The sequence below is a fragment of the Acromyrmex echinatior genome, chromosome 6, assembly GCF_024713525.1.
Source record: "Acromyrmex echinatior isolate Ae372 chromosome 6, ASM2471352v2, whole genome shotgun sequence".
NCBI classification, from domain to species: Eukaryota; Metazoa; Arthropoda; class Insecta; order Hymenoptera; family Formicidae; genus Acromyrmex; species Acromyrmex echinatior.
In genome coordinates this window covers 12,412,256-12,484,344 of record NC_141857.1, presented here as the reverse complement: position 1 = coordinate 12,484,344, position 72,089 = coordinate 12,412,256, and the positions used below count along the sequence as shown (strand labels likewise).

General features: G+C 32.9%; 2 long non-coding RNA genes and 2 pseudogenes across 3 annotated transcripts; 2 read left to right on the top strand and 2 right to left on the bottom strand.

The window, feature by feature from the left end:
* Positions 1-26,735: 26,735 nt before the first annotated feature.
* LOC147909473 (uncharacterized) lies at positions 26,736-36,680 on the bottom strand. The gene is made up of 2 exons (XR_015545341.1): positions 28,250-36,680; positions 26,736-27,042 (listed from the first exon to the last, which is right to left on the bottom strand). It is a non-coding gene; the product is annotated as an uncharacterized LOC147909473 (long non-coding RNA).
* Positions 36,681-37,992: 1,312 nt separating this feature from the next.
* LOC105154669 (uncharacterized) lies at positions 37,993-47,350 on the top strand. 2 transcript variants are annotated; one of them, XR_847228.2, is made up of 6 exons: positions 37,993-40,119; positions 40,204-40,271; positions 42,770-43,068; positions 43,146-43,231; positions 43,440-43,625; positions 45,484-47,346. It is a non-coding gene; the product is annotated as an uncharacterized LOC105154669 (long non-coding RNA). The 2 variants fall into 2 exon arrangements; XR_015545340.1 differs by having other exon boundaries at positions 43,440-47,350.
* A 128-nt stretch (positions 47,351-47,478) lies between these two features.
* Positions 47,479-53,479, top strand: LOC147909472 (uncharacterized; annotated as a pseudogene).
* Positions 53,480-54,152: 673 nt separating this feature from the next.
* LOC147909471 (uncharacterized) lies at positions 54,153-66,163 on the bottom strand (annotated as a pseudogene).
* Between the last annotated feature and the right edge of the window lie 5,926 nt (positions 66,164-72,089).

Sequence of the window (72,089 nt, the reverse complement as noted above, 5' to 3'; positions counted from 1 at the left end):
TACATAGTCAGTAATGAGTAACCTTCAATAGGTTTTAGCTATCGCTCATTATTCGTTAAAAAAATTATTAAGAAAAGAGAGTTTAAAAAAATAACATCTTCTCTTAAAGCAGAGAGTTATTGTTTTAAATAGTAATACATGGAACAAAAATTCTCTGCTTTAAAATAGTAATTCTTTGCTTTTAAAATTTCCTGCTTTAAAAACAAAAATTTTCATTGAAAACGTTATCTTCCTTATAATTTTTTTTTCATAATAACGCACAGAGACGCACAACTTTCCACGCGAAGTGATTTGTATGATTTTCACGCAAAATAAACTTGATTATTTTGAATTCTTTAGTCAGATGTGACGTTCTCTCGGAGTTACATTTGCTGCTGAAGGTACACAGCTGCTGAAGAATTTCTTTCAACACGCATTTACACGAGTTTCTATGACATATAATGTTGATCGTTTATGGTATTATTTATACAAGAAAAGAGTAATTCACAATGAGATTAAGTGTCCAAATTGTAAAAATTTATTAATATCTAACAGTGCTGTGAAAAATAAAATATTACATTCAACTACAAAATATTATGAAAGCTTTAAAAATCAAAAATGACAAAAGTTAACGTAACTTCAAAATAAATATATTTTATAGAACATAGTTTGAAACGAGCACGCATGGACATTTCAAAGTATGTCGATTTATCGCTTACTTGGTCATGATTCGAATACCTCGTCAGCAATTTATTAAAAGTGAATTACAAATGAATAATAATATTGTTGATAAAACAAATTTTTACTGAGAAGTATATAATATTTTGTTTATATATTTCTATTAATTTAGAGTATATTAATATATGTCTAGTATATATATATTTATGTATATTAATGTATATTAATATATTTAGTTAATGTATATTAAATTAATTGTAGTTACTTCAACAATGGATTTTGAAAAGACCAAAGCCAATTAGCGGAAATGATAGAATTGTAAAAATTGATGAGACCAAAATTGGGAAAATAAAATAAAATATTGGTCGTATAATTAAAGAACAAGATTATTGGTGGTATCGAGCGATTTACTAACAATATTTTTATCATGCCTGTACAAGATCGGCGTAGTGAAATTTTTCTACCAATCATTCGAGAACATGTTGCAATGTTTAAATATTTATACGAATAAGTGGCGTGCATATAATGATTTAGATAATGATTATACTAATTATAAACATTATACGATTAATCAATCAATTATAATAATTTTCAGGATCCAGAAATTTTGTTCATACTCAGAACATAGAAAGAATATAGAGAGATGTGCAAGCAAATATTTCTCTCTATAGAATACGCGATTATCATTTCATACATTGTCGGATATATATTTAAAAGAATATATGATTATGATAAAAAAATTCAGCTTTTTTCGAAATTATGAATCAAATGTACTCTGGATAATGTAAATGTCAATTAAAAGTATTGTTTTGTATATATTTTGACTTGTTGTTCTAATTAAATATTACCGACATTACTAAACACACAAAGCGACTTTCGAAGTGACTCTGAGTGATCTCCAACACGTCCGTGAAAATCGTACACCTCTAAGCAGGGGAAGAGATGAGGTCAGAGTCGTTTCGCGTGGCAGTCGTGGGTTCCTAAGCAGAGAAGAAGGTGGGGTGAGAATCGCTTCGCGTGGCAGGAGTGCGCCCTTCAGCAGGATGGGAGGTGGAAGGCGTTTTCGCGTAGAAGTCGTGCGCTCCTAAGCAAGGGGAAAAGTGGAATGGGAGTCGCTTTGCGTAAAAATCGTGCGCCTTTTAGCAGGGGGGAGGTAAGGTGGAAGTCACTTCCGCGTGGAAGTCATGCAGTCCTAAACAGGGAGGGGAGATGGAGTGAAAGACGCTTCTCGTAGAAAGTTGTAAGATATACTTCAAAGCAGAAAATGTCTGTTTTCTAAAGTAGAAAAAAGACATTTTTCGAACTTCTTTTGTTAATAACTTTTTAATGAAGGGCGAGCGATTGCTAAAACCTATTAAAAATCAGAATCATGACCTTAACAATGTATGTCAAGATCAAGGTTCCTTATTCGGTATAATTATTCATCAAATTATTAAATTGCTAGTCAATTTAACTCGTGATATTACTGCGATAGTAGAGGTACCGTTTCAAAACTGAAAGATCATTTCAGCGCGCGTTTTGAAGAACTATATACGCAATATACAAATTCACACAGAATCATACAAGCATTTAAGAGATCTAGCTAGACTGTGTAAGGCATTAATTTTTATAGTATATGTTATCACATATACAATCCTATTATGTATTACATTGTTTATTTACGTTCACCTAAATAGACGTTCTTCATATGCGATTAATTATTGCGAAAAATATTACATAGGACCCTCACCTGGAAAGCAGAAGATCTGAATTCGACTCCGGAGGTAATATTTTTCACAATAAGAATTAATTATTTACAGATTTTTATATGTCACTTATCATTATTAAGATCGTTTGAAGATGCGAAAAAACATCAAATTGTTAAATTGTTAGTCAACTTAATTCATGATGTTACTGCGATAGTTTAGTAAAGTTAGCGTTTTAAAACCGAAAAATTATTTCGGCGCGCATTTCAAAGGACTGCATATGTAGTATATAAATTCAAACAGAATCATACAAAAATTTTAAATCTAATTAGATTATTTAAAGCATTGATTTCTATAGTTTTGTGTTATCTTATTTAATTTTAAACTGTTTGCGAGAACGAAAGTTGATTAACAATTAAGAATAATATAAATTATGGCTCAATATGAATAAAATTCAATTAATATATAAGAAGGGCTTTTAGAGCCTAGCAAGGTATACAATAAATATATAATGCTTTATTAAAATCTATATAAATAATACTCAAATGTTTCAATCTTTTTCCAACAGTCCTCTTCAGTGAATGTACACAACGTCATCAAAATCCGGACAAATCGAACAATTTCTTTAAATAAAATGTTTTTAATGAAAAATTAAATATTACAAAAAATCCTTTTACATGCATTTTGCATTTGGGGGATCCTGTAGAGCACAATTATTCGATATATCCTCCATTAACTTGAATGATCTCTATTCTCGGTCTGAAGCGTTCGCACACACGCTGTAATGTAGCGCTGTCCATGCCGACGAATGCTGCCTCAATAATGGTCTTTAATGACATCACATTGGGATGCCGAGACTTATTTGTGACCTTTTCAACTACGCTCCATACGTAGTAGGGATTTAAATCTGGGCTGTTAGGAGGTCAGAATGGGAGCCGAGGAGAGCAACTCTGCGGCAACCTGGCAGCCTCAGAGAGTATCTGTTATATCTTTAATGTATACGATTTGTATCGAAAGTCCTCCTCGGCAATTCGACGCATTGTTGGCTTGCTTATACCAACAATCGATGCTAATTTTCGCAACGATTGCCCTGGGTCATCCGAAATCAGCGTTTGAGCCCTTTCAACTGCTCTTTTGACTGCGGCTTTCCTCGCGGTGCGTTCTTTCGAATGACTCTTCCTCGTTGACATATTAGAACCTTCGTTGGACTGTTCTAAAGCCGTATATTTTGTCACAAACGATTGATCTTGGGTATCCAAAGAATCGAATTATTTCCGTTGCTGAGCGCCCAGCGGCCTTCGATTATACTCCGTATTTAGTTTCAACATCGCGGCCATTTTGAGAATATGATATGCTGTTTACTAAAAGCATCAGGCTTTCTCGAACGCCAATAATAATTTCTGGTAGAGGAACAATAGCGAAAATAAATTTTAATTGAAATTTATCCGGATTTTCGTGACGCACCCTGTACAAAACTTACATATGTTTACGTATACAATTGATTACATAATTGCATAAACCTATTGTGACATATTATTGTATAAACAATTATACAATATATTGTGGTCCAGACGTTCATTGTCCCAAATTAAATTGTTCTAATAGGATAAGGTCGTCTATTATGGGATAGATTCCCAATATGAAATAGCAGGATTTCTGCTAAACTAATAAGCGCATGTGATTGATTTCATTATGAACTTATTACTCATAGAATGAAACATATTTAGTAGAAAACTTATTATTAGATCATGCGCGTAGTAGGGGGTTAATTGAATATAGGGGTAAATAGACTAATCGAGACTACATTAAAAACAAAACAAGCGAGACATGCGTAAACGTGTCTGAATACGCAGCAGCGATTGTCGCTAAGTCTGCTGTAATATTTTGTTGCGAACACATCTATGATAGAAGTTATGCCACAATTTTAAATAATCGTACATCTAAGTAAATATTTTTATTCTTAAAGTTTTTATTTTACTATCCTATATGATTGTTTAAGATTTCTACTTAGATAGTAAGTGTAGTTCTTACTTAATAAAGTCCAACAGATTTTTTTTGTTTATGTGTCTCTGTTATCGTATATTATTAATGTTTTTAAAAAATGAACGGATGAGGATAGTAGACTAATCACAGCATGGAACTGTATCACTCATTTAGTGGCGATTCTTATAATACTTACTCAAAATTTTATTCCTTTAAAGAGATCAATGGTAAATGTTACAAGTTTAATTTCCTCATCCAATCTCGAAAACTTATTCGACGTGTTTTTGCACGAATTGAACAAATTTTGCAAAAAGAAATATTGTTTGTCCTGTGAAGCGAATGTTTGTGTTTAAAATATATTTTTATAAAAGTTTTATTAATATGTAGCCAAAGTTTTATTGATATGTAGCTTAAAATACATTAATCTTTATTTTAATAATCTTAGTCATATTACTCCGATCCCGGAGTTAGTTGAATCAGATAGAATGCATTAGAAAAATGCATTTTTTTCATATTAGTTATCAGTTTCCCCTTATTATTAAAATATTATTAGGTAGTCAAATGTATATATTGTAGTAACTGGTGTGGAATTCATTTTTTCGATAAGTCTAATTTTGTCTGTAAAAATTCGAAACTGAAAAATGAGTCTATTAGCGCCGGTCTCCCCTAGTTGTGTTTTTGAAATTAGATGTTGCCGAATTTTATTGAGGTTAGTCTTCAAATCTTGTTTTATTATATAATAAATAAATATTTGGTAATAAAGTCTGTATACAGTGATAAAATAAAGTCGGTTAATAGGAAAACATGTGATATAATGATTTGTTTAACTGTAAAGATTAGATTTGGTGATCATGAAACCGCAAGGCATGGAAGTTTTAATATGAAATACAAGGTATTCCTAGCTATATGAGAGCATCTAAACGATTTAATATCTCAAAGCATATTATTGAACGAAATGTTAAAAATGACGATTCTATTATTAAGATTACTCACACATACATACATACACACAAAAAATTATATAATACAAAAATTATGTAATACAATCAAAATATTATATAATTATTATGTATAACATTCAAATTCTTTGTTCTTACTTGTATGTAATATAATAAAAGCATGTATAAAAAACTTATCTTTATTTTTTCCTTAGTTTTCTATTATGAGATATCACCTACAAGAAAATCCTTGCATCTCATATTAAGAACTCATTTTTTGAATGAGCAAAATCAGCATTTTTCGATAAAAAATTTCGCATACAACAAAGTATAGCTATTATCGATCGCTAACTTTAGATAATAAATTTTGAATATATTTCTCATAAAATTGACACGAAAATAAGAGTTAAGGTTGCAAATTAAATAAATTACAAGTCTTTAAAAAAAGATATCTCATATTAGGCGATTTTATCCTACTAGTGCTTAATAGAATTTTTCATTACTTGCGGCAGAATCGACACTCAAGAATTATGGTTTGACCATGTACTTCATGATTATCAATATGGTGTGACATTATTGTACTGTAAAATTATGGTGTATAATATAAGCTGGATGTAATGTGTTAATTTAATTAAATTAATTAAAATATTGTTACCTAAATTCCTCAGTTTAGCGATTCTCCGATCGACAATTATCGTGTGATATTTCGCAAACGTGCACTTAACACTAACAACTATATTATATTGTACTTTCTAACATGTACATTATGATGGAGGTAATCTGTTTAAGTGAACAATAATTCTAAAACGGGAAGATAGTCATCTGGTAATAATTCTATGCCACTTCGTCTATTCAAGCCTGCTGTCTGTTGTTTTATATGTATAATCTCAGATCTACCGTCCCTTTTACATATGAAGATTCATTATCTAATATATAGACATTATCTCAAAATCGAATTCATGTTTTTTTTTAATCTATGTTTTGATAAATTTGACGAGAAACCACTTTTTTTTATTTATATCGTTTATATGTTCCTTGTTCTTTATTTCCTTTTTGTCTGTTCGACAATACGTAGATTTACAGTCAAGGCAATCATATCTAGACAATATGTTACAATATATCTTCCTGTTTTTATAAAGTTATAAAGTTTATAAAGTTATTCAATTTTAGAGGAATAATAGATAATGTGCGAAAGTTCATTCTATCTGCAATAGTGGCAAATTTATTTCATATTTTTTCGTATATCAAAAAATTTTTGGAATGTTAAAATTTTACCCTGTATAGAGCGTACGCATTTATACATGGCAGCATGTATATAGATATTTTCCTTTATGTAAATATAATTATACCTATAGTAACTATATTCTTAATCTATTAGGTTGATGCAAAAATAATGTCGATTTTTAGTCTTCAGCTTTAAATAATATTTCAGCTCGTAACATACTTTATTAACCGAAATAAAAATCGTTATTCACATAAATAAGTAGAGCGGAATCTGTGCTTTAAAATGATATTTATTAATATGGACACAAATATAATTTAAGTTACTATACATTTATAACAAAATAAAGCATCGAAGTTTAAAATAGAAAAAACTGACATTATTTTTGTATCAATCTATATTATGTATTATGATATATATTATGATATATATTGCATCTGTATCATAAAATTTATTTTCTACTTTGCATTGCTTTTATTCTATCGCCGGCCCATCGCACGCACTCTTGCATGTACCTTTCCACTTCAGCATTTGTAGTCTTTTTTATTTTGATAACCGATTCTAGAAAAGGATGATTCTAGAAAATAATGAAATGAATATGAACAAACGGAATGAATATAGATATAACATAGAATAATACTTTATCCAAGTATTCGTTTTTTCTTTCTCTTCTTTTCTTCTGAAGAGAAAAAAGGCCTAGTATGTATACAAAATATCATTTTTTGCGACTTACTTTAACGAATTAGCTAGCTCTTGAAACCTCGAATTCTTTGCAAGAAAAAGATTATATTGCACTTGATTGCTCTGATTGAAATTTCGGTATCTCGAGCGGCTCAAATCTTCGGAGTCGGAAACCTCGGTATACGCACACACGCACTCACGCATGCACGCACCCACATTCACACTCACACCCACACCCACACCCACACCTACACCCACACCCACACCCACATATCGCACCTGCTAACCGTATATGCCAGCCTACCTATGAACTATATTTCCTTTAAAGGTGTCAATACATGGGAGAGTCAAACATCAAACATCGAGCGTCATGAACTTATTATTCGCTAAAAATAGCTGGTAAATCGCGTGATCAAAATTGATGAATAGCAAGCTTATGATGCTCGACATTTAATGCTTGATACTGCCATATAAAAACATGGGTGCATTCAGGAAGAACGTTGTCAACAGTCATTCTATCCTTGCTTGATTGACACGGTAGCGTTAACCAGCACTGACAGAGCGATCTCCGAACGCATCCCATTGCAATCACAATAACAAGGAGCATTTAACGAGTTCTTAATGCTCTTGTTCGCCTTAATTTAATTAGCAGTTAGATGTACAGTTCTCTCTGGTTCTCTCTGGCTGATCTATGACTCGTATATATGAATTATATATGTGTGTGAATTATATATATATATATATATATATATATATATATATATATATATATATATATATATATATAGATAGGATGTTTGGAAAATAATGATAAATCTTTCGCAAGGGGGCAGAATGAACTAAATTGAGAGAAAAAGTCCTCTACCATTTTGCAATTTTCGTAATAGTTAACAAGATATTAATTGTTAAAAATTGCTGAAAATTGGCCTTCAATAATTTTTACTTAAATACTATCAACTTTACAAAAAAACTGCAAGAGATAAAAATTGTTTATTTTCTTCTCATAGAACTCTACAAATTTTTTTAGAATTTTTTAATACCATTTTCTTATGTTGATAAAAATGAGGTAATACAGTACTAAAAGGTTGATAAAAAATTCTGAAAAAATTCTTAAAGCTCTATGAAAAGATAATAAACAATTCTTGTCTCTTGCAATTTTTCTGTAAAGTTGATAGTATTTGAATAAAACATTATTGAAGATCAATTTTCAACAATTTTTAGTAATTAATATCTTCTATTGCGAAAATTGTAAAATGGTACAGAACTTTTCTTCTTAATTTAGTTCATTCTGCCCCTGTGTAAAAGATTTATTATTACTTTCCAAAGACTCTGTATATATCATATATATAATAATAATATTAAAAATTATACTTTCCTCTTTTTTCGCACATAATTTTATGTATATATATATATATATGTATATATATATATACATAAAATTATGCACGAAAAAAGAGGAAAGTATAATTTTATATATTTTATATATATTATATATTATATATATTTTTTATATATATTATATATATTTTATATATATTTTATATATATATATATATATAAAACACATTTTTTTATCATATTGTAATGAACAAAGTGTAATTAATGAATCTTTTTTTTATTATTATTTCGTAAACGATCATATATATGTACTCGTATAGCTCAAAATTATAAAAAATCTGTGAAGTTCGAAACGCGTACAATATAATATTATTTAACATTAAAATATAAACCATAATAGTAATAAGACTCAATAAATTTAAAAAACAGAAAGACAAAGGGCTACAAGCCTAAAACAATTATTATAAAATAAAAAATTTTTTAAACCGTTAATAAATAAAACATGTCATCTTGTTAAAATATAAACTTTAATTTGCCGTTTTGTAATAAACAAAACAAAATAAACGTTTCGATCCTTGTGGATCATTATCAATGTGAACAAAAGTAACAGTGGAAATGTTACATAGATAAGATATATAAAAATTAAAATTCGCTCTCAAACGTAGTATTAACTATCAATCTCGCTCCAATATAAAAATTATAAGAAGTTGTAATCGATAACAATGTATTCTTCTGGATTGTGTATGTAGATTATAGACATACTTGTTTTTGTTAAAAAGTACAAACATAACGTAAAATTGTCACAGGAATGAGTAATCAAATCTAATAAGAGAAATAACAAACTAAATAATAAAAATAAGTAATAAAAATAAAAATAAAAAAGTAATCTAATATTATGAAAAATGTACATTAGAGTCATTAATACGGATTGAAACTGTGTGATGTATCGTCATAAATTATTAGGTGTTGGAATTAATTCGTAGCGTTTTTTAATGAAAGAATGTTATTTATTTCACATGAGCATTAAAAAATACATTAATGAAAGTACTTCCCATCACTTGTAAAACGCTACGAATTAATTCCAACACCTAATATATAAATTAAATTTAGTAACAGCTAAATCAAATGAGAAAAAATATCTTCTATTGTGTGTTAATGTAATATAAAAATCATCTATTCTTAGGCAATGCGTTGAGAAATGTAATAATTTCTCTGAGATGCTCAGAGACAATGTTAAATACACATATCAAGATCAGAAGGTTGAAGTGGTAAACCAGAAAGGAAGAGGAAACATGAGAGGGAGAAAATAAGAGGGAAAGTAAAAAGAAAAAGAATGCAGTTAAGAAGAAGAAAGAGATTGAATAATCTGTGAGTAAGTTTCAGGTAACGATTCAGTATCATTCTTTTTATTAAGACTTTATTTCTGTCTTCTGATGTAAATCATTTCAGACACTAATCTCTTGTTGTACAAAGATTCGTAATCTAAAATTTTTCGTTCCATCTAAAATTGTGATCAAAATTGATACGATTATCAGTTATAACAATAGAACAAGTATTCTTCTTAATATCAGAAATATGTTCGTGTAATCTCGTACTTTAATTTTCTTTTTGTCTGATCAATATAGCTCGTCTCACAATCGTCAGGAAATCTTATAAATTACGTTCTGATTGGATAGAAAATCTAACTTATCTTTTCTTCTTTTTATAAGACTTTTTAATGTGTTAGGGATAGAAAAGGCTAGTTTACAATGGAACATACTGGAAATAGGAAGGAAACTTTCGGAAATAGATTTGACGTAAGGAATCATGAAATATTTGTCTTTAACATGTAAATTATGTGTAATATGTTTATTATGTATATATGGAACTTTAATTTTTTGTTCAATTGTAGAGAAGATAAATAAGAGAGGATAACAGTTATTTAAGAAAATATGAATCGCATCTATCAGATTTTTTTGTTGGAACCGTGGATGTAACAACAGGATAATTTTGTCTATGAAGCTGATAATAGTACCTTTTTTGTTGCAAAGAAGATGATTTAAATGGAAATTAAGAACCCTTCCCGAAAACGTCTTTTTATGATAAATATCAAATATAATTCTCTGATTATTTATAACAAGCATTATATCAAGAAAACTCAATCTGCCACCTATACCAACTTCTAAAGTAAACTGCAATCTCATATGTAAAGAATTAAAAATATTTAAAGCTGATAGTATCATTGATAGTATCAGATGGAAGTGCAAGAATGACATCATCAACATATCTAAAATAAAACAATGGTCGTATTGACAATTTTTTGATTGCTATGTAGATCTTGCATTACAATGTCGGCGATTATCGGTGATAACGGTGAACCCATTAGAGTATTTGTTTATAAGTTTTGTTATTAAAAGCAAAAAAAGTTGAATCTAAAATAAATCTAACTGCAATAGTGAATTCGTTTTTGGAAATGTTTGTCTTCGTTGAAATGTAAATCTCCTATCGATGCTATTTAATGCTAGCTCAACAGGAATATTAGTAAAAAGGGATACTACATCTAACGAAGCTAAAACATATTACCATACAATATTGCAATGTAATATTTCAGTGAAATCATTCTGCAATGTTTCTGCAATCTTTCTGGGCTGTATAGGCTGTGTCATGTATAATAGTTGGTTCCTTATTTTTTCTCCATTCCTTAGTTCAAATTTCTTTCAACATGTTTAATAAATTCTATTATCATCCTCTCTTTATCATTTATAAATAGGTAAACTTAATCTGATTGAGAGAGAGAAAAGAATTTGTACTTCAGATGGAAATTCAGATGGAGATTCGTCTATTCCATTAAGATTGACCATTTTTCATTTAAATCATTATCTAATTTTGTTTCAACGTTAAATTCATTATGTAGAATGGAAATTTTATATTATTATTAATATCACTGACTATACTATTTATCTGATCTATTTTATAACTATTATTGAATTTTCGATATTGTTTATTGTATATTTTATTGGAAGTAAATCACAGTTTTAATTTAGAACTAACGTATCTAATTATTTTTATTTTATCCATTGTCAATGTTATTATATCATTGCGTCTCAGATGATACGGTACCATTCTACTAATTTTCTACTTTATTAGTGTTGCCAACTCGAAATTTTTAAATCCGTCATATGCCTCTCGGAAATACCTCAGAAATAAGCTAAAAGCAGTAAATGTATAAAAAAAAGTACATGCGTAAAAAAAGGGAGAGAATGAAATAAATACATAATTTTTATTTCGTTTTATTTTATTTGAAATGATCAAATATATATATCATTTAAATAAATATGTAATATAACATATAAATAAAATATATCGCAAAAATAAAAGAAAATATATCGCATATTTTTTACTACTGACTGTTTTACTGTTAATACTGAAAGTTTTACTACTAATTTTTTAATGAAAACTAGTTATAATTTTTCATAAAATAAAATCATAGTTTTCATGATTTTGTGAATAAGAATCATTACTATCAATAATACTTAATGTTTTTTTCGTCCACATTGTAATTATGGCAACATTTATCATATATTCTCAAGCCGTAACGTATGATTAGCATTTATCATGTTAAGACTTATTTTATTACGTACTTTATTCTTCACAAGATTTAATTGACTAAAAATTTTTTCCACTTCAGCGTTGGAAAAGGATCAGACTAAAAGTGTTAAAGTCAAGTCATAGCATGATATCTCGTGTCAAAACTTTATTGTGTCGTCTGTATTTTGTCATTTGGTAAAATGTATTTTTTCATACTAAATTTCAATATTAGCAATTTCTGTTGTATTTTTAATAAATTCTTGACAAAGAGATGTTATTGAAGATTTTTGATGTTTTAATATACTATGTATTGAAAAAAAGGAGATCTTTTTTAAAATTTTTATGTCGTCAGGTACCCTTTGTTTTCTACATATAGTTTGTACATATAGTTTAACTCTACATATAGTTTGTACAGAAACTTTGTACAACGCTCTCTAAAAATCTTCTCACCATTTGATGACATAATATTATCTAACTTTAATTGATTCATTTTATTTTCACACTTATAGCCTAAATATGAATTCCTATCTATATAATTTGATAACTTACGGGGTCAAGCTTGCACGATGGTAACATAATATGTTTAGCAATTGAAGATATTAAAAGATTAAGATTATTTAATACTTTTAAGAGATCAGTATTTTTACTTTCAAAAGTCTTGTTTACTTGTTGTATTTCAAGAAGCACTGGATGTAAGAACAAGAGATATGCTAAATTATAATCATTTTTATATAAATTATATAATAATTCAGCAATATAACAGTTTTCAGTAACCTTCACGGTCTCAAAATGAGTTTTAAGTTCTAAATACTGCTCAATACTTCTAAATACTGTTCTTATTCTAGACACGGATTTCTTTCAATTGACAACTATCGTGTTTTACAGCTTTGCACAATCTTTTTTGGTTCACAGCCATTGTTAATTGCTTTATATTTCTAAAACTGTCTTGTCTCATAGATGATTTCGAAAATGTATATGTTTCTGAAATCATGAATTCGATATTTCTTGATGAATGTTTCTGAAGCTTGTGACATAGTCAATTGGAAAAAATGACATACGCATTTAATCAGTACTAAATGTGTAATATCAAGTTTTAATTTTTTATATAAACTATCAGTGATATCAGTAAATGTGTTAATAGTCCATTAATAAAAAGAGAGAAAAAAGGTAGGTAGATGATAGTCCATTTCGTGATACTATATATTAGTCTTTTTATTATATAAATTATTTTAAGCAAATTTGCAAAGTAACGAACATCTAACTTTCACATGTCAGATAACGAAAGAAAAAGAGAAAAGAAAAACATTTATCGAGAACGGAAAACGGCAAAACAGGGGGGAAAAGCAAAGAAGATATTAGGAAGGAGAAAGAGAATGTATAATGTTAGAATATAATTCAGGCACTCTATGTCATTTTGTCTGTTTATTCCATGTTTCTAGTTTTTAATATGGACTATTTCAGATATCAACCTTTTATTGTATGAAGGCTCTAATATATCCATTTTATCCCATTTAAAGTTCTATTTAATACGGTGGAAATCACTGATGGAGATTTTGAACTTAATATTTGAAACATGTTCATGCAATCTGGTCTTTAATTGTCTTTTTGTCTGGCCAACGTAACTAATATCACAATTCTTACAAGATATTCTGTAAACTACATTTTTGATTATGAAAGTTTTCCAACTCATCCTTTCCTCTCTTTATAAAATTTTTTAATGTGTTAGGAATGGTAAAAGCCAATTTACAATTAAACATATTAATAATAAGTGTAAATCTTTCAGATATTGTATTGACATATGGAATAGTAAAAAATCTTTCTGTCATCCTTATTATTATTCAAACTATTAATATTGTTAATATGATATTTAATTATTCATATGATATTTAAATATTGTGAATAATCGAGCAAATAAAACATAAAGGATATCCATTTTACAAAAAAATATTAATGGCGTCAATCAAATTATTTTGTTGGAACTTTTCGAATGACACAAGCAAAAAATCTTATCCACAACTCCATAAATTATACCTCTTTTATGACAAAGTGGTGTAAATAGAAATTAAGGAATCTATCGGAAAAAGTTGCTTTACGGTGTACATCGAAAAGAACATTCCGTTCTTCAATAATCAACATGGTATCCAAAAAATTTATTTTTCCATCAATGCCAACCTCCATAGTGAACTGCAATCTAGTGTGCAACGAATTAAAAATATCCAAAATATCATCAATACTCTCAGATGGAGCAGCCAAAATAATATCGTCAACGTATCGATAATAAAATAGCAACTGAAAGGACAGCATTCCGATAGCCATTTTTTCAAAGTCCTGCATAACCATATTTGGCAACGACAGGTAACAAGAGGTGATCCCATAGGGGTCCCAAATATTTGTTTATATATTTTTTTATTAGAAACAAAAACCATAGAATTCAAAACCATCCGAAAGGCAATCAAAAATTCATCTAAAGGAAGTTTTTTTGAATATGGAATCCCACCTTCCAACAACACTGTCAGATGCCAAATCTATAGGTATATTAGTAAATAGGGATACCACATCTAAGGAAACCAACATAGAATCTGGTTATAGTTTAACATCTTTAAGTTTATTAATTAAGTTAAAACTATTTTTTATAAAACTAGAAGTTTCTGGTATAGAATCATTAATGATGTTATGCAGAAACAATGATAGATTATATAGTGGGCTATTTATAGATGAAACAATAATTCTAAGAGAATAGTTTTGTTTATGAATCTTCATTAAACCATATGCTCTAGGAATGATCCCGTCAGTATACAACGTCCGATATGTCAAGTCATCTATTAATCCTTTTCCTCTCCACCTACTAACCATGTTACGCAAATCGCTCGTAAGTTTTTTATTATCGATACGTTGATATTATTTTGGCTACTCCGCCTGAGAATATTGGTGATTTTGAATATTTTTAATTCGTTGCACACTAGACTATAGTTCACTATGGAGGTTGGCATTGATGGAAAAATAAATTTTTTGGATACCATGTTGATTATTGAAGAACGGAATGTTCTTTTCGATGTATACCGTAAAGCAACCTTTTCCGATAGATTCCTTAATTTCTATTTACACCACTTTGTCATAAAAGAGGTGTAATTTATGGAGTTGTGGATAAGATTTTTTGCTTGTGTCATTCGAAAAGTTCCAACAAAATAATTTGATTGACGCCATTAATATTTTTTTGTAAAATGGATATCCTTTATGTTTTATTTGCTCGATTATTCACAATATTTAAATATCATATGAATAATTAAATATCATATTAACAATATTAATAGTTTGAATAATAATAAGGATGACAGAAAGATTTTTTACTATTCCATATGTCAATACAATATCTGAAAGATTTACACTTATTGTTAATATGTTTAATTGTAAATTGGTTTTTACCATTCCTAACACATTAAAAAATTTCATAAAGAGAAGAAAGGATGAATTGGAACACTTTCATAATCAAAAATATTTACAGAATATCTTGTAAGAATTGTGATATTAGTTACGTTGGCCAGACAAAAAGACAATTAAAAACCAGATTGCATGAACATGTTTCAAATATTAAGTCCAAAATCTCCATCAGTGATTTCCATCGTATTGAATAGAACTTTAAATGGGATAAAATGGATATATTAGAGCCTTCATACAATAAAAAATTGATATTTGAAATGGTCCATATTAAAAACCATGGAATAAACAAACAAAATGATATAGAGTACCTGAATTGTATTCTAACGTTATACATTCTCTTTCTCTTTCCTAATATCTTCTTTCCTTTTCCCCCTTTTGTTTTGCCGTTTTCTCGATAAATGTTTTTCTTTTTGACATTTCATTATCTGACATGTGAAAGTTAGATGTTCGTTACTTTGCAAATTTGCTTAAAATAATTTATATAATAAAAAAACTAATATATAATATCACGAAATGGACTATCGTCTACCTACCTTTTTTTCTCTCTTTTTATTAATGGACTCTTAACACATTTATCTGATATCACTGACAAGGTACATTATTATATTACTAATTTGTATATATTAATATTAATTCTTTTTGTTCACGGTTTTGCAGAATTTTCTTATGACTACTTTGATTCTTGATAAAAATGACTCACAACGTAGTACACGGAATGAAAAATACGATATTAAAAATTATAATAGTTTTGTAATACCGTGTATATATTTTTGATTTAGAACGATGTTGATATATTAAGACTACAAATTGAAAATGACTTGATTGGAGTCAAACGTTTGTTGTTAATTGTAATTGTTTATATGAATTTTTAATACTAATTTAAATTAAAGTTCTTTTATACATTACTGGCTCTTTGCCCTTCTTTTGTACTACATTATTTTATACGTACAGAGCCTTACTACTATTTATTAACTTCTGTTTATATTGTGGCATCTGCATACATTATGTAAATATAACAAAATTAATAATTTAATAAGATAAGATATACAAAATAATAATATATAACACAGACGTATCAAGATAAATAAGAATAATCATATGAAAATCAATACTCACGAGTGATTTTAAGAAGAATGAAATACGTAGAAAAGTATCATGTGTGTAAATCGAAATTAATTTGTTCTTGCCCTTGACTTTTATTATTATTTCGCATATCGCTAGGCTAAAAAAGAATAACGACGAGAAAGAATAGTTTCTAACCTGCCGTAGCATATACTTTTCATTCAATACAAATAAAAAAAGGATTATGAGTCAATATTGGCTCGTAGCCTTTCTTTTTTATTTATATTGATTTATTTTATTTGTATTGATTTATTTGTATTGATTTATTTGTATTGATTTTATTGAATCATATTATTATTTATATTTATAATAAAAATTGTGATCTTTACATTTGAGAAAACTGTGTGTTTTTTTATTACCTTTATTAACAGGTTATGGGCTTTGGTATTGTAAGTTATTGAAAAGATTTGAAATGGCTTCTAATTATCTTGCCAGTGTTCCAAAGCTCAGAGAACAGAAAATATACTATAATGATTGGGGATTTACCGTTGAAAACATGTTAGTACTAGACAATTTATCTGGTTTCGTTGAGGAAACTGAAACTGTCGATAAGAACAAGCAGGCAAAGGTAAAATTAGTACTAAACCGAAATCAACAAATTTCGGTTCCAGGCGGATTAACTTATTGTGCGCATTAATATCCATGCTAGAAGAATGTAACTCGATGAACTCGTATATTAATTAAGTCGTGGAGACAATCGAAAAATTTATAGACACAGGATTCAATGTCGATGAAGAATGGATTGGCTCGTTATTTTTGGCAGGTTTGCCGGAAAAGTTTTTACCAATGATGGCCATCAAACATTCTGGAATTGCCATTACGGCGGACTATATTAAGACGAAGCTTATGAATGTGGAAAATCAAGTTAGTAAAGCAGACAGCGCTTTTATAGGTAAAAATCACAAGTCATAAAAACATATACTTATAGGCAGTACCTAAAAAGTAGTAGATTGAAACATAAAAGATGATAGAAAGGAGCCAAGGTGTTTCAAATGAACAGACTAATCACTTTATAAATAAATGTCCTAAGAAGAACAATAAATGATTCAAGATAATCCAACTTAAAGAATTCTAAATATATAACAATATTCAGTTCAGTTTTTGTAAGTGGACTGTTTAAAAAGGACGAATACATAGGGAGCGAGTTTAACAACAAGGAAGAACTGGCTAGAAGAAGCATGTGAAGATATGGATCTGCAAGAAATTATGATGGCTAATAAAGTAAAGGTGTCGGTATCCAAGTCAAAGCGACGCGAATATCACTACGATTATTGGAAGCAGCAAACAGATTTGACGATAAAGGATATGCTGTACGTATCAGAATCAATTACAAATTTGTTAAGCTGAGATAAAGAATGATAATAAAGTTAAGTTTGAGTATAATGGCTGTAAGATATTTAATAAATAATATGAGCTAGTAGCTACAGCTAGATGATCTAGATAGATAGATCTAGTCGACAATGTTTATCGATTGAATGTTAGCAGATCGGAAAAATGTTTCCTTGCTAATAGTGGTATAACAATGGAAGTCTGGCATTGCAGATTACGACATATGAACTACAATATGACTTAATTAAAATGGTATAGTCGAAGGTCTAATATGTAGAATAATAGTCAGAATAATATTAGCTGGATTGAACAAAACTGTCCAGTGCTGTGAAGGTAAGCAATCAAGATATTCATTTAATCAGAAAGAAAATAGAGCCACTAAATTACTGGAAATTGTGCACACCGATATGTGGACTCATAGAAGTCTATTGGCAGTTCGAGATATTTCCTGATTTTCAAGGACGATTTTAACAGAATGACCTTTGTATATTTCCTCAAGACAAAAGACTCAGTATTGAAATGCTTTAAAGACTTCAAGTTCATGATTGAAAATCAACTGAATTCAAGAATACAAATACTGAGATCAGACAACAGGGAAGAATTCTGCAGTGAAGAGTTCGACAAATTTTTAAAGAAAGTTGGTATAGATCATCAGAAAACAAATCCATATACGCCAGAGCAAAGTAGTCGGAGCAGATGAACAGAACTGTTGTAGAGAAAGCCAGATGTTTATTATTCGGTGCAGGATTAGATACAAAATTCTTCGGAAACAATAAATATTGCAGTGTATCTACGAAACAAATCTATGACACTTGGATTGCATAATAAAACGCCGTTCGAGATTTGGACTGGTAGAAAACCAGACATCAGTGACCTAAGAATTTTTGGAAGCATAGCTATAGTGCACGTCTCTAAAAGTAGAAAACTCAAGTGAGATAAAAAATCCACAAAGATAATTCTAGTTAGACATAATACCATAATATGAATGTCGAGTCTACAATTCAAAAAGTGACTCTGTTATAACTAGTCGAGATGTAGTAATAATGAAAAATACAGAGTTTACAGTGAAGATTATGCTCAACTCCAATACAAGTACATCAAAGGATACAGAAGAACAGAAGATTTAATAGGGGAAGCGAGCAATATAATGTTAAAACAAAGCAATATGATATTTAAATAAAGAAAAGGGTTTGCACAAACTCAGATGAACATCAGAAAGATGCATACATCCAGGAAGATGCTGAAACACCTGAAGTAAGGCAATCAAAAAGAAAGTCAAAACCTAAGAAGTATGAAGATTTTGTAACTTATATATGTGTAGAAAAAAATCACTGAAACAAACTTAGACAGTGATTCACTAACGATAATGGAAGCATTATCAGAATAGATAAAGATTGATGGAAGCAGGCGATCATGAAAGAAGAAATAGATTCCTTTGAGGAAAACGATACTCGGGAACTAATTGATGTACCGGTTAGTGGGACCATCGTTGATTGCAAATGAGTGTTCAAACGTAAAATAAATAGTGAGAATAAACTACGTTATTGCGCCCGATTAGTGGCGAGAGATTTCACCCAGACTCAGAGCATAGATTATGATGAAACATTTTCTCCCATGGTAAAGATATTCTACTTTAAGACTGCTCGATTGCTTTGTCAGTAAAGTTAAATCTTGAAATTAAACATCTACATAGATGTAATTACAGCTTTCCTTTTTCTTTTGAAGAAATTGTATACGTAAAACTACTTAAGCTTTTAAAAGAAGATAGTGATGAAACTGAGATATTAAAATTAAAACGTACAATCTATAAATAGTTTAAAATAGTCACGTGTTTGGTATATAAGAATTGGAAAAAGTATTGTTAAAGATAAGCTATAGACAATCGAATACAGAGAACCTTGTTTATATATTAAGAATAAAAGTAAACTATGATTACAGTATATGTAGATGATTTCTTTATCTTTTCAAATGATAGTTGTGAAACGAAAAGAAAATTAAATTCAAAATAAAAGATTTAGGAAAAGAAAGAATTGTTTAGGGATATGTGTATTAAATGCGAGATTAATAAAGGATATATAACACTAGATCGAGAACAGTACATTAATCAGTTGTTAAAACGATTTAATATGACTGAAAATAAAAGTGCTAATATTCTTGGAGTCCAAAAATATGTTTTTCAATAGCAAAAATGATTATTATTTGTAATAAGAATGTACCTCGACAGCTTATGGAGTTTAATGTATTTAGCTATTCTAATTTGTCTAGATATAGGTTTTTACGTTTTTAGTTTCTTAAGTCATTTCAATGACTTATACAAATGTTCATTGGCAGTATATTAAAAGAGTTTTGAGGTATTTGGTTTTTTCAAAGTATCAAAGATTATTGCTTAAAATTTGTTAAGAAAGATAAAGAATTGAGAAACTTTGTAGATACCAATTGGGCAAGCAACGTTAAAGATAGAAAGTCTTATACTGGATTTGTGTTTATGCTATCAGGTTCAGCAATCTCATAGGAATCAAATAAACAGGAAGCTGTAGCATTGTCTATTTGCGAAGCTGAATACATAGCGTTAGCTGAAGCTTCAAAGAAAGCTATTTTAGATTATATTAGATTTTTAGATTAATCTATTTCAGAAATTTATTATTTGAATTGACTGGAAATTTACACTGTCCCAGTCAGAAATGATAATGGAATCGAATCTTTGTCTTTCTAACTAGGATTACTCTATATAACAATAATCAAACTGCTCAAAAATTATCTGTAAATCCCGTACATCATAAGAATACATAATGTAATACATGATGTAATGTCGAAACATATATAAGATACCACTTTGTAAGAGATGCCATTTCTAGTAATTATTTAAAAATTGAATATCTTACATAAACAGACATGACTACAGATATTTTAATTAAGAGCCTTTGCATTGTAAAAACATAATTTCCATTGCAAAAAATAACAAATATCTCAAAGATTTAGTGCAATAAGTTCTTTGATTTGGGGATGTTGGAAGTAACCAAAGTTTTAATTTAGAACTGATGTATCTAGTTATTTTTATTTTATAAATTGTCAGTGTTACCATTGCGTCTCACAAATACAGTGTACCACTCTATTAATTTTTTATTCTATGTCCTTCTTATTTCTTATAATAAAAATGGTGACCTTTGTATTAGGTTGGTGCGTATGAAATGTCGGATTTTTAAGTGAATATATAAAACTGCATTTCTTTTTTCAAAAGCTGTTTATTTAATCAAAATATGCTCCATTTGTTTCAATACACTTTTTCCAACGAGATTTTAATGCATAGATGCCTATCTTAAAGAAATTCTGATCTTTAGAATCAATAAATTCTGATATGGAATTTTTCAGACTGTCTTCATTTTCATACTGTTTAGCCCGTAAAAATTGTTCTAAATGTTTAAAAAAATGAAAGTCGGTTGGCGAAAGATCCGGTGAATAAATTGGGTACTGCAAAATTTCATATTTTAATTCATTTAATTTCGCAATTATTTTGTACGACCGAATGTTGTCGTGGAGAAGTATTGGGCCATGCCGATTAACAAGTGATGGGCGTATAATTTTCAATTTTTCATGCATTTCATCAATGTACTGGCAGTACTTTTCGGCTGTAATTGTCTCCCCAGTTCGAAGGAATGAGTAATGAATTACTCCAGTCACATTCCACCAAACTATTATTAAAATTTTCCGTGGATGAAGTGATGGCCTTGGAGTATGAGCACAAGCCTCATTCCTATCAAGCCACCGAGCACACCTTTTCCTATTGTCGTAAAGAACCCATTTTTCATCACAAGTAATAATCCGATCGAAAAATTGCTCTCGATGAAATCGGATTAGTAATGATGAGCATTCAATCGATCCAGCTTATTTCGCTCGGTTAGTTCGTACGCCATTTACCCATTTATTCATTTTTTTTACCTTGCCAATTTCAGAAAGGTGTCACAACATCGTTGTATGGTCAACTTTCATTCTGGTAGCAAGTTCCCTTGTATAATAGATATGTACAGTTGTAGAATGTACAGTTGGATTCGTTTCCACCAATGCTTTCAGAGCATCATTTTTCACAGACGTTTTGGGTCTTCCACGCGGTTCATTTTGTAGGGAAAAATCACCAGACCGAAATTTTTCAAACCAACGCTGCACTTTTCGATCGTTAACAGTATTCTCCCCAAATGCCTGGTTTATATTGCATGCAGCTTTTGTAGCATTATTACCAAGTTTATACTCATATAAAAAAATTACATGAATATCGGTTAAATTCATAGCCTTACGAAATTCAAAACAAATAACAAAATGGAACACTTTTGAGAAAATCTTCTTTATTGAAATGTGACTCTGGCAATGGACAATACGACTATAAACGAGGTTATGCCAAAAACAAAAGCATAACGAAAACAGGGAGACAAACGTTCATATGTAAAGAAAATCCGACATTTCATCTGCATTAACCTAATATCTAAGCCATGAGGACTGTGTGCCTTTTTATTATCTCTATTAACATATTCAATCATCTTATTGTTGTTAATTATATTCTTTAATTTATTATGTTTTAAATTTAGTAATTCTTTTTCATATTTTTACATTGAATGTACCACAGATCATTATTTTTTTTTCTTGATAATTAAAAAACGTGCATGTTATATGTTAGAAAGATTCCTCGATGTCTTGTCTGTAATTATAAATAATCATAAAGATTATGCGTTTCGCGGGTTTCCTCCGTGTCTAGATCCATTCTTGGAATGCCAACGTTTCGTGAACTTTGCAGTTCGCTTCATCAGGGCGAGGAGCAACCTGATACTAAGCTGTTCCTTCGGATCATTCCTTTTTTATATTACGCTACTTGTTGGAGTGGTAAGGAGGAAAAAAGAGAATTGTAGGGGAAGGTGGGGGAATCAGTCAATAACCGGGAGAATGGTTTTCCATATATTTATTTATGTTGTAGTCATTATGTTATGTTACCTCTATTTAGATTGTTAGAGTGTTTTTATATCTCTATGGCTTCTCTATACTTTCTTGGAAAGTATGATGTTATGTTGGCTATTGTGGTCGTTTTGTCAAACAGTATTTGATGTCCTGTTTCGATGTTGTTCTGATAATGCTAATTGCGTGACGTCACGTTGATGTTCTTTTATCTGTATAGAGATGAAAGCTCTATGTACAAGTGAATTGATTGTAGACTGTTTTTGTGCTGGTGATGACTCGGCATGTAGGTATCTATCTGTGTGTGTTGGTTTTCTATATACTTGATAGCCTAAGGTTTCTTAGAGATAAGAACATCTAGGAAGGGGAGTTTTTCGTTTTCCTCTATATCTATAGTGAAGTGGATATTTGGATGTTGATTGTTGAGGAAAATAAGGAATATATCTTGAAAACTAACGTAGTTATAATTTTAAAACATATAAAAAGAAGAGCATAAAAAACCACAGCACAAGTTATAGTTTGTGATATTTAATTATTATTACATTAATTAAAACATTAAACGTTTCGGCCACAATCTGGCCATCTTCAGTAATTCAATAATATTCTTAAAACAGAGTTACATGTAGTTGATATTAAATTCAACAGTCGGGTGTTGTAGTTAAATAAACATGTTCTTTTCTATTGTGGCCGAAACGTTTAATGTTTTAATTAATGTAATAATAATTAAATATCACAAACTATAACTTGTGCTGTGATTTTTTATGCTCTTCTTTTTATATGTTTGAAAATAAGGAATTTACGGAGTTGGGCTCTGCCGTGTCATATATATATATATATATATATATATATATATATATATATATATATAATGTATAACTATTATTATTATTATTATTATTATTATTAACTTTATTGAGTGCACTATTAACAAAATACATTAGATAGAATATAGTATTAGGCAGAGTATCAGGCAGAGCACCTGAATGAGAGTCAACGTTAAAATGGATTAGCTTACAAAGATATCTAAGGAGTATTGGCGAAGAACGAATGTGTCGTCTACATAACGGAACAAAACTTCTGGTTTTTAGAGTGTTTTCCTGAGAGCCAGCACAAAAACAGTCTGCAATCAATTCACTTGTACATAAAGTTTTCATCATTTCTGACAAAGAACATTTACAGACAGAACTCAATCACTTAAAATTAGCCTTACAGAAAAACGAACACGACAAAAAAGACATAATTAAAACAATCAATAAATATGCAAATAAGACAACGGTTTCTGACACACAATCAGACGAAAAGATCCTATCCATTCTCCCAAAGGAACAGATCGGATTGGCAGGATATTAAACAAACACAATATCCGAACTATCTTCAAACCACTCAAAAAGGTAGGACAAATCCTAAGAAATCCTAAAGACCTCCACTCTGCAGGAGTATACAAAATACCTTGTTCCTGCGGGCAAGTATACATTAGAGAAACTGGGAGAATGGTCAACCTATAATAAGGATAAAGGAGAAAAGATAAAGGGACACCAACGTGATATCAGGCTAAAACACGTCACGCAATCAGCATTATCAAAACACAACATCGAAATAGGACATCAAATACTGTTTGACAAAACGATCATAATAGTCAACATAACATCATACTTTCCAAGAAAGTATAAAGAAACCATAGAGATACAAAAACACCCTAATAATCTAAATAGAGATAATGGCTATAACATAAATAAAATATGAAAACCATTCTCCTGGTTATTGAAGACTGACCGATTTCCCCACCTTCTCCCCCCCCCCCACAATTCTCTTCTTCCCCCTTACCAACAAGTAGCGTAATATAAAAAAGGAACGAAGGAACAGCTCAGTATCAGACTGCTCCTCGCCCTGATGAAGTGGACTACAAGGTTTACGAAACGTTGGCATTCCAAGAATGGATCTGGACACGGAGAAAACTCGCGAAACGCATAATCTTTATATAGAAAGCACCCGTGGAAATCTCAAGAATATTATAAATAATCATTTTCTTAACCAATACTTATATCTATAGCATCTTTTAATTCAATCTTTTGTACATATATTCTCTACACACTCTTTTTTTGAACTTGTTATTTTTATCATTATAATAAAAGACAATGTGTTTCATATGATAATACATGTTTAAATGCGGTAGTATTAACTTACCTTTTTTACAAGCATTTAGGAACTTTATACAATTATTAATTTGTTTTTTTGGTTAATTTAATAAAATCATTGCATAACCAAATTACTTCTATAACTAAATAGGCTTTTTATAAATTTAATCAATCCTATCCTGATGATAATTATAATATTGATATTTATAAGATAATTATAACACATCTTAACGCTCATGTAAATTTAACAATCAAAAATAATATAATTTGCGGCTCAATATGAATAAATTCAAGAAGGATTATTAGAGCCCAACAAGATAAACTATTAACACTAGCACGTGAGGCAGATAAAAAAGAAATTAGGGACAAGTGTAAAGAAATATATAAATAATTAAGAACTATATAATAATTAAGTGGTTCCCCGTCAGTTCTGTATCAGAACATAGATTAAAAGAAAAACACGAATTCGACTGGAATAATGTTCATATATTAGATAATAAATCTTCATATGTAAAAAGGACTTCATAAATAGTCTGAGATGATACATACAAAACAACAGTAGGCTTGAATAAACAAAGTGATATAGAACTATTACTAGATAACTATCTTCCCGTTTTAGAATTATTGTCCCCCATTTAGACAAATTACCCCCACCACAATGTACATGTTAAAAAGTACAGTATAGTTGTCAGTGTTAGATGCACATTTGCGAAATATCACACAATAACTATCGATCGGAGAATCAATAAACTGAGGAATTTAGGTAACAATATTTTAATTAATTTAATTAAATTAACATATTACATCCAATTTATATTATACACCATAATTTTACAGTACAATAATGTTAACATCATATTGATAATCATAGTACATAGTTTTCAAACCATAATTCTTGAATGTCGATTCTGCCGCAAGTAATGAAAAATTCTGTTAAGCATGAATGGTATTAGAACAATTTAATTTGAGACAATGAGCGTCAGAATATATACGTATAATTATGTTCACAATAGGATCATGCAATTATATAATAAATTGTACAAGTAAGTATATATATGTTTTATATACATTCACTAAAGAGAACCATTGGAAAAAGATCGAAACGTTTAAATATTGTTTATATTCAAACATTTATTTTATTATATAGATTTTAAAAGCATTGTAATTATGGCATACATTATATCTTGCTTTGATAGCCCTTCTCATATAGTAATTAAAGTTGATTATTTATTAATTGAAAAGAACCATTTTTAATAATTATTCATTATATAGATTGATTCTTATAGTGAATAATGTATACATTCTTCAAAATAAGTTTTATGAGCATAATAAAATAATATTAAATGCTTTGGAAAGTCTTTTATATTACATATGTTTCATAATTCATATCTGAATACAACAAAATTTTCGAAATACGTCTTTCAATATATTCTACGTTATGTTCCCAGAGAACATAATATAAAATCAACAGAAAGTCAAGACGACATTATTTTGATTTAAAATGGTTACACAATTTTTGTATGACAAAAATCGATATCGACATTACAACTCAATAAAAGGACTTTGAGATGGTCTCAAAATTCAGTAGTCTGAAAGTTTTTTCAAATCTTGTAACTAAAAATTATTACATCAACTTTTATCTATTATGTCAAAATTATATCATTTTGACTGAAATTTGTTCCTCTAATTGAATATAAATAACTTTTTCTTTTTGTATGGAGAAAGTGTGTTACATTTGTCTAAATCGTTTTTGTAATCTGTGACTGTAATTAATATAAATCAAGAAAAATATGAGAAATAAAACTACAATAAAAAATGAAAATTATGTCCTACTTACCGGCCGCGCATCCAACGAAGCAAAAGATTAACATGACCTTACAAATCTGCACGAGGATTATCAAAGTGCCAGGATTTCTTGAAATCGACGCCATGTGATTCTTTCAGCTGATCCTTTTCTTTGTAAACGGTCAACTGGATATTATGTTTAGGAAATGTGGCCTATTTGCTGCCTGTAAGTCGGTTTTAGTTTATTTTTCTTTTAAAAAAATGTTATTTTCTGAATAAATTAAAATAAAATTGTAAGAGTGAGTTATAAGGAAGATTTTAAGACGGACAGTTTTGTTTTATTTATACAAAGAAAAATTATTTCAATTCATGGTGTTGACTTAACGTTTAGAAAACTAAACATCTCATTTTTTAAATAAAATTAATCAAATCTTTTCGTTACTTAATTTCTATTGTATCCGCTATTATTGTATGACAACTTTCAATAATTCTTTACTTTATCAATCGATATGTACAATATAATATTATTATCAATTTTATTTTTAAACTAAATCGCAGTCAACAAATAAAATAAAACGTATACAGCCATATGCAAAAAATTTGGAAAAAATTTGTACGATACAATGTATAAACTTGCTTTTTTAAAAATATTTTTAATTTCGAAACTAAAAAGTATATAACAAAGAGACAAAAAAGAAAAAAATGTTTGTTATAATGTACTTTATACGTATAAATTTTTCATTTGTCAATTTCATTTGTCATTAATTTTAAAAAAGTTATTACACAATAAAACATCATATAACAAAAAATATGATTACTTTGCAAAAAAAATACCGTACAAATTTTTTTCAAAAAATTTTGAAGCTTAGAAAGCCTACTTTCAGATAATTTTATATTAAATTTTGTTTGCTGATGTTTCATTGAACTATAGCGCTTTAAAATAAGACAAAAATATATAAAGATATAATTACAAAGATATAATTTTTTAATTTTATATAATTTAGAAACAAAATATCGTAGATAAAAGATTCAAACGCAAATTTAAAACTTTATCTTTATGCTTTAAAGTGCGTGATCAAAAATCTCTCTGAGATTTTTTTCGCTGAGATATTTAATGTTTCATGAAATGCGCGAAAATTGTAAGTGCCTAATACTTTTACACATAGCTGTATGTGTGTTTTTATAAAAATTTAAAATGCCTTATTGCAAACATTTAAATAAAAAATTCTTTTTTGAAAAATTTTAAGATAAAATATTTTTAACCTAAAATTTTTTTGTTCTTGTTTGTTATATTTTTAATTCTTTATATATAAATAAAGTTAAAGATAATAATACTACAAAACAAATCATATATACTTATATATATATATATATATATATATATATATATATAAGTTAGAATTCTATTAATGTTTCGTCAACGACTTTCACCTCTCTGTCTTCTCTTTTTCTATACACTTAAAAATTTGATGTATATATATCACTTTTATTCACTTCTGCAAATGTGAAACGTCGCTTTAAATTACGAATGCGCGCATCCGCGAAATTTGGAAATTTTCATTTACGAAAAAAGGGTCAATTTCGAAGAGAGGTCAGCGACTGAACTCAAAGCTGGCGTATCGCGACTACGGCTTTTATATACGATGGCAAGTCTACGGTGGTGTATGGTGGGGTGGATGAACAACCCTCCGGATGCGCACCTGCGTCGATGACGACGAACTTCGTGCCAGCGAACGAAAACAATTGTCGTAGGTGGAATTTAATTGGAAATTTACAACACGACGGGATTTTTATAGAATCCCCAGATAGATACCGAAATCGTATTTAATCTGAATTAATCAGGTATTATTTAAAAATTAATTACTTACAATAGAGCTATTTCAATAATACCCAGTCGAAAAAATTACAATTATAAAAAAGATTCTTATAATTACTTCAATTGAAATTTAAATTTATTTCTCATGTACTATCATGAACCTCAAAATTATTTACTTCATATACCTTTAACATATTTTATTTAGTCCATATAGTCTAGTACATTTGAAATTCTTTAGGTATTTATTTTATTCATGCATGTACAAATGAAAGCAACACATGCAAAATTTAAATCAATATAAGCGCAGATCTACGATGTCATCTCTATAACGATGTAACTTATTCACAAAATTGGGAAGTAACACATTACTTGTAACGCCGTTACTTTTTTTCTGGTAAACATCATTACTGTTTCCTGTTTGTAATGATAATGGTAGTGTCGTTACATTTTACAGTAACGAATCAACCGTTATTTTATCGTTACTTTAGTTTCTATTGGATTGCATATTTCGGTACTGTTGGCGCTGAAAGATGTTTTGCATTAATGTCTCTAGAAATGTACTTTAAATTATTCAAGTTATGTTGTTATATTATGATAAACGAACGAATACATAAATTTTTTTTAAATGCTTGTGCAAGTATGCAAATATGTTTACAATTTAACATTGTATTATGTATAATAAAAGATTATCATATGCAATAAGTGTAATCATAATATGTCTAGTTTCTCATTTCTATTACTAAGATATTTTATATTTTATATTTTAGACTACGTTCCAATAGTCATTATCAGTATTGAAAATATGTAATTTATATTACATGTATATAATGGATTTTCAATACTTGAAAAGCAATTTCAATACTTGAAGTGAATCTTGAAAACAAATTCATCTTAATTAAAAACAAATATTTTCTTATGTAATTTAAATTATATCAAAAAATTTGACAGCATATGTATAGCAGCTTTTCATCAATATAACAGATTTCCAAACCTGAATAGATGATAAAAAATGATTAATATCTCGGTTCTCAGAGCAGGCTATTATTTTTAATGATGCCAGACTCGATTGTTTTGTGAAAAATACATCTAATTTTATCAATATTGGACGTAAGTGGGCTAAACTCAATAATTTTCTGAAAAGTAACGAAAAAGTAACGACAACGCGTAACTTTTTAAAAAGAAACTATATATTTTTTTAAGATAATATTCTCAACTCTGCTTATTCTCATTCGTTGACCAAATATTAAGAGTGAATGTAATATAAATAGCATGGATTCAGAAATTAGATAAAAAAATATTAAAATTAGAGAGAAAAATTTTGGATCGGGGAAAAAATTTCTTTGTATATTTAAAAATTTTTTTGCAAAAGTTTTTCATTTATTGCAAAATTTTTGTTACAATTATATCATTCACTAGAGCAAAGTTCAGCTTTAAGAATCTGTTTTTTTAAATTGCGGTATGATTTTTATCAGAGTTATGAGCAATTAAAGTTAGAATGCCTCTTTACTCGCGAATAACTCAGGAAGAAAATATCATAGGAACATTTTTAAAAAATGATTTTGTAGGGAAAGCTTCAAGCTTTCACGATAAGTAGTCGAAAATTTTTGTAAATTTTTTTTTGGATACGTGAGACCTCCAAAGTGAAAAGAAAATTTTTCATCTTTTTCAGCTTGTAATTTTTGAAATATAAAAATTACCAAACTCATAGAAATTCAAAAAATATAATAACTTTTCGAAAGTAGATTTCAAGCTTTAAAACTCTTTTTTTAAATTTAAATTTTGTTCTTCAAAGATATTGTATATACAATATCTATATGTTGTTCAAAAATATTGTATTTACAATTTTGAATTAAAAAATATGAAGAAACTTTTCCCCCAACCTAATATTTAAAGAAAATTACTTATGCTCGTAATTTTTTTAGATCGTTTCTCATAAATAATCAAAAAATCAGATAAATACAAATAAAATTAAGTAGTTCATGGCGTTTCTTTAAACATTTCGAGTAAAAAAGTTTTATAATTAGTTGAAATATATTTTAGAGGGGATGAATGGTCACTGATGATCTAAATAAAAATTATACTTAAAAGATGAGACATCCAATTCTTTCCAACATAATTACAAATTTTAATCAATAAGTATTTAAAGACCCTTAATTTAATTTAACATTTCGTCAACATGTCTGATAGTTCTTATTATTAAAATTTATATTGTTACAAGTCAAGTATCAACTATTGGCGAAATTAATAATACTGTACGACATATACATACTTTTAGAGAATTGCAGTCTTTTTTTATCTAGCGTTTTTGCTAGTTTAACTTGTTGAGATACCATTCTGACGTCATGTGGATGCAGAACTCGTTATATATAATTATATATCTGGAGAAAAACTACAATTACATATTATGAAATATTTCTTCCAATAAATAAAATATGCATATAAATAAAATCTTTCGCTGAAATGTCGCGCACACTACATTTTTCATCAAAATGATAGTGCCTATTTTTTTGTGATCATACTTTTTAAATTATTTAAATGGACCAAAGAATTTTTTGCATGACACGCGAGAAGAGCGCAACAAGTTTCTAGATAACTGTGGATCAACTGAACTTCCGCAAGTAGTAATATAGGTAGATATCGAACAATGCATTGCATCAGTGTCGCGGAAGTATTAGTTACTTATGTCGTTGCGCTTGACTTAGCGCCGAAACACTACTGTATCTTCTGATATAGAAATACGAACATTCCTAATTGCAAAAATGCACAACGTATATGACATTTATATATCGGATTAATAAAGGCGGAATGCTACAATCAATATTTCCACTAATATCCCGTTTAATTATATCTGCAATTTACACCTATAAATAAAGATTTGTAATTGTGATCAGTCCGAAGAATAAGAAAAACTTTTAACATCAACAAGTTCTTTGTATGATGATGATGACTGCTTTCAGCAGAGAAAGCTAGAAACAGTGACGAGTCCTTAATATGATTGGTTCTTGACTTTAATTCTTCATGGATTTAAGTGTAGGAACCAGTCATATTAAAGAATCACTGAATGTTAATTTATGAGTATTCTCTGCTGAACGCAGTCAATTCCAAATGTTTCGATCGCGTATAAAGAGGCATCTACAATGAGATTTTAAAAGCATAACATAAAGATAACCGTAACTGTGTGAGTTGTGAAATGTGAGTCGTAATCATAGGTCAATGCATTTTGGCATAACCATATGTATGTTAGTATGACATACGTAATTACGATATGATATTTTTTGCTTAAATGCATCTGGGATTTACAGTTTAATGTATTGATTTATTTCTTATATGTATATGTTTATGGGGAAACAATAAATTAATCCAAACTGATCCAACTTTTGACGTATCGAAGTGTTCATTTTAAATGTATTGAGAAGTTCAATATCGCCGCGCAAAAATACAACAGTGTTGTATCACCCACACTGTTTCATCATGGAAGAGAGTGGTCTAGCGTGCGAGTCATAAAACCCAAGTCATCAGAAAGAAGAAGAGCACAAGTTGCTCTCGCTGTCAATTACTTTCGCGGCTCTTCACATAGAAAGCAATATAAACGAACGATCCTCTGATGATTTAATCTAACGCACATGGAGAATAATTACTGAATTACGCATTTGAATGTTGGGCAGCTTACGTCACTTCACAATTCACGTTTAATATAATTTTACGACGCCAGTTTTAATGGTGCGAAATTCATGGGATCTATATAACTCTCTCTTTCCTTTGCAAGCGACACATAAATTATTCCTACCGAATTAATAATTTTCTCTTGGTGCGGCTTCTATTAAATAATGTGATATTTAATAAAATTAAGAGTATATGCGTATATTATTACGAAAAATTAGAAAATAGAGTGAAATAATGTATTTACTTCTTAGATAACAATACACGTTCATAAAATATATCATTTTTGATACAATCTTCCAGTTTTGCAACACATTTTATGTAAGAGTTCACAATCTTTTGATTCTGTGTACGAAAATTTTTGGCTGCCCTCAAAGCTATAGATGGATTGATTTCTGAATGCTATGGTCGGTATGCAAGGCCAGTTTTTATATTTAAGGCTGATTTAAATACAGTTTTAAAATATTATAATCAATTACAGAATACAGTATTAGTATCTTAACACATTATTTAAAACGATCTTGGAATAAGAACGGACTATGAATACCAGCTCAAAGCATCTAAAATTTGAATTTCTTTCATATCTTATCTATAATCCTGACCTTGCTACCATCTTAAGATTTCTTCTTGCATATCTTGACTAAAGCGTTTCAGTTTTCTTTAAATTTCGGAAATATTTAAAAGGAAGATAAAGAAAAGAGTAAAAATTAATTTTAAAATATTTGTATGTTATTAATTAAATTCTTGAGGAAAAAATAAAAAATACGTACAATAACAAGCATAACTCTTTCATAATTTATCAAGCTTCTTATAACTGACCTGAATCTATGAAAGAAATTCCTACTCGCATATTAAAGCTCGATAAATCTCGACAAGAATTTCTTAGAAGTCAAGAAGCAATACGCCAACTCATTAGATCTGCAGGCAATTTTTCATTTACTAGAAACACATCAGAATACTCGATGCAACATTTCATGATAACGAGTCCGATTTCTTTTACTAATACGACTAATATTTGAAACGTAAAAAATTCAGCATATAATAAGATTACTGTAGGAACACCAATAAAAGTATATTTTAAGTAAACGTTTATACGTTTATTAAACATTACGCAGTTCCTTATTCAGTTGATGAGAACAGTGATTTCAATTTAGAAAAGTACGTGGTAACAATTTCGGTAGTAATTATTATTATTCTCTCGTTCGATCGGTCGGAATATTCATGAGATAATTAAATTTTATTATAAAGAATTGGAATTTGTTGTCGACTCATAACTGGTTATTATTTCCATATAGTTCACAAAAGTCATAATTATGAAATATTTGTGCAGAAAGATATGTTTTTAAAATTAATTTTCATATATTCCCTATACATGTTTAAGAAATAAATTCAGATATTTCTTAGATAATGATTATTAATTATCTTTTTCAACAATAAATTTTATTATATCCACCTATCATTAATAGATACATATGTATATTGAATAGTAAATGTTTTCCGTGTCGATGTAGAAGCGTCAATGCTACGTACAGTAAATATGACGTATATTGTTGGCTTAGACAAGCTGTATTCTCGACAAATATTCGCATTTATAATTTGCGAACGTTAACGGAACAGGATTTCGAAAATATTATAACGGTACACTGGAGCTATTCACATCGGACGTCATATGTCGCACACAAGCAAGCACGGACCATTCCATATAGCTTTCAATGTACGCTTGTAATAAAAAAAGAAGAACGACTTGCGTAAAATGTATACCGGTGTGCCGAATTAATGTTCTATTTTCACAATCGTGCTGATTTAAGCTCTTTTCTACATGGTGTAATAAACTTAACTTCATGATATCGCTCATGTTACTGGTCTGTCTCTCGCAAATGTGCTGTCAAAAAGTCTTGGACGCGGACGTGAAAAATTGTCTGTCCCCGGTAAAAAATTTGTCATGCATGAATATGTATAAATATGTATAAACATATACAATATAAACATGCATAAATATTAATAAACATGTATAATTATATATGAAATAAGTCCATACGTGTTCATACATCCTTTCTTCTTTTAAAATTACTTTTTAGTATAATAAAAATAATAGTAATATGTGAAAACATTAAAAATAATTAAAAAGATAATTTTCACACTATTTGTTTTAGAAAAAAATCAAGTTTGAAAAAATGTAAAAAAAATTATTTATATTATATATAATTGTATATATAATTGTGCATAATTATGTACAATTTTTTTATATTTTTCCAAACTTGTTTTTTTCTAAAACAATGCGAAAATTATTCCTTTATTTTTTTATGTTTTCATATAACTATTATTTCTATTACACTAAAAACTAATTTTACAAAAGAAAGAAGAATATATGAACATGTGAATATATGTATATGAATATATGGACATATTTCATATATAATTATACATGTTTATGCATGAAAAATTGTTTACCTGGTCAGTATTAACGGTTTGCAAAAATTCGATGAACTGCGCAAAGCCGAAAGAGAATTCGCACTTCTCATCGCACAGTCTCATCGCGTTCTTGTGAGATAAGATATTAGACAAACGATAATTTTTTTTTTCCTGCTAGTATAATTAATATAATAGTTTGAAATTTGCACAAGGGAGGTCTAAGAAATAAAAATACTCGGCATAATTTTAGAAATTTATAAATAATAACTTCTAGCAAATACAGTAAATATATTTTAGACATTATTACACAGCTGTTTAGTTCGCATATTATCACACTTCAATATTGTAATATTTCAATAAAGAAAACGAATTATGCAAATCACGTATAAATAACATATAGTTTATTATTAATTAGAACAAATATATGTGTACTATTTCAGACTTTTTCCAATTTAGTAAAAATGTATCAGCTGTAATATGATAACATACAGGAGACAGTTTACTATTATATTTTATTCGTATTTTTAACTAAACAATTTAGAGGAATATAAAACCATTCATACATATATGTGTATGTACACACACACACACGCACGTACGCACGCACGCACACACACACACACACACACACACACGCACGAGGCATTCCAAATCGACGACCTTCGTCACCGACCTCTGCCGATTTTTTTACTGATTTCTCATATTAAAATATTCAATTATTTTTTTAGATATTTACCTCCATTAGTTTCCTAGATATGAATTTTTTAGTATTTTCAATTTGTTTTATTTTGTAAATATTTTAGTTGAACATAACTTCTGTTTAAATTATTGAAAAGCAAAAAAATAACCATATTAAACTATTTTTCTTGAAATTTTCTATTAGAAAAAAATATGAAAAAAAGCTTTAAATTTTGTTTTTACTTAAAAAATCTGATTGAAATAAATAAAGTCAATTTTCGTCAAGATCGACATTTTTAATTTTTATAAAAAAATTCTTCAATATTCTTAGTAGAAATACAAAAAATTTAATTAAGTCATATTTAGTTATGGTCGAAATTTTCATTCCATTTTTTTTAATTTTTCAAAATATTAAGTCTGTTATTTAATATTAGTATATTTTTAATCTGCTGATGACATAAATCATATTATTTCATAACGATACTAGAGAATATATTTTTAATTTCACAATTATTTAAGGAATAAGGATTTATAAGAATAGTATTTGAATAAAATAACATCTTTTAGAATATATGAAAAAATTTATTAATAAAGATCATTTTTATATAAAGATTTTTATATTAAGATATCAAACAGTTCATGTGGACTAATTATCTGGAGATCTAATTATCTGACAGGTAGGCGTTGAGAACTTGCACGAGTAGTCATTTTTTAATATGTGTTTTCCAAAATTATTAATGAATTTGTAAGGACTATTTTGCTAAAACGTACTATTTCTGTGATAGTGCTTCTCAATAATTCAAAAATTTTGAAATTTGCAAATATTTATTATCATAAAAACGACAGTAGTTTATAGGCAGCCATGGGCCGTCAAAACAAACCATCACTCCACTTCCGGCGCCGAGGCGTGGCCTATCTGGGAAATGGTGCGCTTTGATTGATCGGTGACACGAAAGTGTGAGTAATGAGGTAATTAAATGGTGCGTCTTGATTGGCTCGGTCCATGGCTGCCTACGCGTTGATTGGCTCTGTCCATAGTCGCCTACGCGGTGACTAGAGAAGAGGGAGGGTGTCGGCAGGGAATGAATACCGTGACACCAAGAAAAATCGGGACTGTGACATGTTTTCGTTACGGGGAGGGAAAGGTGCGAACAGTAGATATAAATAGCACACAGTTTTTATTCTCTAGGTCATTTTTTGCTGCAGTGGCTCGATGTCTTCGGCCTACTTCGATGTCTACAGACGTTTTAATGAAAGGATTTTTTTCTTAGGTGTACAAATAAGTTTTAAAGCGTGTAACGTATAATTTAAACTTAGAATTCAAATATTTTCGCATTCTTTTGATATGTAGTGGCGCTTAATGTGTAGTATTAAAAAACACAATTCTTCACAAAATTGGAAACTTAACCTCAAAATTAAATGGTTTTAAAATGGAGAGCGACAAGCAATTTATTCGACACTGCATTCGATACGAATTTCATCAAGGAAAAAGCGCTGCTAAAGCATGTAAACAGGATAGAAAATCTTTCTTGTGGAAAATCGTGACTGGTGATGAAAAGTAGACTTTTTACGATAATCCTAAAAAGAGGAAACATTATGTGGATCCAGAACAACCCACTACATCAACGCCAAAACGCAACATCCACAGCAGCAAAGTTATGCTATGCATCTGGTGGGACTGAAGGGTGTGCTATATTATGAACTGCTCCATCCGAATGAAACGGTTAACAGTGATCGCAGTCAACAATTGATCCGTTTAAATCAAGAAATCGAACGAAATCGTCCATTTACTGGCAAAGGAAGATGTCCTGTAAAATTGCTTCATGACAACGCTAGGCCTCATGTTGGTAAACCTGTAAAGGAAACGTTGCTAGCTCTTAGTTGGGAAGTTCTGCCACACCCGGCGCCCAGATATAGCCCCTTCTGATTATTATTTATTCCGGTCAATGCAAAACGCCTTGTCCGGTGTACACTTTCGAGCATTTGAAGAAGTGCGAAAATGGCTGGATAATTTTATCGCATCGAAAGACGAAACTTTCTTCGCTTCTGGAATTCGCAAGCTGCCCGAAAGATGGCTAAAGGATGGCTAAAGATAAATAATGATGGAGATTATTTTGATAATTAAGTGTGTTTTCGTTTCTAAATAAATATTAAATTTCATTAAAAACGCTTTAAAACTTATTTGTACACCAAGCTGACGAGAACTTTTACGAGTATTTTCTGGAGACTCTACTTTCATTAGGGAGAAAGGGGAAGTAAAACAGAAATGAGAACAAGTTCGTGCTGGTACGCGTCATCGTAATCGGTGTGATGATTTACTCGTTTTTAAAGAATAAATTTCTTCTGTAGTCTATGCCGGAGATATTTTTATTTAAATATGATAAAAATCTATATTATTTAAGCTTGAAATGTTGGGATATTTGGAATGTGGAATTATTTTCTCCATTCCTTGAAATGTATGTTCCTTACTGCATTACAATCACAACGAAGTAAGATTTTCTTTTCTTCGTCGGCGATTGTGTTGGTTCTGCTTGCATATTTGCTGATGAAGTCTCCTTTGGAAATTTTCATCTTCCTTGTGCGTTATCAGTATAGTTTTCACACCATAGACAGAGGTGACAAATGTTTGCGAATGAGATAGGATTTACTTTGATTTTGCTACTTTCTGTGCTCATGAGTCCCATATTCTCTTGAAATTGTTTCCACGCTTCGAATTGAAGTTGATTCCTTCTGCGTAATTGCCAGTCAATTTGACAATAGGCTCGAAGATTCCCTCCTTTGTGGATTGTAATCCCACGTGTAATTTCTTCGTATGAGAGAAGTTGAACGAGTAGAGAGCAGCAAATATTGTTGCTCATTTCGTTCGGTAATATTGTTTATCACACGAGGATTATTAGGCACAAAGTGATTTCCAATTTTTTTTCTTTCAGCCATATCACTTCGCGCGAAAACTTTGGATGAATGTTTCTCACAAATAAAGGAAAATTAGGACGACTGATCTCGAAGTGACTCTTCAAACAACGAGACGCGACTAAAGTATTGTAACATGTGAACACTATGTGAAGCGATTTGCGCTTATATGCTTTTTGAAAACTAACGAAAATCTGCGCGCGCAGAATATTTGTTTAAATTGTTACTTTTCTAGAAGAATCTTGCTACGCTGTTATGCGACGCAGTTACTTTTTCTGAAAGAATTTTTTCGAAGATGGATAACGAAAATTTTTCATATCACAAATATGCTCGAATTCGTAAAAAATCAAATAAATCATCAAGATTACTTGAATATAAAGTACTATTATATTGAAAATAATTCACCAAAGTAAAGGAAATATTCTAATGTCGAATTTATTTTTCATTAATTTTAGAAAGATTTCTCAGTAGCACGACTAGAACTATGGATACGCATAATAGTTAATCCGAGCAAAAAACCAATCTTAATGTTTAAAAAAATTCTTTTCTAACGACAGAGAAACGTTGTCCCTGAAGAAAATTATTTGTCAACCGTCATAAACTTTTTATATAGCATAAAAAATTAAGTCTTAGTTATATAACGAGAGTCAAGAACAAAATTTAAGTGACGAGATTATGTTCAGTGAGTCCATGATTTTTCTTTCTTACATCAAATTTAATAAAAATCAAGCTCTACGCGATATAAAAATGAAATTCCGTTTTTTCTTCATTGAAAAAGTTTATTTTTGCTTGTCCTAGACTAATATGTGAAAATTTTTCTAAAAAACGGCAAAAAATGGAAAAGATTAAATTTGAATTACTCCGACAATAAAAATACCATAGTACGAAAAAGCATGCGACAAAAACTTTTCCGAGATAATAACGAAAGTGAGAGGAAAAGGATTTCTTAAGACGAGCGATGGTGAGTGTGATGCTCATATGCGAGGATGGGAGTTAATTTTATGTTGTTCAAAGTTTGTTAATTTTATGTTGTTCAAAGTTTGTTAGAATGTTGTTCGTAACCAGAGAGTTTTTTATCAACTCCCACTCTGAAAATTTTTCGAGAAAATCTCGTGTAAAAGGAAGGAAACCAATCAGAAAAATTGTTAAAATCTACTTGCCAATAGCGACTAGAAATTTTTATTGATTCATCCTTCTTTAGGAATTTTCGTGAATATCATTAGTGTATAAATATCACGTATCGAGTGAATTAAGGTTTAATCCTACATTGATTTTTTTCTGTCAAGAGTTGATTTTTGTTGTGAAATTGTATAATCAATAATTTTATGAACGATAAAAATGGCATTTCGCGAATCGCTTATAAAATTCTTTATCGTCGCCTGCAACTTGAATCAGAAGTTAGTTGCAGTTGATTATCTGACAAAGTTGTCAGAAAACGAGAATTATTCAGTCTTCGGGTGTTTCGCGAGTGAGTGCTCCAGTACGTTGTTGTGCACTAGCTGGGGCATTACGGCGGCGATACGAGATGATGAAAATAATCTCGCATCATTTAGAAGTACATGAGTGCTTTAATCATGAAGAAGACGATGCTGGAGGTTACATAGATGACTTCAAGCGTCTGGAAGTAAGCAGTAACAATATTTTTTTGAAATAAATCAAAGAAAGTTTTATTAAAAATTCGCTGCATTAAATTCCAACATTTGTTTCACAGTTTCGAACTGTATTGTAGGCCGGACGATTCCGCATCATAGGGGACACCCGTTAGGCCGGCTTAATTTGAAGCGACGACGTTCAGCCGAACAAGCGATTAATGAAATACCAGCACGTAAGTTGGAAAATAATGAAAATTAATTAGAAATTAAATCGCAAATTGAATTAGATAGTTTATTAAAAATATTTAATTTTCTAGGAAGAGCACGAATCACGGCCGTATGGGATTACACCTGCGCAATATTCCTGTGGTTGTATTATCATCTAGTAAGTTGGATTTTTAAAATATTTCTCCCTATAAGACCTTAGATAGAATTCTTCTATATAAGGATAGAATCAAATAATAAATAAGAATAATAATACTAATGTAAAAATATAATTGTGTTTTAGATGATGAATCGCAGGATTCTGCGGGTATGTGAAGTTAGCACCCCAACTATAGTACTCAGGAGTTCTAATTAGAGTTCCCGTTTCCTTTTGATGAGACAAAGAGTTCTACATCATTTATAACAAGAGTTCCGCTTAATAATTATAATATTTTAAAATAATTTTTAAAAAATGGGGTGTTAACTTCTCATCGAAAATCGAGATCGAATAGTTCTGAGTGGCTCAATAGCTCTATTTTGTGAATATCTAGAGTTCCTGATACATAAAAAATAATTTTGACACACAAGAAAATTTATAAAAAAAAAAATTTTTTTTGAAAAAAAAATTTTTTTTATAAAATAGTTCTGTGACACGTTAATTGTCATTCTAATAATTTCGAAGAGTTCTCAGCGATTAAAACCAACTCAGACTCAACAATAAAAGAAATATATACTTAAAACGAAATTTGAAAAATCGGTTGCAGAAGTACGTATTTCCTTATGTAGTCATCCAATCGCTTTGTCACCTAATATTTTTTGACAGAATTCGTCGAGAATTACACAGAACTCCAATTAGAACTACTCAGTACTCTCAAAAAATTTTTCGATGTCGGACTTAAAAAATTTTCAACGATAAAGTTCAAATGTACCCGTATCTCGAAAACTGTTGGCCCAATTGCTTTTTCACTTAATACTTTTCGTTAGGGCTCGTCGAGAACTGCCCAGAACTCTAATCAGAACTACTAAAAAATTTTTCGACATTATGATACGGAGACATTTGAACTCTATCATGAACGTCGAAAAATTTTTTGAGAATACTGAGTAGTTCTGATTAGAGTTCTGTGTAGTTCTCGACGAGTTCTGTCAAAAAATATTAGGTGACAAAGTGATTGGATGACTACATAAGGAAATACGTACTTCTGCAACCGATTTTTCAAATTTCGTTTTAAGTATATATAGTATCTCTTTTATTTTTGAGTCTGTGGTTGATTTTAATCACTGAGAACTCTTCGAAATTGTTAGAATGACAATTAACATATCACAGAACTATTTTGAAAAAAAACTGTTTTTTTCAAAAAAAATTTTTTTTTTATAAATTTTCTTGTGTGTCAAAATTGTTTTTTATGTATCAGGAACTCTAGATATTCACAAAATAGAGCTATTAAGCTGCTCAGAACTATTCGATCTCGAATTTCGCTAGAAGTTAGCACCCCATTTTTTAAAAATTATTTAAAAATTGTTATTAAATAAATCTTGCATTAAAAAATATAGAGAACTCTTTGTCTCGTTAAAAGGAAGCACGAACTCTAATCAGAACTATTGTATCTAAAAATTGATTTTTCAAAAATTTTTAATTTTTTTTTTATTTTTCAAAATTTTTTTTTATGGATCAGGAACTCTAGGTATTCACGAAATGAAGTTATTGAGCCGCTCAGAATTATTCGAACTCGATTTTCGATGAGAAGTTAGCACCCCATTTTTTTAAAATTATTTAAAAATAATTATTAAGCGGAACTCTTGTTATAAATTATATAGAACTCTTTGTCTCGTCAAAAGGAAACGGGAACTCTAATCAGAACTCCTGAGTACTATAGTTGGGATGCTAACTTCACATATCCGGATTCTGCCCATATGCGCATATTGTAGAGTATCTGTTCGAGAGCGAGTTAGAGCGAGAACGCTGGCAAGAAAAATTTGAGTGATACGGCATTTTAGCTGAATTTCACTTCACACGAATTATCAATTGCGAATCAAATGCGGCGGTTTTCTGGCGGCGGAGTGTCTCCTAGGCGGTTGCACTGGTAGCGAAGCATTGACTCGAGAACAGCGAAAAATAAGAGAGTCATTGCTTCTCAGTTTTGCCTTTTATGCTCTTTTAAGAACAAAGGTTTCCCTTTGCATTCGCCTATGAGATTTTTGCAAAATTGAAAATTTTGAGGTGACCTTCTGTTTCGGGCGGCGATTGGCAATTTCAAGCGCAACGGCCAAGCGGCACGCTATTGCCATGCGCGCCCGTTAAATCTGGATTCTTGATTGGGATGAACGCATATTACGCGTTTTGCGTCACGTGATAGCGCGTGCGCTGCGACCGATCCGAGTTGGTTCGCCGTTATAGCGGTTGAGATCTGCGTACGTGCGACGTGCGGCTTAGCTTATTGTTTTTTGACTTTATCGACGAGGTGATGGCCGAGTTTATGTTTTGGAAACCTCTAAGAACGCTTGGGATCCTTCTAGAAGCTTTCGATCCGCATATCGCACGAACGCCAAATATGCAAAAACTATACATGTTGGCTGTATCTCGAACAGTCTCCTTATTCCACGACATAAGTTTTAAAAAGTTAGCGAAAAACCATAGTAAGTTTATGCAAAAGACGAAAAAAACAAAATGTTATTTTTTAGTGCGAGAAAATGAAAAAGAACAGGAAGAGCAGGAGGAGGAGGAGCAGAAGGAGGAGAAGAAAATTATAGAGGAGAGAGAAGAGGAAGAAGAGGAGGAGGGGAAGTGGATAAATTTCGAAGTTCGAAATTTTAGAAATGGATAAACAGCGGCAAAATTTCGATAGTGGAATCCGGCAATATCACTGAGATAGAAGAGACGCAAAAAGCTTTGGAAGGGGAAGAAGACACGAATGAAAGAGAGGAAGAGGGGGAGGAGAAGGATGAGGAGGAAGCTAGATACTATGCTCATGATGTTGAAGGTATTATAATAATATTTCATTACATTTTTTTATATATTTTTGTCGTAATGTATTCTCATGTATGAATTTTTTATTAGATATTTCATATACGCCATTTGAATGATATAAATCAATCGAATCGGTATTCCGGAGATTTTTATGCGAGTGAAGAAAGCAACTAAAGGTGAGTTACCTTGTACACTAAACGTAGTCACTACTTCGAATGTAACAAAAGATTTACGCGTGATATTTGCTTATATATGATTATATATGATATATATTAATATTGTAACTATAAACATTTTTGTGATTTCAAACCATCACAATCTGCCACAATATTTTAATTTATTTTATTGATATCAATGAATAACAAGATTTGTTTAATTTTTCAGTACATATCATACAAATCGCCGATATGATGGCGTTGATAGAGATGATGCCGATCTAATAAACGAAAGTAAGGAAAGTCCTGCTGACAACGAGGAACATCGTCATCATCATCTCATCATCATCAACATCAGTAGCAACAGCAGCAATAGTGTCATCATCGCCATCAGCAGCAGCATCATCGACACGAGGTTGGCGAACAATTTAATTTCTTAGAGTTACGGGCGGAAAACTCGCGACGTTTCAGAAATTACGGTATTCTCGGAAGAGAGACAAGTTTCGCGATACGGCCAATATTCGAAGGCGCGAATATCGTTCGCTGATTAGAAAACGAGTTTTGCGAAATCTATGCGATACGTTCATGCGAACCGGCCAATTACGTTGGAATATCGTTGATTGGCGAACCTAGTGCATAGTCCGGCAGAACTATCTCTTCGTCTGGTACGCGACTTAACTTCCGAGGATATATGGGGACTCGTAAGTTCGGTAGCTCAAAATGTCAGAGGAATCGATATTGCGAAAAATTTCGATGTTTTCAACATCGCGGTACCTGCAAATCGTGGTCGCAAGTCGAATTGTTTAACGCGCAAAGACGTAGCAAAACGCTCGATTTTGCAATTAAATAATTCGGATAATTTATGTTTTTCATGTTCCCTTATAGTAGCACGAGTGCATTGCGAACGTGGAAATCTATCTGGGTGAACTCCATGAAAAATGGAATTGTATAAGAGTTTCTTGTTACAATCCGAATTGCGAGAGAACTAATGAAGAACGCTGGAATTACAATTCCCGAGGAGGGATGCGGAATTCGCGAAATCAAATGTTTTCAACGGTATCTGCCGAAAATATTGCTATAATGATGTATTTTAGCACTTCAGATACGGTGAGAATTTCGTTATTTGACGGTTGCGCACTACTTGCCTCTCTAGGGCGCGTTACTTGCCTCTCTATTAAATTAAATATAATGTATTACGAATGTAGGCATCACTATAATCCGATATTAAATGTAAAAGCCGCTGCTGAGGGATATTGCGTCACGTGTAACGTGGGCTATCGTAAAGATAGAGGTCACCGCTGCACAGACATTCGCGAAAAGCTTTAAAGTGGCTAGTGTGGAAGGAGCGCGAACTCAATCATCGCATAATTCACGCGGGACGAGGACGCGAATATGAAATTGACTGCAGGCGCGTTAACGGATACTACAAGTCGGAGTAAACGGAATGCAACGTTACGTGTTTCAGTTTCACTAGCATGTTCGACGTGCTATCAGGTAAATCGCGACAGAACGCTTTCATCCGCAGATCGTAATGATACAATTGATGCGCGTTACGAGCGAACTCTCGCATCGACATATCGTCTTCGAAAACGGAGCTACCACGTTATAGAAAAATGGGAATGCTTCGACCGAGAAATGCGTGAAAATCCCGAGATGAGTGATTTTCTCAAGAATCATACTATTAATAAAATCCGATCCTCTCGACTGCACGATGCGTTTTTCGATGGTCGCACAGGAAACATCGCTACCCGATACGAAATTACGGGTACAGAGAAAATATGCTATGTGGACGATGCTCTTTGTATCCGTATGTATTGAAAACAGGTGCTTTCTCGTACGGTCACTCCGATATCGGTGAGGAATGTAGCGAATTAATCGGTAAAGCGCCAAATAGTTTTGACTCTGTCAAAGGTCTTGTACGGTGTAAAGTACTCCCACTCGTGTAATCTTTCACCCAGTACTCCTGTATAGAAAAGGAAAGTTGCTTTTCATCTTGTGGAGCTACTGCGAAACATTCTCGCAAACAATGTATACACACAATCGTCTGCGAAACATTCTCGCAAACAACGTATACACAATCGTCCCGAAGAGCATGAATTCGAAGGTATCTGGGTATCCTACGAATTGCGCAAAGCCATCGAGAAAGACTAGAGCTCGTCTTGTGACGAGCGTGAGTGAAATCTAGCAGTATAAAATCACGCGATACGATCTCAATACACGGGCGGGGAGAATTGTTCGCCGAATATATAAAAACATTTTTACAATTAAAACAGGAAGCTAGCAGATGGCCGAGCGAATGTGGAGACAACGATGTCGAGGCTAAGGAACGATATTTGAGGGAATACGAAAAAACTGAGGATATCATTCTCAACAGAAATAACATCACACGGAATCCCAGTTTACGCTCGGTCGCTAAGCTTTGTCTAAATTCATGGGGAAAATTTGGCCAGCGAACCAATCTGCCTAATACCGATATCGTAAAATCCTATCAGCGTCTGATGACTTAATTCACAAATCTGGAGCATGAGATAACTAATATATTACCCATGTTAATGACGAGGTAATATATGTTTCGGCGGCTACGCGAAGACGCGTCGTGGCTTTTTCAATAACGAATGTCATAATCGCGACAAATATTACAGCATTAGCGCAATTAAAATTATGTGAATATTTAAAAAAATTTGATAGACGAATTTTTTATTACGATACTGATTCATGTATATACTTAAGTACAGGTAATCCGAACGTGTACGAACCACGTACGGGTAATTTTCTGGGCGATATGACGGACGAACTCGAGAGCTACGGTTGCGAAAGTTATATTGAGTTGTTTGTTTCGAATGGCCCAAAATTTTACGCATATATCGTTCGTATACCAGAAGGACGTACGCATGTAATCTGTAAAATAAAGGGTATAACTCTTAATTATAAAAATTCATTAATTTTAAACTTTAATAATATTAAGAAATTAATAGTAGAAAATGAAAGAGAAAGGCGAGAGCAAAAGAAAGAACGAAGAGGTCGATGATAAATTTGCGTTTTATTGCAATTCGGATGCGTTTTATGAAATTGTAACGTGAAATAAGACAAAGTCATGTGCGCCTGTATTGGTAAAACGTAGATTTATCAGTAATCGTTATTCTTTTCCTTACGATTTCATAAATGAATAACCTTCCTCTTGCTCAAGCTTTCTCTCTCATTTTAATATAAGATCGTCGTCGAGTTTTCCGCCGATTAGGTATACATTTAAATCATTAAAATATAAAATTTTAATACATGATTTTGTAAAATAAAATATAATTATTATTAAATCTGATATGATTATTGTTAAATCTTTTAGTATTAGAAATTTTATTGAACTTTAATAATGTGCGGGAATGCACCGCGCGGAAAGATTAGAGTGAGAGGACGGCACACCTTTTCCGAATTGGATTCGGAATCGCGGTGATAGAAAATCTCGGCGATTTTCTCGGCGCTTCTCGACGAGATCTTTCTTATAACGGTTAGCACGGCGGTTTTACGAAACGATATAGTAGAGACTCTGAACACTAAGAAGAAAAGGAACGGCGAGATTGAAGCATTTATTGCTTTTTGGCCTGGGCTTTCTTCTTGAGAAAATCCAATAGATTTTTGTCATAATCGTAATTATCACGTGGCATTAGTTATACAAAATTGATTGGCGCTTTGGATTCTTTTCTAATGACGTTCAACGTAACAGTCATGCGCTACAGAAAATCCGTACGTGGGATTGGTGACGGCGCGTGACGTATTCATCGGAGCGCGGCGCTCGCGTGCGCGAATTGAATTGTTCTAGAACTTTCGATGGTCCGTTGCCGGTGCCTGTTTGCGTGTACCGAATTGTTTTGCAATGAACAAAGAACGACAAATCGCTGACTTTGACGAGGATTAAGATCATGCTCGAGATGAAATCACGACCTCAGGCGTGCGTTCAACAACAACTGTCGGTCGACCGAAAGAATTCTTACTTTTTCCCGAATTAACGATCTCAAACAAATAATATGAATAATGTAAATAATGTAAAATATTTTCACGATATAAAATTGTACTTGAAACATTTGAAAAAATTGATTAAATACAAAAACTCCACTTTTTCACATTTTATGTAAAAAATAAACATCAAATATAAAAAATAAAATATTATATTTATAAAATTTTATATTTAAATCACAAGAAAATTTTTTTACACCTTTTTCTCTCATCCTTCATAAGCTTTTCACGCGGCATCGCGTATAAGTTCGTTAGCGGCGATGCCACGTCCCGAAGAAATTGTACGCTGACTTCGTCACAGATAAGCTTATGCGTTGCACCGTGGCAAGAATCAGCTTGGAAGACGCCGCGGTGCTCTCGTCGGCTAGCCTACGCCGGGGATACGCTGACGCGAACGCGCGTCTGGCCGCGTTGATCAGCTTATTCTCCCTCCTTAAATTTTTTCCTTTGTACATTTTTAAAAATATTATTAAGCATCATTTTTTCTTTTATTTGCTTTTGAAGCCTTGCACGATAATAGAGTAGCTCATTTCGCAAAATGGACGTTAGAAACATCTATGGACATCGATCACATGCGGTCCGATTGGATGCGGAAAAACGATTTTTGTAAAGACTTTTCTCGGGTATTTATTTCTCATGTCCGACATACGTTTCGAAAGAGTTTTGTTCTATTATGTGGAATGGCAACAAGCCTATCATCAATTAAAATACGACATTCATAAAAAAGAGCTTGAAGAACAGAGTTGGGGATGCAGCAATACTAAAATGACGAAAAAGAATGTAATTAAATTTTACGAAGGTTTACTCCGTCTGGAAGATTACTCGAACGATCTGCTTTGTTCGAAATTAATGATAATCGACAATTTTATGAGAAAATCATCGTCGTGCGACGTGATCGTAGATCTTTTCACTAAAAGCAGTCATCAGTAATAGTCAGCAATCATAAGAATCTCAGTATTATTGTTATCGCAGAATCTCTTCCATCAGGGGCGTGGTCAACGCGAATTACATCATTTTCAAAAATCCATGTGATCGCGCTCAAATTCCTCATTTAGCGCGTCAAGTCTATCCCGACGATCCGAAATTCCTAGAAGAGGCATACTGCGACGCTACGCCGAGACCTCACGGCTATTTGCTGCTCAATCTGAAACAATCAACCCCAGACGAGTCAATTTCAAACGTGTATTTTTTTCGAGGATACTCATCGTCTACGTACTGCGTAGATCATTTTCCAGCGGATTCGTATAAAAGGCAAATACGGATAATCGTGTCAATAACAAGAAACCGCACAGTGCGACGAAAATCGCCTCACATTCGATTGGTAAGAGAAACGCCTCTCTTCGCGGCGCATTTGAGCAAAAATCAACATACAACGTTCTTACGCGGCGTTGACGAAAAACTAATTCGTAGTATCTGCGAATGTGTTTTTAATACACTCAAAGGTAACGTCTAGCTCGAACATTATGAAAAAAATCGGTTAACCAAATACAAAACAGCTCTGCGTCTCATCGTTACAAAACGTGGTAATTGGAAGAATAAAAGAAAGCTGTTGGTGCAGTGAGGCGGATTTTTACCTATTATGGGACCTATATTATCGATCTTATTATCACTAATTATCGAAGGAACAAAATAACAAGGATAAAACGTTATGAAGAGGATCAAAAAAATGATTTTAATTTCGACAGAAAACTCGAGAGAACAACATCAGCTACGTCCGACCGATCATTCACTAGCGGAAAGTCAAAAGAAATCGCAGTACCGCAAAATTCGGATAACACAGCGAGCACTAATAATAAAGGGTGTCTCAAAATGATCTGACATTTTAATGTATTAATAAAACATATTATTTATTTGAAAAGTACACATGTTTTTAGTTTAATATAAAGTACAAACATGGATTTTTTTTTCATTTATATGTGGAACACAATATCCGATAAATGGCCGCCTCGACTCTGTTTGCAAACGTTCATTCTTTTGACAAAATTTTCAATGACATTTTGGCATAATTGCGGACTAATTTCATTAATGGTACGTCTAATTTCTTCCTTCAACTCCGGAATGGTCTGTGGATCATTAGCATACACTTTTCCTTTGAGAAAACCCCAAAGAAAGAAGTTCAATGGCGTCAAATCGCACGATCTTGGTAGCCAATTCACATCGCCGCGGCGCGAAATAACACGACCATGAAACTTCGTCTGCAATAACTGCATTGTTTCGTCCGCAGTGTGGCAGGTTGCACCATCTTGTTGAAAGAATATGTCTTCCAAGTCTATGCCGTTCAATTCTTTCCATAAGAAGTTGGTTATCATGTCACGATAACGAACACCATTGACGGTAACCGCATTTCCCGCAGCATTCTCGAAAAAGTACGGCCCAATCACTCCTCCAACCCAAATCCGCACCAAACAGTGACTCGTGGTGGATGCATGGGAAGCTGTTGGATCATTTGTGGATTTTAGGTCCCCCAAATTCGACTCAAATTTTTTTATTAAATTCACCACAGTATTGCGAGATGGTGCGTTATGATGACCAAAAGACGTGCGGACTTTTCGAACCGTCTCTGCAAAATATTCACTATATTTGTAGTGGATTTTCACAATTTCTATGCGTTGCTCGATCGTGTAATTCTCTATGACTAAACCTCAATACTTCCTGATGCCAGTTGTTAAAGGTTAGTACGTTACGTTCGTTGCGCAAAACGAACGTTTTTACAAAAAAATGCGCAATTTAAAATGTCAGATCATTTTGAGACACCCTTTACAACGCAAACCCCCGGAACTCATCTAACACGACTCGATGCGGAGGTGAGTCGTATTCTTAATTCTGACTGACCGCGCGACAAAAGTAAGAAATGGAAAATGTACAGAGAGGCATTATGGCGATAACCTACGGTTTGTCCAAGAAACGCGAAGATAGAGAGACGCATGCAACAAAAATGAAAATGCAGAAGACAACACTACACGAGATGCCTCCGCTGATAATGAGATGACGAACGATGATTTTTTTCATGATCTCATGCAAATAACTGATACGAGTATATCATCGGCACACTCCATCGATATTATTACAAAAAATTTCGAAATTTTGAGCATAATCATGTGAGGAATAATCACGCGATGAAAAGCATTGAAGAAATAGTGGAAAGCGTAATCTTATCGTAAGCATGCACTTACTGATAAAACTTTTGTTTCGAAAAAATGTGCCTGATAGAATTATTGGGACGAGCATGGAATCGTTACTATAGATGGTAACGTCATGAAAGATTCGAATATTAGTGACTTGATAAACGTCGCGATGCGTGAGAGAAAAACTGTGAAAGTAGTGGGTAGAAATCAGTTTGCGCTATTACTCCGTGAGTTGAAGAACATACCTTCTATGCTAGTGAGAAATAAAAGATTATTGTCCATGCATAGTATTAGTAAACAGCGTAAAACTTCGACCTCGGGCGAGTTCCATGTCCTTTATAACGAAAGCACAAGTTCTACACCGATTATATTAAGAGCGCGAGGAAAGAGAAAAACATAAAAATTATGAACAAGAAATAGATGAGGAAAGTTCGCTTATTCTTTCTCGTATACGAAAAACTGATACCCTCGCATCTTTACAAACGGAAAAAAATCGGTTACTCGGTTAGAAAAAACTAGGATAACGATGAAAAATTATACTACGTCGCATTATAAGGGCTATTCGACGGTGGATAATCTGGTACTGTTAAACCGAATTTCTCACGGAGAAGTCGTGCGCTGGCTCGAATCGCAAGATGCGACCGATCGTTACACCGATCATTGCGTAGAAAATTTCCACGATTACAACGTAACAAACATTGACGATGTATGGGAGGCAGATTTAATGGAACTTCGAAATCTAAAAAGTTATTAGGTGTTGGAATTAATTCGTAGCGTTTTTTAATGAAAGAATGTTATTTATTTCACATGAGCATTAAAAAATACATTAATGAAAGTACTTCCCATCACTTGTAAAACGCTACGAATTAATTCCAACACCTAATATAATAATAGTTATTCCTATCTGTTAGTGATTATCGATGTACTAAGTAAATACGTCTAGGTGGAACCGTTATGAAAACGAGTAATTGCGTGATAAAAGCTTTCCAACGCGTACTAATGAAAAGCGAAGGACGAGTACCCGTATACTTACAAACGGACAAAGGCAAAGAATTTGTCGCGCAATCAATGCAGAAATCTTAAAGAAAACGACATTCGTTTTCGGATAACGCGCAATCCAGATGTCAAAGCTGTCGTCGAGCGCTTCAACAGAACACTGAAGGAGCGAATGTAGCGTTTCTTCACGTATAAAAATTCGCAACACGACATCGATGTTCTTCAGAATATTGTATGCGCTTACAACCACATCGAGTCACTTGTCCACGAGAATGCAACCTGCGGTAGTAACGAAAGAAAACGCATGTAAAAATATAGCTCGGCATTGGAAAAACGAAACGTTAAAGAAACATGCGCGAAAAGTTAAATATCGCGTCGGAGATCTCGTTCATATCAATAGAGCGAATGACGTCTTCGAGAAAGGATACGAGGCTAAATAGAGCGAGGAGATATTTCAAATTTACCGTGTTCTCGATTGGCGAAACTCTCACGTGTACGAACGAGATTTAGCAGACGAAGTCATAGACGATATTTTTTATGAGAAGAATTAACTCGAGTTGAGAAAACTTAGAGGAAGAACAGTTTATCGTCAATCGCGTGGTAAAGAGTAGGGGACGAGAGACTAATAAGCATAATGTTCATTAGCTGGCGCGGTTAACCCAATATGTTTGATACTTGGATTTCGGCTTCGAGTTTAATTTCTCTTCACGATGGAGGACTAACAATTTCTTCTAGTACTACTTCCGAGTAACAGTAGTATGCGTCCGGATAATACAACATTGTCCTTTATCACAGAATTACTCACTCTAGTGTTACATGGACAATAGGAGCTTGCGATAAGCGAGATTAAATTTCCCTGTATCTTTTTATACGTACGTCATAATGAAAATGTGATCAGATTCGTCGGTGTTAAACCCGATGAGAAGACGAATGATGTGTTTACAGTAAAAGAAGTTGCATTTCCAAATGAAATTTACAACGATATCCATGAGCTTATTGATGCAATTAATATCGCGTGTAAAGTTATCGCATTTTTATTTCGAACAGCAAAAAGCGTCTGGCGGCAAAGTATTAACTATGATGAGAAGTGCAAAATGTTTACATCATATAAACTTTTCCGATAATCTTCTACGAATGCTAAGTTTCGCATCATCAATTTCCTCCAATAATTACCCATTTTATTCCAAGCTCGTGATATGTAAACCTAATTCCAATGAAACAGAAGAGAAAACTTTTCTTATTCACGGATTTAATAAGGAGATGGGAAAACGACTTGCAGATAGTTATTAGAGTAGCGAATCCTATAGTTTGTGGCGCGGTATCCCCGATAAAATGTTCGTTTATTGCGATATTTGTGAGCCTTATATAACAGGCGATGTATGTACTCCTCTGCTCAAGATAGTTCCAGTCGAGATAAGCAATCATAATTACGCATTTGATGCAAATTTAATGAAGCTCTCATTTCCAAATTATATCCCATTGCGACGAACGAATTTTAGAACGATCGAAATAAATATAAGAGATCATCTTGGGAAAAAAATTCCATCCGAATTTGAAATGTTGACAATGACGCTGCACTTTAAACGTAAGCAATAACTTTCTTTCTTCCGTGTATACGAGTGATAGTAGTGACAGTCTTTAGTTAGAAACTAGCGACGGAATATAAGGAGTATTTTAATGCTCGGGACAACGATAGCCGAGATGAAATTTCATGTATTTTCGTCGGCTCGTCCTACCAGCACGGACATGGAATCGGAAGCTTTCTCGGCGAGTTATTTAGAAAAATACTACCTTACCTAAATAAAGGTGCATGGGCTGTCGGTAAGGAAGCTTTACTAACGATGCAGGAATTAACGTAATAGAAGATGTCAAAAATAATAAACCGTTAAAGAAAGCGGTCAAAAGTCGGTTCGCGGAATCGAGAAGTAATCTGAAGAGAAAAGCCAAAGAAAAAAATAAGCTCCCTGATGAAGGGATCAGAACATAAAATATCCACGAAATTCGTGGCGCTTCAGTTTCCAATCGGTCTATCGAGATAGACGTATCGTGCGACGTAAACGACGTCGGGCGGTCAAAAGAAAATCATCGAGAAGTACTACAGGAAAGAAGAGCAAAAAAGTGACGAAGAAGAAAAAGAAAATTTGCGCTGCAGGAAGAAAAATCAAAAAATCATCCGCTAGAAAACATTAAGTTAAGAAACGCAACGTATCCGACATACTACTGTGGGCAAAAAGTATCGATAATTTCAAATTTAAATTTCCCGGGGTTTCCGATAGGGACAACCGAATTTATTTTGAAGTTGGCAATTCTGTCAGTGACAGCTGCGCCAAGGTACACGTCAAAATAGTCATTAGTGTTTGAGATAAGCGTCTGTTTGTAAGCACGTAAAAAGTGATTTGTCGTTTTTTGAAATGTCTGAAATTATGGAACAACGAAGTGCGATAAAATTTTGTGTCCAGAATGGAATTTCTGCAGCCGAAACGTTGAGAATGTGTCAGAAGGCGTACGGTGATGGCGCTTTGTCACAAGCAAGAGTTTTTGCATGGCACAGAATGTTTAAATAGGGCCGAGAGAGCGTTCAAGACGAGCCACGTGCCGGACGGCCATCCACATCAACTGATGTGATTCACGTCCAAAAAATCCGAGATTTGGTGCTCGAAAATCGTCAACAGCCAATACTATTTGGGTGTTATGCGTCGTTTGCGTGATGCCGTGCGCCGAAAAAGACCAGAATTGTGGGCCGACAACTCTTGGCTCCTTCACCACGATAATGCGCCGTCGCACACATCACTCGTAGTTCGTGACCATTTCGCCAAAAACTCAACTCATATCATTCCACAACCACCGTATTCGCCTGACTTAGCACCATCTGACTTCTGGCTGTTCTCAAAACTCAAAAGGCCACTCCGTGGACACCGTTTCGAGACGATTGAAGAGATAAAAGAAAAAACGACGAGTGAGCTGCGGGCCATACCTACAGACGACTATGCGGCATGTTTCGAAAATTGGAAAAAGCGTTGGCACAGTTGCATTGCAACCGGGGGGGACTACTTTGAGGGGGATGATACGAATGTGGATGAATAAATAAAGAATTTTTGAAAAACAAACAAATTATCGATACTTTTTGCCCACAGTAGTATTCTCTTAATTGAGATAGGAATTCATGGTTGAAGAAAAAGCATATCCTTTCTTCATACCCACTCAAGCGAGTGTATAAAGAGCGAACTCGATCTCTTCTCTCTACCTCTTACGCAAACCAGCATTGAGAGTTCGCAATGAATTTATTACAAACCCGTAACTTTGCTTGCGGACGACTCGCCCATAGAATTTATCATATCCGGACATGGAGAAGACTATGGATCTCACTCACACCATGTTGAGTCTTCGCATACGCATAGAAAGCAACCGCGGAGAGAGCACATCGGCCGCATCCGACGTCGTGGCAAGAGTAGGACCTGTAAATCATTTACTACATTCCATGTTCAACCAAATCGACGTATATTTCAATCAAAAACTCGTGTCGCCATCAAACAACGCTTATGCTTATCATGCGTACATCGAAACGTTATTAAATTATGCTTCACCCGCAAAAATTTCTCATCTAACTTCTTGCTTATGGGACGCGAATATTCCCGGTTATATGGACAACATGTTAGATTCGTAAAATCCAAATACGGCGAGAAACATGCGCAATACATTCGAGGAAATCGCGCGTTAGATCTCATAAGTCACCTTCACTGCGACATTTTCAATCAAGATAAATTTTTAATTAACGGAGTGGAAGTTAGAATGAGACTCGTACATTCGAAAGATTGATTTTGCCTTATGGAGAGTAACAAACGATATCAAAAATACATATTCTCAATGCCAGTTTACTACTAAGAAGAGCAAAAATAAGGGAATACTACTTGCACACGCTAGAATGCTGAATAAAACTATCGCCAAATAGTCTCCTTATGAGAGTCGAAGTTCAAACATTCACGATACATGCCGGCGTAGTGGGGGAATCGATAGACAATACTCGGATGCAATACTCGGATAGCTGCCGAAACGAATAATAATCGGTTTTGTCGATAACAAGACGTTTAATGGCGATAAAAAATTAAACCTGTTTAATTAAAAAAATTACGGAATAAATTTCTTTTCATTGTACGCCGATGGCAAATTTCCATTCCAGTAAATTTGGATGGTAAATTTCCAGTAGACCATTCTAGCCAAATTTTTTGAAAGACGAGTCACTCTACGTTGAAGCTTATCACACATTATTCTCGGAAACCGGAAACCGCATTCATTTTCTGAATGAGAGTAATTCTATAAGTAGAGACGATTACGCCAACGGCTACACTCTTTTCATTTTCGATTTTACTCCAGATCTATCTGTTAATTGCGCAGGGCATTGGGATCTCGTGAAACACGGAAGCTTACGATTAGAAGTGAGATTCGAAAAAGCTCTTTCCGTGATTATTAATTGCATCGTCTATGCCGAGTTTGATAACGTTTTAGAAATCGACTCCTTGCATCAAATCATTGTCGACTTTTCCAGTTAGCCCTATGACTGCCGCGAAAAAATTATTTTCCCCCATTACATATTTTTTTGTCATCTAATTGCACGCAAGATGACGAAAAAGCTTCAGTCTTGCTCATGACATCGGCGCCGACGTTTCATGACGTAAAAAAGAATAGTGAAAATTCAAATATCGTAATGGATATAGTCATCGACATACAAGGTTTTCGCGATGTCAAAGAAAACTTTATTCCGAAAGAAGTCGCGGTTAATGAGAAGAACTTGCGATTAATACGCCGATTACCGGACACTGGATTATGATGCCGCTTTATCCATTTGACAATTTACCCGAGAGAGTAAGACGAGAAAACAACTGGCTTACACGAAATTATCACGGAATCAAATGATTCGACGGAAACGTCAACCCTAAACAACTGCGAGACATTATACGCTGCGCACGCTATATCTATAGCAGAGGACAAGAGAAAGCGCATTATCTGAATAATCTACTCTCCAGAAACATATATAATCTGGAAGGAATTTGTCTGGCTTTCAAAAATCTACCAGATTTCGAAGAACATGGACAGCGCTGCACGCATTTCGAACCATCGTTGAATCACATTGCGCCTTACACAACGCTTACAAATTGAAATATTAGCTAACTATACGAAATAGCAGCAATTCAAATTACGATAGCCTTTCCTCAGAAAATTAGAGCAAGAGCGAGAGCGACGTCGTGAGCGAAAAAACAAGCAGCGGAAATTTTTCAATTCAATTTAAAAATCAGAAATGCGATATATTTCGTAAAATATCGAAGCATAGAGAAAAAATATCGTGACAGAAAAGTCGGAGCGAAGCGAGAACAAACGAGCGACAGACGAAAGAAAAAAAATCTTCCAAAATTCGTCCTGTCGACGGATAGATAAAACTAACACTAACGTTTCCCAAACGTCAAATTTTGAGAACTCTACAACGCATGTGCCGGCAAAAGAGGAAATTCTGAATTTGCGCAAACATTTCCTCTCTTATTGCTCCGATGATGAGAAATAAATTCACTGGAAGTTTTAAATGCATTACATCAACTCATTGTCCGACAGGGGTCTATGCCGACCGACTGCCGTGTAGACGAGGTCGACTCCATCGACTGCCATTGTCGCTAACACAGACGATCACAATTGACTTGGCCAGCACTAGATCATCTTCTACATCAATGAACACGGTACAGGAACATATTTCGATAGCTACAGCTTGCCGCCTTTGGACTCAAGATTCCTCTTACGACTTCACCGAAACTCCACCACGTATCTCTGGAATACGACAACGTTGCAAGGAATACTTTCTCAAACTTGCGGGCAATACTGCTGTGTATTTCTATATTTTATCTGTAATAGTTATAATCTTAGCCAGTTTTTTAGTCTATTTACCTCTGATTGTAAAAGCAATGACCGATTGATTGTACAGTTATTTCATAAATTTTTTCTTCATTGTGAACATAAACAAATAAATTCTCATGCTATATGTCGTCATGTTTAATCGTCTACTCTTTTAAAAAGTAAAATATAAAACAAATACTATGTAATATCACTTTTTTTTTTTTAAATAAACGTTTTTGATCATAAATTTCATCTGTTTCTTGCTCCTTTGTTCCCTTTTCCATTAGTCACCTTTTTTCACGTATTTCAGGTTTAGATAAATTCATTAAAAACAAAATATAGAAAAAAATTTTCTTTTAAAATAATGTTCGAATCAACGATTATGACGTCGCGTGCCGACGCAAACTTGTTCATTCCTATTTTACTCTCCCTTTCTCCTTAGTGAAAGCAAAAGTCTCCCGAAAACGTAAGTCTTCGCCATAAATAATAAGGAAAAACCCTTTCACTAAAACGCCAGTACGCCGGAGACATTGAGTTGCTATAGCAAAAAATGATCTACAGAACAAAAAAACTGCGCTATTCATATCTGCTACCAACTCCTTCCCCCTCCCCCCGCAACGATAAAATGTCCCGATATCTCGGTCCCGATTTTCTTTGTTATCTCATCCCTGCTGATATCCCCACTCTTCTCCAGTCACCGCGTGGGCAACTATGGACAGAGCCAATCAGTGCGTGGGCAGCCATGGACTGAGCCAATCAAAACGCACCATTTAATTATCTCATTATCCACACCTCGCGTCACCGACCAATCAGAGCGCGCCATTTCTTAGACAGGGATGCCACGCCCCCGCCGGAGGTGAAGTGTTGGGAGTTTGTTTTGATATGGCTGCTCATATAATACTGACTTTGGAATGCCGGCTAAATGGCATTTTTTATCATGGCATGTGTCCATGTGAGTAGATTGTTAAAAAAATGGTTTCTTATGCAAATCTTCAACGCCATCAAATACGTTAATAGAAAGTAATGCTGCACAAAGGGAAGATATCGATAAAAGAAATTGCATTATGTATGCTATAGCGTAATATAATTTTTAAGTAAATAATATAGATTTTATATTAGTTAGTATAATATAGTTTTAAAGTAGATTAAATATAAGTTTAAGATCAGTATTCATAGTCTGTTCTTATTTTTGGGACCACCTTTAGTATAATCTTAAGATAATGGTTTTAAAATGTAATAAACCAATTACAGAACGTATGTTCATCTTATATAACTGTGTTCCACTAAACTGTATACATTTTAATACTTATATGATTTTGATACTTATATGGACGTATTTGCTTCATAATTTACACATGGTTTTTAGAGTTTTATTTGTTAGAATCCCGGAATGTGTGTATTACTTTAATCTGGTTCAAAATTTTTTAAGAAAACTTCTTTTTATCTTTTTCACCGATTAGATCTTTTTCCAAGAGATAAAACGCATTTTATTGTCCAACGCGAATAATGTCGAGTTGTACATTCATTCGAGCTATTAATTTAAGGAAATATACAGGCATTTTCAAGAACTAATTTTGTACAGCAATTTTTGTGAAACGTAAATGTTTGAAGAGGGCTCAATTCGGTAACCGAAATTTGTAATGTTTTATATTTGAATTTTAAACTGTTTTGTCTTTTTATTTTTCTTTATTTGTAATATATTCTATTTAATTGTGTTACAATTTAAAATGTGTTTGACTCTTACTTTGCCTTTTATTGTTATTTATTTTAAAAATGAAAAACTACTATGATATTACCATTCTTTCTATACATTCTTCTTTTTAATCTACATTAAAACCTACATTTTAATCTACGTAGAAATGGGCATAAATGTTCTAACTCAGAAGAAAAATAAAAAATAAGTATTTGCCCTTGTTATGTGTGTTTTATATTATATCTTCAAAAATGCAAACATTATTTTATGTAACTTTTCTATTAATAAAGTTTAATTATTTTTATAAACTGTAACATACTTTTATAATAAAATAATAAGAAATAATAAGCTAACTTATCGTATATCACATTTTCAAATGTATCACATTTTTAAATATTTTGAAACGTTTAATGTCGTTTTCATCAATGTAAAGTACTTTAACTTCAGTCCACATACACGCGTGCACGCATAAACACCATTCTTTCTACAAATCTCTTTTTAATCTACATTGACAGAAACGAGCATGAATGTTCTAACTTAGAAACAAAATAAAAAAGCATCTACCCTTTTTATATGTGCTTCGATATATAATACTTTAAAAATATAAACATTATTTTATAACTTTTCTATTAATAAAGTTTAACTTATTTTGTAAACTGTAACATATTTTTATAAAACCTATACTTATTTATCACATTTTGATAAACCTTGAGTTTAATAAGTATTTGCCTAACTTTTATTTTCTTTTTCTAGCAATCATTACATTAAATCTTGTATTCTTTTAAAGCAAAGCATTTTTTCTTTGTGCTCTTTTTCTCAACTTTCTCTTCTTTTTTTCCTTATTATTTAATGTATATTCTTCTATAAATGCATTTAACTTTTTTTTTCTTTTAATATTTACAATCACAACCATAAATTAGATATAGAATTGTAAAGTGTAATATATTTTACTACCTATTAGGTGTATAACTTTGCTTATACCTTTTTCGTATAGATGGCTTTAGCGGTAAGTGGTGATCGAAATAAATAGATCATATGGTAGACGTCACACAATAAACTTGGGTATCTGTCAACATAACCCCATAGAAACATTAGTCGATTTGTGTCTACATCATAAAGTTATTCTCGATTGAAAATGTCAGTTTACGAGCCAAATTCTTGTCATTTGCGGGAGGTTTTAATTTTCTGCTTCAATATGAAGAAATCTGCGGCTGAGGCTCATAAAATGCTCTCAAATATTTATGGTGAAGCCGGTATTAGTGAAAGAACCTGTCGTAAGTGGTTTCAACGCTTCAAGAACGGTGATTTTCACATCGAAGACCAGCATAGCGGTGGAAGAGAGAAGGTTTTCGAAGATGCAGAATTGGAGGCATTACTTGATCAAGACTCTTGTCAAAATCAAAAAGAATTGGCACGATCATTAGGAGTGACTCAATCAGTCATTTCAAAACGTCTCAAAGCCATGGGAATGATTTAGAAGCAAGGAAATTGGGTGCCGTACGAGTTGAAGCCGAGAAATGTTGAACGGCGTTTGTTTGCTTGTGAACAGCTGCTTGAAAGACAAAGACGGAAGGGGTTTCTGCATCGCATTGTGACTGGGAACGAAAAATGGGTTCATTACGATAATCCCAAGCGCAGAAAATCATGGGGAGTTCCCGGCCATGCTTCCACGTCGACGACCAAACCGAATATTCACGGTTCCAAGGTCATGCTCTGTATTTGGTGGGACCAGCTCAGCGTAATGTATTATGAGCTGTTAAAACCGACTGAAACAATCATAGGCGATCGATATCGAATGCAATTGATGCATTTGAGCCGAACATCGAAAGACAAACGGCCGCAATACAACGAGAGACACGATAAAGTGATTTTGACAATGCTCGAATGCCCATGTTGCGAAAGTGGTCAAGACATACTTGGAAACGTTGAAATGGGAAATCCTACCCCACCCGCCGTATTCTCCAGACGTTGCTCCCTCTGACTATCACTTGTTTCGATCAATGGCACCTGGTTGACCAGCACTTCCGTCTTATGATAAAATAAAAAATTGGATCGATTCGTGGATCGCCTCAAAAGATGATCAGTTTTTTCGACGCAGGATTCGTACGCTGCCCGAAAAATGGGAGAAAGTAGTGGCCAACGATGGACAATACTTTGAATTATAAATGTATAACCAATTTTTTACAATAAAGCCTCGAATTTCGGAAAAAAAACGGCGGAAGCAAAGTTATACACCTAATAAATGAAAGAAATGAAGAAATGCTGTGTGTATGAGAATATATTACCTCTTTCTTCTAATATATTCTCCTTTTCTTCTATCTGATTTATATGTGACCCTGCCACTGATAAGAGTTGTATCCAAGGTTTATCAGCAAATAGTTCTTGCATTATTTAAAGAAATATATGACAGAAGAAACGATCAAATTATATTGTATGTACAAATTCATCGTAAAAGCATACATATATTTTTATTCAAATATAAATTTAAAAAATATTCTATGCCTGTAAATACTTCTATTCTTTGCGATTATTCCCGCTCTTTTTGTGGTCTGAGATAGCTTTATACGTTCTTTTCAATGCTTGAAATTTTGTTTGACTCCTGTTACTTCATGTCCTTTCTCTTACATAATTTTGGCAATTTTCTCCCAATATTGCTTTACAGTACTTTTACTATTACGAAATTGATCTTTATATTCATCATATGTTTGCAATAATAATGTAGTTCCTGCTTTATTCTACAGATGTGTACCTGCAATTAAACAGGGATATAATAATTTAAATATATGATATGCAAATTTATTTTATCTATCAATATTTAATTTATCTTCTTACTTTCCGACGTATATTTGACAGTACTGAAGTACTCGCTAGACGTAGTTGTACTAAAATATAAATAAAATCACTTAATTATATAATCTGATCATATTAGAAAGGCTTATTGCAACATTGAGCTAATTTTTAACAGTTTTAAAAACAATAAAAATGAACTCTAAAATTAGAGTGATAAGAAAAATATAAGTATATAGGTTAGCTCAATAACGTTGTCCAACTTGTGATATTAATATTTTCCTCATTTTAACTTTAGAATTAATTTACTTTATTTTTACAAAATGTGGATTTGTCCTTTACGTATGTAATAATATTACCATTATTTTTAACTAGTAATGTATTACTTTCTACAGATTGTATGGCAGTATTTCATTTAGCTTTTTCCAGTAATTGGATAGCAAAATTTATATCTGCAAATTAAAATAATATTTAGATTTATGATAATTATAATCATTAATTGCCTTTATATCTGTTCGTACTTTCTCCGCATCCTGTACCTTTACAAAAATTTTTTATTCCTTATTATTTTCAACATCTATGAGACAGATTTCTTCCAAGGATGCCGCCATGTTTCTACTGCGAATGCCTCACCTCGCCAGCTGCAATAATGTAAACAGGAAATGACGACAAAATCTATGACATCATATACGTATAACAATACTCTAAAGTTTACTACAATATATATTGAAACGGCATTCGCACTGCTGCCAGTGTTGACAGTGCATATCGGAACGCACTCCATGTATTCGTTGCGAAATATTTTTTAAATGTACATAATATATATATATTATGTATATCTTCTTGATGCTTCCATGGGTGCTTTCTATATAACTAATCTGTGCTTCGCGGGTTTTCTCCATGTCTTGGTCCATTCTTGATGTGCCAACGTTTCGTGGGCCTTGCAGTCCACTTCATCAGGGCGAGGAGCAGCCTGATACTGAGCTGTTCCTCCAGGTCCTTCCTTTTTATGTTACGCTACTTGTTGAGGTGGGAGATTTTTGGTGGAGGGGGGGGGTTAGAGTGATGGGGGAGACAGATAGTGGAATCTTGGTCGGTCTTTGCTGGTCGGGAGGATGGTCTTCCATGAACAAATGTGTCGTCTACGTACCGGAACCAGACTTCTGGTTTCTTTGGGGCTTTCCTGAGAGCCTCTTTCTCGAAGTGTTCCATGAAGATGTTAGCAATTACAGGAGAAATCGGAGAGCCCATAGCTGCTCCTGATGTTTGTTCGTAGAAATGGTTGTCGTAGGAGAAGTACGTGGTCGTTAGGCAGTGCTCTATTAGTGGGATGAGGTCGGAGGAGACTTTTTGTGAGGTTTTTATTATGTTAATCGTATCTTTTATTGGGACTTGTGTAAACAGGGATTCTACGTCGAAGCTAACGAGTAGATCTGTGGGCTGTAGTCAGATTTTTTGAATTTTATGTATAAAGTCCGTTGAGTTGGCTATGTGTGATTCTGTTTTTCCAGTCAGAGGTTGTAGTGTTTTTGCTAGGAAGCGGGATAGGTTAAATGTCGGGGACTTTATGGCGCTAACAATTGGTCTGAGGGGGACGTTGGGTTTGTGTATTTTTGGTAGTCCGTATAGTCTCGGTGGGAGAGTGTTTGTGGGTTTTAATGTTTTTTTTGGTTTCGTTTGGGATGTTGCTTTTTTCCACAAGGTCCCTGGTGTTCTGTGTGATTGTGTTGGTTGGATCCTTGTCAAGCTTTCTATACGTTTTATCCGAGAGCAGACCTTTCATCTTTTTCTTGTAGTCTGATGTGTTTATGACTACTGTCATGTTGCCCTTGTCGGCTGGTAGCACGATGATGTCTGTGTCCCTGTTTAGGTCTTGTAGGGCCAATCGCTCCTGTCTGGTGATGTTTGATGACGGGGGTTTGGCTTTGGACAGGACGTTGGCTACCTATCTGCGGATATCATCTGCCTGCTCTGGAGGAAGCCGATAAATGGTTGACTCTATTTGGCTGATTATTTCCTCTTTTGGAACCTTCTTAGGTGCCACCGCGAAATTAGGGCCTTTGGCCAGCGCGGATATAGTGTCCTGGGACAGGTTTTTGTTCGATAGGTTCTTGACGTAATATAGGGGGGGGGTTTGGTTTTTTGTGAGGGGCGAGGTTCATATATTTCTGTTTCTGTCTTTCAGAGGATTGGGTAAAAGTTAGTCTGGCTTGTTCATATGTAATGCGGTCCAGGGTTCAACATCCCAAACGAAACCAAAAAAACATTAAAACCCACAAACCCTCTCCCACCGAGATTATACGGACTACCAAAAATACACAAACCCAATGTCCCCCTCAGACCAATTGTTAGCGCCATAAAGTCCCCGACATTTAACCTACCCCGCTTCCTAGCAAAAACACTACAACCTCTGACTGGAAAAACAGAATCACACATAGCCAACGGACTTTATACATAAAATTCAAAAAATCCGACTACAGCCCACAGATCTACTCGTTAGCTTCAATGTAGAATCCCTGTTTACACAAGTCCCAATAAAAGATACGATTAACATAACAAAAACCTCACAAAAAGTCTCCTCCGACCTCATCCCACTAATAGAGCACTGCCTAACGACCACGTACTTCTCCTACGACAACCATTTCTACGAACAAACATCAGGAGCAGCTATGGGCTCTCCGATTTCTCCTGTAATCGCTAACATCTTCATGGAACACTTCGAGAAAGAGGCTCTCAGGAAAGCCCCAAAGAAACCAGAAGTCTGGTTCCGGTACGTAGACGACACATTTGTAATATGGAGACACGGCAGATCTGAACTCCGAAAATTCCTCATCCACCTCAACAAACAACACCCCAATATCCATTTCACCATAGACATAGAGGAAAACGGGAAACTCCCATTCCTAGATGTGCTGGTGTCAAAGGAGGTCAACGGCACCCTAGGGCATCAAGTGTACAGAAAAACAACACACACGGACAGATACTTACATGCTGAGTCACACCACCACCCAGCACAAAAACAATCAGTAATAAACTCATTGGTACACAGAGCCTTCGCCATCTCCGACAGAGGACATCTACGGACAAAAATAAACCATCTAAAACAGGCCCTACAAAACAACGGACACGACAAAAAAGACATAACCAAAATAATCAACAAACACACAAACAAGACAACGGCTCCGAACACACAAACAGACGACAGGACCCTAACCATTCTCCCTTACGTCAAAGGAACTACAGACCGGATCGGCAGGATATTGAACAAACACAATATCCGAACTATCTACAAACCACCCAAGAAGATAGGACAAATCTTAAGAAACCCCAAAGATCCAAGACCGCCACTCAGTTCCGCAGGAGTATACAGAATACCGTGTTCCTGCGGACAAGTATACATCGGGGAAACCGGGAGAATGATAAACCTACGGATAAAAGAACACCAACGAGACGTCAGACTGAAACACGTCACACAGTCGGCACTATCAGAACATAACGTCGAAACAGGACATCAAATACTGTTTGACCAAGCAACCACGATAACCAACACCACATCATACTTCCCAAGAAAATACAGAGAAGCCATAGAAATACAAAAACACCCTAACAATCTAAACAGGGATAATGGCTATAACATAAGTAAGATATGGAAGACCATCCTCCCGACCAGCAAAGACCGACCAAGATTCCACTATCTGTCTCCCCCATCACTCTAACCCCCCCCCCTCCACCAAAAATCTCCCACCTCAACAAGTAGCGTAACATAAAAAGGAAGGACCTGGAGGAACAGCTCAGTATCAGGCTGCTCCTCGCCCTGATGAAGTGGACTGCAAGGTCCACGAAACGTTGGCACATCAAGAATGGACCAAGACATGGAGAAAACCCGCGAAGCACAGATTAGTTATATTATGTATATATATATATATATATATATATATATATATATATATATTAAAGTATAAAAATAAATTCATACGTCGAAAGAGATTAAGTGATAATAATTTCCTTCTTTAAACCGTTTTTGCACAGTCTAAGCTTTAACCATTAAACATAAACAAATTACAACCTCTTAAATCAAGATTGAGAATTTAGCCTTATACTTATTTACTTAACTGCGTTACCTTTTTCTGGTTTTTTCCGATATATTTTCGTTTTCCTCCGTTTCTAAATGTGATCCTGCATCTACCAAAGGCTGAACTTAAGGATTTTTTTTTCAAATAACTCTTGCATAATCTAAATTATATGTTAATTAATGTATAAATATACCATATTATAGTTATGTATGTTTTAATTAAGGTTTGAGAATAATATTTAAAATATTCTCATTACACCTTGAAATATTCCCATTCTTTTTTATCGTTTCCACTTTTTTTTATTATGGTCCAAAACACATTTATATTACCGTTTAAGAGCTTGAAATTTTGTCGAACATTTAAACTCTATTACACTGTAGTCCTTCTCTTGCATTATTTTCGCAATTTTTTCCCAAAATTGTTTTACAGTTTTTTGCTTTCCATTATGTAATTCATTTTTATGCTCACCATATATATTTGTAATAGTAATATTATTTCATCTCTTTGCCATATATATTTATCTATATTATAAATAGGAACAAATAGAAGTTTAAAAAATCTTTTAAATATTTACATGCAAATTTACATATTAATACCATTTATCTTCTGTACATTCAAAATTAGTTCTTTATAGAATTAGGTTTCTAGTATTAGTATTTGCTAAAATCAATAAAATAATTCCATATATATTATGAATTTATGCCATATATATAATTATTATTTTGTACATTTGTATTACCTATATCATTAATAATTTATATAATTGGCTATTTTTATATTTTTTCGCTTGTTTATACAGCAAGAGTTAAGTCAAATTAAAAAAATGGCAATTTTTTTAATTTTGAATTATTAATTATATCCACTAATTATATCCTTTGCGTGCTTTTTCTGCACTTTCTTTATTAACTAAAATGCCATAATTTTTATTTGTTTTGGCATCTACAAAACACAATTTTTCAAGATTTTCCATTTCGTTGGATGCATTAGATGTCGTCATCTTTCTATTGCGATTGACCTCGTCAGCTGCAATAATAGAAATAGGAATAATAGTAGTAATAGTAATAATGCAGGTGGGGCTATGGTAACCACCTAAAGTGATGTAGATCTCTAAAGTTCCATTGTCATCTCTAAAGTCATTGTCTCCCTGTTTGTTCTCAAAGTAGTACAACCAAGTCCAGCCCCGCTCCGTGTACCAAGCCTATGGGTCGCCTATCTTTGCTCCGTCTAGATCCTCGGGTGTTAGAAACATGTGGCTCTAGGATCTATATCTTTTGCAGGCAAGCAGATGCTGCTACGACACTGTAGGTACACGCTGTCCTCGCTTTCCTCTCCACATAGTCGGCAGTTTTCCTGCTCGATCAGTCCTATATTGAATAAGTGTGCTAAGAGGCAAATGTCCAATAGGAAGATCATTCTCAGTTTATCTTTTCCCATTGCTGGCAGCTCTTTTGTTTTGACCGGATTGGGTTTTTCGAAACCCAAATTAAATTTCTTGGCTCATCAGCCTTTTGTTTCTTTCCAGGACTTTAAGTGCTCCTGCTCCAGTATTTCTTTAATCTTTCTTTTACCTAGCACAAAGAGAACTCCGACGGTCTGTTCAGCCGGGTCCATTTTTGTTCCCAGCTTTGCTAACTCGTCCGCCCTCTCATTGCCCGGTATTCTCTGGTGACCAAGAATCCACATTAAGATAACTTGACTTATTTCCCTTAGTTTTTCAAAAGCTTGCATGCAATCCCAAACTATAGACGATTCTGTAGAGGTCTTTGCAAGTGTATTTATAGCTGCTCTGTTATTCGAGCAGATGCAAATACAGTTCTAGATTCTTCTATCGATCAGGAGTTCTGCACACTTTAAGATAGCAAGTACCTCAGCTTGAAAAATGGACAGTCTTCCTATTGGTATGCTTTCTGCATGATTGGATATTGAGACCTTAGATATCCGCCCCAAACGATCATTTGCTCCCGATCCATCCATATGTTCACGTTTGGATTATTTAGAAAGTTGGGATCTTGCCAATCCTCCCTTTTCCAGTAGGTGTTTCCTGAAAATCCTATCTTGCTTCAGTGTGGAAGACAGATCCAACTTAGTGTGGCCAAGTCTGATTTCCTTCCCCTGACACTTCATCTTGTATGCTGTTCGTCTTGCTATGCTGATGATCACCAGGCGCAAGAGTGGAAAACTGAGTGCCACCTTCAGCGCCTCAGTAAGTGTATGTGTTTTCATGGTCCCTGTCGCAGCCCTCAGATATCCCTCTTGAACGCTCTTGAGCAGATTCTTCGCCTCCATCTTTTCCAACTTTGGCCACCAGACAATCGCAGCGTCTGTCAATCTTGGTAATAATACTATTTTATATAGTTACAGGGCAATCCTGGATTTTATTTCCCAATTCCTACCCATGATCCTTCTGCAATTCCATAAATATAAAGTTTTTTCTTCCTATCTTCGAGGTATGTTTTCCAACTCAGCTTAGAATCCAGGTATACTAAATACTTCACTGAGTTAGTGTAGTTTATTGCTTTGCCCCAAAGCCTTAAAGACTCTACTTGTTCAGGTTTGTATTTCCTGGTGAAAACCGAGGTCTTTTCCGGATTTACCATCAGTTCCCTCATTCTACACCAGTTTTGCATGATTATCAAAACTTCGTTCCATGCGTTCCTTAAGAGTCGTAAAAAAATTGCCTCTGATGACTATGGTCACATCATCTACGTAACCGTAGACCTGAAAGCCAGATTCTCTCAGCTTTGTGAGGAGCTCGTCTACCACCAAGCACCATAGCAGAGGAGAGAGAAGTTCTTCCTGCGGGCAGCCTGCCGAACGCTCCTCAATGATATTGCTATGACTGATGGTCAGTTTTCTGTCCTCCAGCATGCTATGAGTCTAATCCACAAATGTGTCTAGAATTTTGTCATGGTTTTATTATGATTTTATCATGGCGTCCTTCACCGACGAAATTGAGGTGCTATCAAAAGCCCCTTCAATGTCGATGAAGACGCCTAACGCGTATCCCCTTGCGGCTAGCTGAGTCTCGATCCCGTTCCCTAGGTGGTGCAGGGCCGTAGATCTGCCCTCCCTGTAGGCCTAATGGGAGAAATTCAGCGGCTAAATAAGAAGGGCATTGTTCTTCAGATACCTATCTATTAGTTTCTTTAATGTCTTCAAAATAAAAGAAATGAGATTGATAAGTCTGTCTTTAGTCACAATATAGCCTTTTCTCTCTGGTTTGAGTATGAACACCACTCCATGCCTGAGAGACGTATCTCAAGGCCATACTAGCTCTAAACACTTTTGTCAGGGGACCCATTAGCGTCCTCATGTCTTCTTTCAGCAATACTAGGTATATGCCATCCCCGGCGACTTGTAAGGTTCTAAGGTCTTTATGGCCCATTTGACCCCGCCAGGTGATACTACTTTTGCTGCCAGTGACCATTCCCTGGGCTTATATTCTCAAAGTTGCTTTGTTCCTTGGTAAGTACTGCTATTCTCCTCCTGAAAGCCAGGAAAGTGAATAGATATTAGATGTTTGTGGATTTCATCTATTGTTTCGGTGTGGTTTCCGTTTGGGAGCATTAAGCAATCCGAACGAGAAGTGTTGTCTTTGCTGAGGATTTTGTTTTCTGGATGCTTCAAGAGTGCTCTTAATGCTTTCACAAAAATCCTTCCAGCTTTTTCTTTTTGCGATAATTATTGCTTTGTTATAACAACATTGTGCTTGTCTGGAAACTTCCCAATCCGCTGTTAAGTTTTTTCTTCTTGCTTTGTTAAAGAGCTTTCTCACTTCCGACCTGAGAGCTCTTCACTTCACCATGACATCTTAGTCAGTGAGTGTTTCGGCCTTTCGGGATAGTTTGCCTCGTAGAATTCTTTTATCGTGTCACTCACATACTGAGCCGCGAATTCCAGATTCTCCCTGAAGTGGAATCTGGATGCATTGGGGCATTCTTTAGAATGGACTCAAGGTTCGTCCTATAGCCCTCCCAGTTTGTAATTCTGGGGTTGCGCCCTCACTCTAGGTTTTCCATATATTTGAGGACGAATCTAATTTGCCTGTGGTCCGATCCTGACGGTTCTCCGAACACTCTTCAGTCCTGTACTATGCCACTTTCTCTCTACATATAGTTACATCAATTACCTCCTGCTTTCTGGAATCCATAAAGGTGGGTTCAGATTTCCTGTTCAAGATGACCTAACCAGTGCCCATTATGAATTTATGGAGGCTCTCCCCTCTCGGGTTTATATTTGAGCTCCCCCACTCTATATGATGAGAATTTGCATCATAGCCCAAGAGTAATTTGAGCCTCCATTTCTTTACATAGAACATCAGCTCTTCAATCTTTTTCTGTGGTGGTGCTTGGAAATTGTAGGGCATATATATCGGTCCCACTAGTCCACATCCAAGTGGTTGTTCTTGTCTAGGTTAATTCAGTCTCAGTTGTACCACAGTCAGGTCTCCATCGTTAAGCTGTGATATTCGTTAAGCTGGGGCGTTCAAACCATGTGCATCCCAAGACGCCCCGCGGCTTGCGAGCCCTTGCCCCATGACTATTACAAGGTGAAAACTCTTTCAGGGGGAATAGAAGTAAGAAGTAGCACAAAAATTTATGACATCATATAGACGCAAAAGTGTATTGGAAGTTTACTGCGACATATATTGGAACAGTGCAATACCGTCAGTATAGACAGTGAATAACGAAACGCAGCCTTAATTGAAAGGAAGCGGATATCTTCAATATATCAGATGAATTGTAGTTTTGAAAAAATATAATTGTTTTTACTTGCCAATAAGAAAATATCCTTTGTGAGCTTTTTCTTACAGGTAATAATAAAAATAAGCGAATAAGATAGTCAATGGAGTATTTGTGGCGAAAAGTGTTTTATTAGAGACAAACACAGATAATCCCACATGATTAATCATAATGTATTTCAGGCATTCAACATGTTAAGAATGATGATTAGTAGCATTAAAATCCTTTATATTGTTGTTTCTCATTCAATCTCGATAAAAATTGCAATCTCGACATAATATATAAGTGTTAGAATTAAAATTAAATTAAATTGCAAATCTCTTGAGAGCTGAATGTTTTCTAAATAAGATTTTTCCCGTGTTATATTTCATTACATACTTTTAGATTAAGAGACAATTTGAAAAATTAGATTTATACATATTATAAATATATACAATTTAAAAAACTAGATTTATATAATTTATATTACATATTTTAGAAAAGACATACAAGTTCATATACAGGCTTATGCCGGTCTGAAAGGCTGCTGGATTGATTTCACTCAGATGCGTATTGACATTTTACAGTCCTCGAATTCTTATCCACATTGAACTTTTTGCGTCGATGACTTCGTGAGTTAGCTCTAGCTGAAATTGAACATGCTTGCTATATATGAAAGTAGAGTTGCATATCTTGTCATCAACTTGCATCTCCGATGTCTTTTCTGAAACGTAATAATATGTAAAAAAATTATATACGTGATACTATTAAATTATATATATTATTATACACATTTTATAATGTACATTAAATTAAAACAATTAAATTAAACTACTGTTTTAAATATCAAAAATCTCAAAAATATAGAAGAACAAATTAGAGTCAAATTCGAGTATAGAGATGTGTAATAAAGCTTTAACATTATGATAAATTGATATGAAATATAAATTTAATTTAAAACTTAACGTTACATTTTATTACATTTAACGTTGACATGTTCGGCATCATAATTGTGTTTATAACATCATCAGATGTTATAAATTCGCAAAGCAAAAACGCAGTGAAAAAGTCAGGTATTATGAATAATCACTATTAAATCATTAAACGGTATAAAAGACGCGTTAAAATATTCTTATAAATATATATAATTCGTATCTTATGTGAATCCGATGTAAAATCATAAATGGAAGGTGAAAAAAAAATTGCTCGCAAACGGTTGAATGACGGGTTAGTAGAAAATATTCACGATTACTTATAAGTTATAATCATTTAGGTATAAATCTACAAGCAATTTCATTATTATATTAAAGAACTCATCTTTTATGATCTTACATTCTTCTAATGTATGATGTATTGTAGATAAAATGTGTGTCAAGTTGTTTGTATTAGTCACTATGATTATGAGATCAATAAAATTATTAAAACTATTAGTTATCAAGTTCAAGATTAAAATTGTATAAATATATAAAATGATTAACTAGTCAAAAAGTTAAAGATTAAAGCTGTATAAATATATAAAATTACTAGTCAAAAAATTAAAAATTAAGATGTATAAATTTATATAATGTGACTGCTATGACAATCTGATACTGACTAATA